The 71,659-nt window shown below is 34.6% G+C and overlaps 1 protein-coding gene across 2 annotated transcripts; it reads right to left on the reverse strand.

Annotated features, from left to right (window-relative positions):
- Positions 1 to 11,518: 11,518 nt before the first annotated feature.
- On the reverse strand, positions 11,519 to 26,601 carry LOC309608592 (natural killer cells antigen CD94-like). Of its 2 annotated transcripts, XM_082348880.1 has the most exons (8): positions 23,861 to 26,601; positions 23,039 to 23,158; positions 21,075 to 21,173; positions 20,086 to 20,205; positions 18,890 to 18,961; positions 18,596 to 18,747; positions 17,159 to 17,265; positions 11,519 to 14,549 (listed from the first exon to the last, which is right to left on the reverse strand). In XM_082348880.1, the coding sequence occupies exons 1-8, from the start codon at positions 23,892 to 23,894 to the stop codon at positions 14,543 to 14,545; spliced, it is 711 nt and encodes a 236-aa protein (XP_082205006.1). In that variant the 5' UTR covers positions 23,895 to 26,601; the 3' UTR covers positions 11,519 to 14,542. The 2 variants fall into 2 exon arrangements, with proteins under 2 accessions (XP_082205006.1, XP_082205005.1); XM_082348879.1 differs by lacking the exon at positions 21,075 to 21,173 and having other exon boundaries at positions 11,519 to 14,806.
- Positions 26,602 to 71,659: the final 45,058 nt, after the last annotated feature.

Raw genomic sequence — 71,659 nt, forward strand, 5'->3', positions numbered from 1 at the left:
GTTTGCACTGCTCTCAATTTTATTGAAAATTAAAGAACATATGTTAAAATCTATTTAAAGGTGAAATTTTGAGTATTTAAAAATATTGAATAACAAATAATTTTATACATAGGGCCTTTTCTATATTTACCTTTCTATAAATTTACTGAGTAAATTCAAAACAACTGGGATAAAGTTATTTTCAAATTAAGAATTTTTTACACTTCCTCAAATTGTTTTCTGAAAGTTTTGACCAATTCATTTAGCACCAGAAAAAATGATATTTAAGAGTAATTGGTATTGTAAGAACGTTGCTGTTTAAATATTTAGGACAATTAAACTATTTTTTGTACCAGAAAAGGAAGAAAAATAACTATTGTTTTTGAAAATAAATAATTGAATAAGCTGATCTAGAAAATGTTAAAAGCAATAGAATTAGGTGGAATATTGGTTCAAATTGAAGCATTACATAGACTTAGATCTCTAATTTCACAACATATAATTGAACAAATTTCAGATAAACTAAAATGTTAAATGTAAACCATGAGATGATAAAACTGATAAAAGATTGAAAGAAAGTATAAGTAAATAGTTATAACTTTCTAGTCACACACAGACAAGAAAGAGAGTTTAAATTATAGAAACATCATTTTTATTGCTAACGTAAAGATTTTTATCAATAATAATCACATTAAAAGACATTTCACCACTAACCAAAGAAATTCAAACTAATATATTAATGATATACGTTTTCACCTACAGAATCAGTAAATATTTATAAGCCAAATGCAACCACACAGAGTTGGACAAAGTGCAGGAAAACAGGCGTTCATTTACACGGACTTTTGGTTAATCTAAATCTTTCCCTTATGGAAAATAATTTGTCAGTATGTAAATATCAAAGCCAAATAATGAAAACATCTACTGATCCAACATTTCAAAATAATGTGAAAATGATGGATTATTTCATAAAAGAGGCTAAATAGTTGGAAAATAAAACAACAGGAAAATTCCAAGACAAAGAAACAAATAAGTGCAAGGGATAGCTGGGTTCATACTCCACACCACTGTTTACAAAATGAGCATGTAACATAATTTTACAAAAATTATTTTTTCCTAAACTATCATTTAATACATTCTGAGTTGACTGTTGAAATTAGTGTTAAAAAGTTACATACATTTTTAACTTCTTGAGAGAAGGAAATAAACAGAAGTAATCATACTCACCGACCTGAAGAATAATTTTAAAAATAAATTTTGTAGGAAAATCATAGATATGAAACAATGTAAAATTGTTGCAGGCTGGAATTAAAGTTATATAGTAGGTAATCTGGTGTAAGAACCTCCAGGGAAGATTCTAGTTTGAAAAATAATCTAATAATGACATAGTCTTTTGTTATTCAAAGCATGCGTGAAAAACTACAAAGGAAGTTTCACGCAACTGCTAATTTGTAGTTTACCTCCTCCACAAAATACATATCAGGAAGTGAAATATAGTGCTTTAGTATGACATGACCTTTGGTATTTTGAAAACTATTTCATAAATTACAGACTTTTCGATTTAAAATGTATAAGAAAAATATTTAATGACTGCTTAATAAGAGTATTCCTATAACAAGTCTGAAGGCCTAAAGGAAAAGAAAAATGAACCAAATTACTTATTGTATTAGAGGTTACATTGAACAAAAATAACATAGGATACAGAGAAAAGTATGTAGATTTGTCAGAATAGAAATTATATTTTTGGCTTTACTGGTTAAATTGTAATAGATAATTCTTAGTAGTTGGTAACTACTTAGTGGTAGTTGATATCACCACCCATAGCAGGGAGTTTACATTTTGTTTTTATAGCATGTAATATACTTTAGTACAGTCTGTTGTGTTACAGTAAATAACTATATAGTTTGGAAGACTTCAATGGTCACCAGCTTGTAGGTAAAAAAGAAAATATCTTACTATAAATTTCCAAATTTGTCTCTGTTGTTAGTTTGTACCTGATGACTGAGAACCTTCGTACGGATACCACCTCCCTCAAGCCCCTCCCACGTACTTATGAGTCTAACGTTCATTTTCCCTCTTCTCATCGCTGCTTATGTCCTCCCAGGTACCCTTGTTATTGACCAGTGATGATGAATCACAGTCTTCTGACCCATCAGTGTCCATGTGCACCATCCTCTTACCTCCCGGCTTACGCAATTGCTCTGCCTCACCATCTCCACGTGACTTCTCCACTCTGCCTCAGACAACCCCTCGCATGGGAACACCTTGGTCCTTGTCATACCTTTAAATGTTTCATCTCAAAAATGTCTTATTAAAACTTCCCACCCTCCACAAACACACTTACTTTTCTAGATTGCTCATTTATCTCTTTCCAACATGAAAATGCTTTGATCTCACTAGCATCTCTAGTCTTTTCTTCAGCTCGACTTTGTTCTAATCTATCAGTCTTCTTCTTACTTCACTTTCCTCCATGTCCACCTTGATTCCATAATATGTTTCTCTTCTGCCAATCACTAACTTCCTTGAACTTTTTTGGGTCCCACTTGTTCAATAAAATCATTATCTTATATGATATAAATTATCTCTTTCTCTTTGTCAACGCCTGAGAAGCCAAGTGCTTTTAGAACAGGTCAGATTTACTGCAATATAAATTCAATGTCACCAACATGAAATTGCTTTAACACTGCTGGGAGTCCTGTTACTTTTTTCAGGTCACCATTCTTTCACATTCTCTGAAACCAATTTTATCACACTTTCTCCATTCCTCACAAATCTCTGTCACTTCCACACCCACTCTTGTTCTCAGAATATGACTTATATCACAGAAAAATAAAAACCACCAGATTATCAGACTGAACATCTCTCAGGTTTCTCCCTATATATGCATGCATCTTATCTTCTCTCCTGTTCAACAGAGGTGTTCTTCCTCTTCAGTAAAGCCAATTTCAACTGTATTTGAATCTATCCACTCCTATCACTGGAGAATCATACACTATTTATCACTTTTCTTTCCTTTTGAATATTCAATGTCTTCTTAGTAGTTTCCTTCTCACCAGCTTAAAATTACATGCAATTTTTAACCTTATTAGACCTCAAATCCCAATATAACTACTATCTTCACTCTCTATCACTCATAAAAAAGAAAAATTCTCAGAGTGCCATTGCATTTCATCTCTATTTCTTATCTTTTATTCTCACTACTCAAGCTATTGCATCCTGGCTCCTGCCCCAATGACTCCTTGGTATCAGCACACCTTTAGATCATAAGTGATCTCTGCTTCACTAAACGGATCCTTTTATTTCCCTTTTAGATGAGCTTTTAATAGCATTCAACACCATTCACCACTCCCTTCTTTTTAAACATTTCTTCTTAATTCTGTATTTTCTTGGTCTCTTCAGCCACAATCATTGTTTCAATGATTTCTTATAACAAGTGTTTATACATGTGTATGTGCTGAAAAGATTTTTCCTTTAGGTTTCAACTCACTTATCTCCTTGTCAATTAACATCTCCTCTTAGTGCCCCAAATATTAACAACTAAAACTCAACACCTCAATAATGAAAATAAAGTAAACAAGATCATCATCACAAATGCATTCCTATATTAGTAAAGGTCACCATTTTTTAATTTGTTGAAGGAGTAAGAAATCTGGAGTTCTCCTGCTTATTATCTCATTCTCTGTATATCTATGTCAATTACAAGACTTGACCTATTTTAAATAATACATTATTCTCGGACTGTCTGCCTCTGCTCTGCCTTGCCTTTGCAGCTCCATGTGATACTACACTTCTTTCTATCTTTATGCTCTTGCCACATCATTCTTCTTTAACTGAATGGGCCATTCTTCCTAACATCACCAGGTCTTTACACATCCTAATGTCCTTGCCTTAAACACTCTCTCCCTCTTTTCTTTACCTAAGTAACTGTAGGAATTCAATTTGTAAAATACCTATTCCAATCCTCACTCCCTTAGAGATCTTCAGGGAACTCCTACACTAGCTCAGTTACCTCTATGATATTTCTCATAGTACCATGTGGATAATTTACCTTTTTCTGGGCAATAATCAACACTGTAATTTAAAAATAATTTCTGTAGTTATTTGACTGATACATGTTTTCTCCAACAATTCTAATTTCCACAAGGATGTGTCTATTATTGTTTATCATTTTAGGACTTGACATATAGTAGACACCCAAACATGTTACTTAAATGTGTGAATCAGACAATAAATTATAGAACACTCAATAAATTGTGTTTAAACAACTGGATATACTTTTGGGAAAATTAACCTTAACTCCCTATGTCAGGCAAATGAAATACTAAACGTAAGTAATACGTATAAGGGAATGAAACACAGAAAATGTATTTTTAATCTTTGAGTAAGGCCAAGAAAAATAGAAAATAAAGACAAATTTTTAAAAATAATATATTTGGTCAGAAAAAAGAAAAAACAGAATATGTTAATTTATATAACACCCTTTATTTATTAAAATATGAAAACTACATAACCTAGGTATATTATGTAACACATATATATAACATGTGATGAAGTCTGATGAAAATATAATCAATTTCTCCTTAGAATGGTTAATTAGGAGTTTCTCCCACCATAGACAACACCAGTTCAGTTTTTAAACAATCAGCTTGCTATTTTTTATATCCAGTTTTCTCAGAAATAGAGCCAAAAAGACATGAAATACTAATCTAAAATAATGAGCACTAGCCATGGGGAAGGAAAGCAAGAGCTGAGACTGGGGCTAGGGTGGGGAAGGGAAAAGGTGGGGTAAGGGGGCGAGGGTGTGGTTGCAGACGAAGGAGGGGCCATAGGAGCTGGAGCCTAGGATTAGGAGCTTGGGAACAGTGATTCCACCCAGCCACTTTTTCTCCTGCTGCAGATCTACCCTGCCTTCTTCTACTCCTCTTCCTCAGCTGGTCAATGGGGGCTGAGGTGGGTAGAATCCAGTGGTCAGAGATCTTAAGAGAAAAACCCAAGATAGAAAGGCAGCAGTAAAATTTAAATAAGAAGGGGAGTTCAGTCAAGGCAAATGTTCTAAGAGGATAAACAAATATTGAAATTTAATTTGGGTTCAGAGAGTAGAAGAATTTTGGTGACCTATTAAGAGCAAGTTTATTTGAATGTCAGAAAAGAAAGTTTGAGCAGAGCACTGAATTGGAGAAGAGAAGGCACGGACAGGTGCTGATTTAGATTCAGTACAATCAGGTGCTAAGTTTTTAGGAGATTTTACCTATAAAACATTTTTTCAATTTTTTACCTCTTCTCCATCTTCATGTTATTTTTCTCATCTGAGATATTATTTCCTGGGTCTTCCCATCTCTTTTATTTCAGTTGTTGGCTTAAAATGCAATAAGTACAAGTTCAATCATGCCGCTTTCCAAATTATTCAGTTGGTGATTCCCTGCTTCGACGCCTTTTTGAAGCACATGTATAAAGTTGGATGGGTAATAAATCCTTGATCCTAAATCAGGGCTTGAAAGTTTGAGAGACAGCCTTTGTGATGTACACTTTGGACACATATCAGAAGCCACCTTTATTTGAATTTCCATCCTATCCTAATATGTGTGAGTTTCGATAGCGACACTGGTCTCTCCTTTTACCTAAGTTCTGACAGTGACTTCCTGAATCTTTAAGATGCTGCCCATGGCTTGTGATTTATACAGTGTACATTTTACATTATGTGTATTATATATTAGTGTACATGTTATAATTTATACGAAATTTTTCTTTCCGACCTACAGAAAATCCATCTTGACATTTTCAACCTATTTGGTACAAGAAGTAAAAATATTCAAACTTAATTGAATGTATATTGTTTGATACTCATTAATTTCATTCCTTAAACTAATAATTATTAAGAGTGTATAATGGGGCTTCCCTGGTGGCGCAGTGGTTGAGAATCTGCCTGCTAATGCAGGGGACACGGGTTCGAGCCCTGGTCTGGGAAGATCCCACATGCCACGGAGCAGCTGGGCCCGTGAGCCACAACTACTGGGCCTGCGCGTCTGGAGCCTGTGCCCCGCAACGGGAGGGGCCGCGATAGTGAGAGGCCCGCGCACCGCGATGAAGAACGGTCCCCGCACCGCGATGAGGAGTGGCCCCCACTTGCCGTAACTAGAGAAAGCCCTCGCACGAACCGAAGACCCAACACAGCCAAAAATAAATAAATAAATAAATAAAGTAGCTATAAAATTAAAAAAAAAAAAAAAAAAAGAGTGTATAATGTAGCTGTGTCTCTGCTACACACTGAAGACAGATGGTCGCTGGAGTCCGGTTTTTTAGTCTATCTGAGAAAAATATAGAAATGATTCTAAGTAATTGTGTAAGGGACAGTGAAATGGATGTGCAGCTGGAAAGAGAACCACAAAATCAAATCCTGACATGGGTTGAAGTAGGGTGGAGGTTTAAAAAAATTTATTTTAAGAAATAGTAACTGATTTGAGTCCTAAAGAGTTACTAAGAGTTAATGATGTAAGTTAGGGGGAAAGCAGACAAAACAAAGAAAGCAACATAAACTCATGAACAGAGCAAGCAGTCCTTGTGGCAACACAAAGCATTAAGAGGGCGGTGAGAGGAAATAAGACGGAAAAGATGGCAGGAGTGAGGAACAGTTTTGCATCTGTTTCAGCAGCCTTATTGTTATTGCATAGACAGTGGAAGTTTATCATGTTATGTAAGTAATAGGACATTGACCGATTTGAGTTTTAAATATATAACTGGCTGCTGTGCAGAAATGGAATTGGCTTTTAAGAAGAGCAAAGACGATCCTAAGGAGACAGTTATAAGGCAGCAGCCCAGTTCAGGAGAAAAATGATAAAGATTTTAATGAGATGTCATGATCAGATGACATGTAGGATGTCGTAAATAATAATGATAATAATTAATAATAAAAATAATAATAAATTTAAGAGCGATGCCATCAGGGCTTGAAGAATGAATGAAATTCAGGACTAAAAAGGAAAGAGGAGAGGGAAAATTAAGGATGATACTTGCATTTTCTTGGGAACTGAGTTGGCACTAGAGGTAGAGATGACATAAACTTTGGACATCTTTAGCATGATGTGCCCATCCTCAGAGTTTGGGAATTCATTCTACCCAAACCTGGAATTTAAAATATGAAGGAAAATGGAGAGAAGGGAATTTTTACTTTTTGCCTTATACCTGTCTATGATATTTAAAATGTTTTTACTGTAAGTATGAATCAGATTGGACAATAAAGAAAAATACAAACCTAGGAAAAGAAAATAAATGCACAAAAGATATACATAGGAAAATAAAATGTATATTTATATTTTCCATTATGCTATTTTTAAATCTACTATGTCTAGAATTTTATATCATGTGACATATTATTTACACTTTTTAAATAAAGTAAATTTTCTAAAAAAATAAAATAAAATAATAAAATAAAATAAAATATGAAGGAAAAGGCTTCAAATGACTAAAGTGGGCCTTCTCTGCCATATATCAAACAAATAAGTGGTGGAGTCTCTATAAAAACTTTGATTTAGTTCTTTAAGTCTCTAGATAAAGATATGAAAACGTTTTGAGTCCAATCCGCCTTCTTTTCTGTTCAGAAGATCTGCTTTTAAATATAGAAGACAAATCTGTCTTGCTTCTTGTTTCCTAAGTCTGTCTCAAAACAGAAGTAAAGGTTCTAAGTTAGAACCATCAGTATAAATTAAATTAATTAAATATATCAAAGTTCACATTATTTTCATATACAATTGACCCTCCACATCTGCGGGCCCCACATCCCTATATCCCACCAACCACTGATAGAAAATATTTGAAAAAAAAATTCCAGAAAGTTTCAAAAAAGCAAAACTTGAATGTACTGCACACTGGCAACTATTTACATAGTGGGGTTTTTTTTCCCTGAATTAAAAAAATTTTTTTCTTTCTGATTTTTCTTGGGGTATAGTTGATTTACAATGTTGTGTTAGTTTCTGCTGTACAGCAAAGTGAATCAGTTATACATATATCCACTCTTTTGTAGATTCTTTTCCCATACAGGCCATTATAGAGTATTGAGTAGAGTTCCCTGTGCTATACAGTAGGTCCTTATTAGTTATCTATTTTATATATAGTAGTGTGTATGTGTCAATCCCAATCTTCCAATTTATCCTACCCGCTCCCAGGTAACCATAAGTTTATTTTCTACATCTGTAACTCTATTTTTGTTTTGTAGATAAGTTCATTTGTAGCCTTTTTTTTAGATTCCACATATAATGTTTACATTGAATTTAAACTATTTTCATAGCATTTCCATTGTATTATAAGTAGTCTAGAGATGACTTAAAGTATACAGGAGGATGAGCAAAGGTTATATACAAGTCCGTTTTCTATAAGGGACTTGTGCATCTGCAGATTTTGGTATACAACGGTGGGGGGGGGGTCTTAGAACTAACCCCCCATGGATACTGAGGGACAACTGTATACCCAGTTTAAACCTTGTTAAAATCCCTGAAATACTTCCTGAGGAAAAATAGCAAACAGAAAAATCCAACAAAAACTACTTGAAATCTGGGCATTTAGATTCATATAATATGTATTTTTAGGTCTATAAATTCTTCATCCTGTAACAAAATGTATTTCAAGAATTAATGTTTTCTTTTTCAAATGAGCATCATCAAGTAAATTAATTTCCCAGTAGGAAGACTATAGCCAATTGAAATATCAGTACAACTCAAATTGAACATATTTCATGAATTAAATCGCCCACTTTACTAGGTTCTAACACAATAATTCAAAGGTATGCAAAAATTTACTCTTCATTTGTGAGAAAATAGGACAGTTTGCAATTTTATTCCAAACTTAAAATGGCATATACCATCCTTTTATATTTTTGTACTTTTTATTGTTAGTCTTTTAAAATTCTAGATTTTTCCCACACTTCCCAAGTATACACACACCTAATAATTGAAATGCCAATCTCTACAATCTTGGGTAAGACTTTTTGTAGAATTTAGCTAGATTTTAAACTACATACTTTAAAAAAACTTTGCCAGCCAGAACTCTCAGGAATTTAGTCTTGTTTCATTTTTTTCTTTTATAGGCTGTATAACAATACATCCTGCTGTGTCTCCATTTACCATTATATGTAATTTTAATATTGATGCTACTCAGATTCAATGCTAGATCTCCTCCGCCAGTCACTATCCTACTTTACTGATCTTTACTAATAATGGGAAATTGTCAGTTATATTTTGCTGACTTTGTATTTTTGTACTGCATTGTATTTAAATTGTATCATACTTCCACACCATGTCACCAAAGCAGTTATCAGTTTAGTTGCAAAAACAAATATCCAGGTGTGATCTTGACTTCTTGTCATAGAGAAATGAAGGGGATGTATTGTAGTTAAACTGTCTTTCTTTTGGTTTCTAACCAATTAGCAAGTGATTGCTTTTTACTCCTTCTTTCCAAATGTGCAAAACTATGTACATATGAGCAAAATGAGGTCTATATGCTCAGGAAATGTTTGAACCTACTCTCTTCCACTTTGTTGCTGTTTCCTATTTCCAGGAAATTGCTGTTGAATGTTTTTTTAAGGTGATAAGGGGAATAGATTATGATTTTCTTTAATAAAAAGTTTAGTAGAACATTGGCTGGGACTGGAGAAAATAAAATGCAGAAGAGAAAATGTCTTTCCCCGCCCTCCAAGTGGAGCCTTCAGCCAACTAGCTGTTCGACTATATCACTGGACCATGATTCTAAACACATGATTCAAGTAGATTAAAAAAAAGATCCCCTTTTTATTCCACCTCCTTTTATTCAGGAGTTGTATGGTTACTGAGTATTCCTTTCTATGCAATAGGCAGTGTCTAGGCACCCTAGAATATATCTTGGTTCCTTCCAATTTAATTCATAACTATGTCTCTATTTGCTACCGTGTAACCAACATCTCTTTTTTTTATTACTGTAATATGTTTTTACTAGTCTCACTGCCTTCAGCACTAAGGCTAGTTCATTCATGCCCATGGCACAGTAACTGAGATCTTTCTACAACACAAATTTAATTAAATTATTCTTCTGCTTAAAACACTTGAGTCAATTCCCACTAAGTAAAGTTTAAACTCCTTACCATGACTAAACAGTACAAAGCTGTGAATGGTTCTTAAATGTTTTTTAGTCTTTTCTATATGCTTTTCAGCTGAATTGGATTCTATTTCTTCCTTATGTTCATTTATAGATGTTTTTTTCTCTACAGAAATCTCATTATCCATAACATCAATTTCTGCCTAATTGCAACTCAGTCCTTCAGGTCTGATTTCTTTATTCTGTCATGAGTGCTGTGCTGTGCCCTGATTCCCCCTTCAGGACTACAGTACTAACTCCTACAAATGCTAGGAATGCTGGCACATGACAGCTTTAACATCTCAACCAAGAGACATTGCTCCCAGCTTAAGACGTTTGCCTCACCTAGGATCACTGCCCTCCCTATGGGCCACCTGCCTCCCATATCTGGTTGATACAAGAGATTTAAAGACCCAGCCCTCACCCTAATTTGGGATTATTCTGAAGGACATTCGCAGCCTCAGAAATCTCCATGCGGTTGGCTGCAGCTGAAGCTAGATTTATCACAGCTCATTCTGTTCAATACTGTTTTCCTTCTTTCCCACTAAGTGTTGATCCCAAGAGCACTTCTGACACAATAACCTCTGTCTCAGATAAAATTTCCCTAAGAACATAACTTCCAAAGGATTCCCAAAAAATTGAGATTTGGGGGATATATTGATATATTTTTCTAGATATAAAATCCGCTAGGATTCCTCTCCTGATTCATCCTTAAATTTGAGTTGCATCTCTTATCTGTACCCCCCAAAGAACATGTTCTTTATCTATCACTGCAATTCTACGGAAAAACTGCAAAAGCTGTATAGTCTTCTGAGTTCCCCACTATTTTGTATTGAATACGGAATCATGAAAATTTTTTATTCATGATTTTCTAAGGTTTCCAGCATAATCTCACCTGTTATTAAGTGGTATATTATGTTTTTGCTAGATGCTTCTTTGAGTAAGTATATAAGAAGATAGATATATATATAGTCATGTGTTTCAGGGCATGGGTTGTGGCATTAAGATGCCTAAGTTCAAATTCTGGCTCCATTACTAACAGATTCTACAGTCTTGAAAAAGTTAACCATTTCTCTCTTCTATAAAATACTGCAATTTACCTTATAAGTTTATCTTGAGAGTAAAATTGATTAACACTTGTAACAGCACTTGACATGGAGTAAATTTTAAATATATGTTCCCTATTATTTACTTTTTCTTAGAATCTCTAGACTTTGTCAAGGAATATGTTTGATTTGGGGTAACTTTTGCTTGTACAGGAAAAGTTAGTGCGTAATTATAAGGGGCATCCCTGCAATTATCAGCCAGCATACAGCTCTTCTCCTGAGAACTTCCCACCCTCCAATACATACGACTATGGCTAAGGTGACTGTATTTTTAAGGCTTAGCCCTTTCTTTCTTTTCTTTTTTTAACATCTTTATTGGAGTATAATTGTTTACAATGTTGTGTTACTTTCTGCTTTATAACAAAGTGAATTAGCTATACATATACATATATCCCCATATCTCTTCTCTCTTGCGTCTCCCTCCCTCCCACCCTCCCTATCCCACCCCTCTAGGTGGCCACAAAGCACCGAGCTGATCTCCCTGTGCTATGCGGCTGCTTCCCACTAGCTAGCTATTTTACATTTGGTAGTGTATATATGTCCATGCCACTCTCTCACTTCGTCCCAGCTTACCCTTCCCCCTCCCCGTGTCCTCAAGTCCATTCTCTAGTAGGTCTGTGTCTTTATTCCCATCCTACCCCTAGGTTCTTCATGACCTTTTTTTTTTTTTTTAACATTCCATATATGTGTGTTAGCATACAGTATTTATTTTTCTCTTTCTGACTTACTTCACTCTGTAGGACAGACTCTAGGTCCATCTACCTCACCACAAATAACTCAATTTCGTTTCTTTTTATGGCTGAGTAATATTCCATTGTATATATGTGCCACGTCTTCTTTATCCATTCATCTATTGATGGACACTTAGGTTGCTTCCATGTCCTGGCTATTGTAAATAGTGCTGCAATGACCATTGTGGTACATGACTCTTTTTGAATTATGGTTTTCTCAGGGTATATGCCCAGTGTGGGATTGCTGGGTCGTATGGTAGTTCTATTTTTAGTTTTTTAAGGAACCTCCATACTGTTCTCCATAGTGGCTGTATCAATTTACATTCCCACCAACAGTGCAAGAGGGTTCCCTTTTCTCCACACCCTCTCCAGCATTTATTGTTTCTAGATTTCTTGATGATGGCCATTCTGACTGGTGTGAGGTGATACCTCATTGTAGTTTTGATTTGCATTTCTCTAGTGATTAGTGATGTTGAGCATCCTTTCATGTGTTTGTTGGCAATCTGTATATCTTCCTTGGAGAAATGCCTATTTAGGTCTTCTGCCCATTTTTGGACTGAATTGTTTGGTTTTTTTGATATTGAGCTGCATGAGCTGCTTGTAAATTTTGGAGATTAATCCTTTGCCAGTTGCTTCATTTGCAAATATTTTCTCCCATTCTGAGCGTTGTCTTTTCATCTTGTTTATGGTTTCCTTTGCTGTGCAAAAGTTTTAAGTTTCATTAGGTCCCATTTGTTTATTTTTGGTTTTATTTCCATTTCTCTAGGAGGTGGGTCAAAAAGGATCTTGCTGTGATTTATGTCATAGAGTGGTTCTGCCTATGTTTTCCTCTAAGACTTTTATAGTGTCTCACCTTACAGTTAGGTCTTTAATCCACTTTGAGTTTATTTTTGTGTATGGGGTTAGGGAGTGTTCTAATTTCATTCTTTTACATGTAGCTGTCCAGTTTTCCCAGCACCACTTATTGAAGAAGCTGTCTTTTCTCCATTGTATATTCTTGCCTCCTTTATCAAAGATAAGGTGACCATATGTGCGTGGGTTTATCTCTGGGCTTTCTATCCTGTTCCATTGATCTATATTTCTGTTTTTGTGCCAGTAACATACTGTCATGATTACTGTAGCTTTGTAGTATACTCTGAAGTCAGGGACCGTGATTCCTCCAGCTCCATTTTTCTTTCTCAAGATTGCTTTGGCTATTCGGGGTCTTTTGTGTTTCCATACAAATTGTGCAATTTTTTGTTCTAGTTCTGTGAAAAATGTCATTGGTAGTTTGATAGGGATTGCATTGAATCTGTAGATTACTTTGGATAGTAGAGTTATTTTCACAATGTTGATTCTTCCAATCCAAGAACATGGTATATCTCTCCATCTGTTTGTATCATCTTTAATTTCTTTCATCAGTGACCTATAGTTTTCTGCATACAGGTCTTTTAACTCCTTAGGTAGGTTTAATCCTAGGTATTTTATTCTTTGTGTTGCATTGGTAAATGGGAGTGTTTCCTTAATTTCTCTTTCAGATTTTTCATCATTAGTGTATAGGAATGCAAGAGATTTCTGTGCAATAATTTTGTATCCTGCTACTTTACCAAATTCATTGATTAGCTCTAGTAGTTTTCTGGTAGCATCTTTAGGATTCTCTATATATAGTATCATGTCATCTGCAAACAGTGACAACTTGAAAGTAATGCATTTTAAATAGAAGTGGTTGCATATATGTGAAAGGGGAATTAATGGCATTAAAACTTGAAACAGCATTGGGGATAGGGGAAAACTGATCTAGATTATATTTTCTTAAAATTTTATTTTATATTAGAGTATAGTTGATCAACAATGTTGTGTTAGTTTCAGGTGTACAGCAGAGTGATTGAGGTACACGTACACATGTATCTATTCTTTTTCAAATTCTTTTCCCGTTTAGGTTATTACAGAGTATTGAGCAGACTTCCCTGTGCTATACAATAGGTCCTTTTTGGTTATCTGTTTTCAATATAGCAGTGTGTACATGTCAATCCCAAACTCCCAGTCTACCCCTTCCCCCGCCCCACCTCCCCCTGGTAACCATAAATTCATTCTCTAAGTCTGTGAGTCTGTTTCTCTTTTGTAAATAAGTTCGTTTGTATCATTTTTTTTTAGATTCCACATATAAGCACTAGCCTTTGGCAGGAAATTTATCTTTTCTACTATGATGAGAAGCAAGGAATTAAAGATGTGAGTGAAATTGATATATTGAAAATCTGCTAGAAAGACTTCTGCAAGCCACTTGAGAAATAGATGACTACGTCAATTTGTTTTAATTTATTTTTAATTTCTGCTTTTTGTTATTATTGATATTTCTTTGCATTTTTTACATTCTTTGTATATTATGTGGTAAACCATTTATCATTTATATTTCCCACTGTATTTGTTCTAAACGCTTATTTCCACAGGTCACAATTGTAAATGAGTCAGTAGATTTTGAAATATAAAAAAAGACTCCCAAAGACTAAAAGTATTTATGACAAATGATATGTTTATTAATATGTAATTCTCAGAAAATCAAACAGGTTCTGAGTTTCTAAGTTTTCTGTGCTTCTCTGTTTTTTCTCCTTTAACTCTAGACTCTGGCTTCTTCTATCATGAAGTCATTTATCAGTTTCTGCCACAAAAAAAAAAAAAAGAGTTATGAATAACATGAAGTGCTAATAGAAGAAAGGCAGGCAGGTCTTGAATATGGAATGTTATTGAGATGTGCAAACCTCATCAGTTTTTTTTTAACTTTCTTCTGAGTGTTTAGCACAGACAGGCTTCTCACACACACATGAAGAGGACATGGTGCAGGTATCCATGCCAACAGTGTGCACATTTGCATACACACAATTCCCCTGGAAATCCGTACTTGGCTTTGGTAGACTCCTGAGAAATTTAGAAAACACAAGTCACTGGCCACTCACTGTGTTCAAATTAAGTAGCATTACTTAAGAACATGCTATGTGAAACAGATTATACCTGGCGCTGTAGGGAACTCAAGGGAGTAAAGGCACTCTCCCTCTTTTCAAAGAACTCATACATGTATATATACAAAAAGAGATAGGCATATAAGTCATAAGTAAGCTTCACAAAATGTGCTAGTTATTTATGAGTATTTATAAGTGGGAAAATGTACACCTGTATAGAGAAGGAGAGAAGGGTCCAGCTGGAAAATTATGGCAATAGCAGGAAAGACAGGACATATGATCTGGGGTACATAATTAAGTTTAAGTACAGATTAGCATGATAGAAACCACATGCATGTACAGCTACCATTGGAGGAGGGATATTTACTTATAAATACATTAGATATAAAAGCTAGCCAAAATTAGTAATGAAATTTAGAATACATATGTATATGTATATATGTGTGTGTGAGTGAGTGTGTGTGTGTATTTATCCTTGAATAACCTGGATTTGAACTACGCAGTTCTACGTATATGCAGATTTTTTCAATGGTAAGTACTACAGTACTACAGGTTGGTTTAACTGTGGTTGGTTTAACATGTCGTTCTGGAACCGCCTATAGAAGGGTAGACTATAAGTTCTAAGCAGATTTTCCACTACATGGGGGGGTCAGTGCCCCTAACACCCTTGCATTATTCAAGCATTAACTGTATATGTAATATTTCAGGACACTTGCCTCTGCTCTGATAATGTTCATTTTACTTTAATTCACATTTTACTTTAATTTACCGCTGATATAAATGCCACAGGGTAGATGTTATCAAATACACTGATTGAATTTAGTCCTTTACTAAAGGTCTAGATTATAAAGAACATTTTAGATCAATGTTAACAAGACGACTTTTCATCACCTCTAGAGCAAAGCTGGTTGTTCAGTACTATCTAAAAAAACAAAGGCAAAGCTTATTTCCTGATTTATTAAATGCATAGTACATTTCTTTTAAAAATGCCAAAGGAACTAGAAAAAAAATTCTGAACTGTGTTGGGAATATTAAATCGCCAAAATATTTCACGTTATTTCATTCATTAATTTAACATACCTATTGAATGTTCTATGTTCCAAACATTGTACAAGGTTTGAAGTAGAGGAAAACTTTCAATTCACAAAATTCCAATAATTAAAATGATCAACAATGTAAGTTAGAATAGACTAACAATGCAATAGTGCAGGCAAGGCTGGGAAAATATTCAAGTATATTTACACAAAAAATATTTACACAAACTATGAAATACTTAAGGGACATGTAAAAAGACTAAAATTATTTAAATATTAAATTTTAGCATATGATAAATGACATTAAAATCAGTGATGAAAGTAAAATGAATCATTTAAACAATACTGACAATTGATTACTTAATTGAAATACACATAGACATATAACTATATCTACATTTGAACATACATGTACATGTTTCAGCTTTCTACCTCATGTCTTAAAATAAATTTCAAATGAACAAAGACAATCTCATTATACTTCAATGTTAACCATTTGTTCATATAATAAAAGCAAATAAACTTAAAAGGACAAATTATTAAAGGAAAACACTGGTAAGATATGTGTGCAAGAGAAGTTACAAACTTAATATATAAGGAATCATACCAAGAAATAAAAGGTAAATATTATAAAATGGTCAAAAGTATTATTATAGGTTATAAGAAAAACAGCCTCACTAAACATCAGAATAATATAACCTAAAGGAACAAAATAAAAATAATCAGCTATCAAAATTATCAAAACTTTGAAATATTATCTAAGATTGGCACACAGTGATGAAAGAGCTTGAAAATATTTTTTCTGCTATAGCTGTCTAATGCAATGTTTCTGAATAACAATAGAAAAATATGTACTTAAAACCAAAAAAAAAAAAAGTCCCAAATTATTTGGCTGAGGAAAGACAATTTTATCTATACTTCTTCCCAATAAAAATACCAGAGAGGTCCCCATATTCATACTAATGATATTCTTCCCCACATTATATTTCTTACCTGAAATTGTAATCATTCAGCTCATCTAATAATAAGGGTATATTTACACTAATTATGAAATATCTAAGTGACCTTATGATTTACAAAATTGCTGACAGTATAATATGAAATAACAAAAACAAGAAATAAAGAGGTCTAAATTCGACCCCTCTTCAAGAAGAGAAATTATCGTCTCTATTTCCTCAAGCTCTCTAGGCCAAAGGATCTTCTCTATTTCCTCAAGCTCTTTAGGCCAAAGACATTGAAAAAGGAGTAAGGAATTGGATTTTATACTAGAAACTTACAGGCTAGGAGAAGGAAGGGAGCCATCTTCCCACTTCCATTGATTGTCCTCTTCTTTATAAGACAGGCCAAGCCAAGTGTGATTTACTGCAAGTAACTTCATGATGTACTACATGGAACCAAAATACACAAAGGTGTTAATACTAAAAGTGCATTAGAGATACAAATATAGAACTTGTGTCTAAAGAATCATAAAAATAAAAATAATGCAGTCTATATATGCCCACTGATAAATAAAACATTGAAAAAATATTTCAGTTCTTTAGTGTCTGTGCATTTCTTCAACCAGGAATTAAACACCAAGAAGAAAAAAAAAAAAGACAGAGCTAATAGAAAATTTTATTTTATTTTTTTTAGCTTAGTTCTAGTAATGATAAAGGTTTTTATTTCCCCAGTGTATTTTAGAAATATTTAAGTTGTAGAAAGAAAGGGCACAGCATTAACTGTATTGTAATTTCATCCAATTTTTTACACTTACATATACTTTTTAAATCTATCACACAAATGCATGCACTTGGTTTTAGAAGTCAAATGATGCTAAATATTGATATATACAAAATAGCAGTCATTCCCTCCCTCAATGAATGCCATTCTCCAGAGGCAATTAACTGTTCCTAACTCTTTATTAGTTCTATGACTTCCTATTTTATGAAGACAGAATTTTTAGTCTCATGCCCTATCTTCTCACCTCCTATATCCTTTTGATATAGTTATTTCACAGTTTTTACATGGTTTTTACTAGGTAAAATTTACCATACTTTTACTAGGTAAATATTATTTTTTTCTGAACTGAATAGTAAGTCATGATTATAATAGAAAATTTTATATTTAAGAAGACACCACACCAAGATATGAATTACTTTCTTATTTTATCATTTATTTAATACTGTGCCTATTCTTAGAGCTTGAGATATATCATTGAACAAAAATGAGAAAGATCCCTGCTTCTGGGGGATGTGGGCCAGATAGAAGTAAAAAACATACATGTAAATGATATGATACATAAGAAGGTGACAAGTGCTATAAAAAGTTAAAGCTGGGTAACAATGCCTAAAAGTACAGAGGAGGGGTCTGGCGGTGGGGTGGGCACTGGTACACAGGTTGTAATTTTAAGTAAGGTTGCCAGGGCAGGTCTCATTAAGAAGGTGACAACTGAATAAATAGTTGAAGGAGGTGAAGTAGCTCGCCATGGTTGCATCTGAGAGAAGAATTCTGCATGCAGAAGGAAGAGCAAACACAGTGTTTCTGCAGTGAATGCATGCATGGTGTATTAGGAAAGAAAGGTGTGTTGATGTGGCGCATGCCAGAGAAAGATGAGTGGAAAACGAAGCAGGAGAGTGCCCCTTACCCTGGTTTCAGAGCTGCAGGTGAGCCCTTCCTTCTCCTGGTGGCTACTCTACATTTATATCCCAGAAGTAAAGAATGAACTACAATCTCACCATCAATCTACTCCTTTCTGTCTTCAAAAATGTAGCATTCAAAGCGACACAAAGATCCGAACACTCTAACCAAGAAACAATTTCCACGGTTTGGTGGTAGCAGTGGTCTCTGTATTGTACCCAGTGACTCAGAGAAGGTCCACACCTGTCTCCTAGGAAAGAAAATATTTACAACTCAGAGCCCACAGAACCTCACAAACAAGGCCTCATGTCTTCACACATTCTCCCACTTCAAAGAATGAGGTTGTTACTAAAAATTACTGTCAACTCGGAATTTTCTCACTTCCAAATTACCTTGTTCCACATTTAGTTCTTGTAGAGCCTCAGTGATATACTCATTCTGTTTTTGGAGCTGCAGTAAGATTTCTATATAAGACAACAAGACTTAACATTAGATAGGAATACACATTTCATCTGATTTTTTACTGTGCAAGAGTCATAATAATAATAATGATCAAGTGGCAAAATGTACAAATAATTTTAGTCCAATTCCCTTCCCTACTTAATTAGCTTCATCTCTGGCTGAAGTAATCAGCTGCTTAGAAACCATCCGTTTAAAATGCACAACTTAGTTATTATAGTCAGCAATACTGTATTATAAACACAAAGTTGCTAAGAGATTAAAACTTAATTGTTGTCAACACAAAAAGGAAATGATACTTATGTGACATGATAAAGGTGTTAGCTAACACTATTGTAGTAATCATATTGCAATATATAAATGTATCAAACACACATGTTGTACCCCTCCAAATTACACAAGGTTATACGTCAATCGTATCTCAGTTAAAAAAAAAAAAAAAGAAACCAGTCTTTTAACATGACGAATCACTAATGCACTCTCAGAGGGTTCATTTAATTTTTCAATATAGGTTCAATACCTCACGGGGAAAAAAAAAACCCTAACTTTTTAATGCAAGGCCTTTGTAAAATATTTATTTATCACAACATAGACTATTTTTATATTATAATTTAATTAGCATAAAAGCAGCTTTATGATTACTCTATTATTATAAGTGCCTCTCCTTAGGAGGCACTCAGAAACTATGAAAACACCACTGCTTTTCAGATATTTGAGTTCTTCCATTTTCATGCTCCCTGAACATCTTGCACATCTACTGCACACCTTGAAACTTTGGTTTATTTTTGGTCTATATATTTTCTCTAAGCCTCCCAAGGGCAGGGTTCATATTGTATTTATCCTTGATCACCAGCCAAGTGGCTGGCATCTGGTGTGCACTGAATAAATGTGAATGATTAACTGAAAGAATGAATGAATTAATTAATACAAGAGGTTATATTTGGTAAATGTGAGACACTCAGTTTCAGAATATCCACGAAGAACTAAGAGGCAAGAAGCCATCAAAACCACCATGCTGCTCTATTAGTTCCTATTGCATTATTCAACCAACCATTTTATGGCTGCAACAAGAAAAACAATCTAGCATTCTAAACTAACTAAAGATAGTTTGTTCTAGCTCTAACATTACCTTTATTTTGGTCAAGAGCTTTTTGGACCTGAAGAAAGTTTTCCTCTTTGTTTTGCAAAGACTCAGCCTGTTGGATAAGGCTCTTCATCTTGCTCTTTGATTCCTGAACACTTTGAAAGTCTGGAACAAGAATTCCAGATGAGTATAAAACACATGCTCAGTTATGAAACAGTAGGGTATTAGATTGTGAAGCTTAATTTCTATAGTAGATCTTTAATAAAATTCCCCATAAATGTTTTCAAAAACTGTAAAACGATATTTGGCTAAGTATGTTTTCATTAATCCACTATTATTTCTAAAGTCTATGCCTAAATCTAAAATATCATCCTAATTCCTTATAAGATTCAATGTGTGTTTATATGAACAGGACAGTGCTTCAAATGAATTAAAATAGATGACAACAAAACCACAACAACAACAAAAACCAAGTCTCAAATGAATCTTTTGGCATCATGACTTGATGTAATGTGTAGAATTTCACTTCCTAATTGAATTTTAGAATTCTGAATTTCAAACTAACTTTATCAATGAGAAACTACTATTTTAAAATAACCAGTTGTGAACAATTTTAATAATAATCCAAACATTCTGTTGATCTAATTTAGGATGCTGCAGGAATAGGCAGTTTGAACAAACTGAAAAATTCCTTTTTATTTTCAACATAAAGACAGTTACAAATTCAACGAGCTTAATATATAGTAACTTCTAATTTTCAAAATACTGATAATAATCATTACACTCAGTAAATTCTGCAGTAATTTCAACAATATAGCGTCCCTGGGAAAATAATGTGGTTACTGAGAACTCACAAGGTTAAATTCATTCATATAGTAAAAAGTTGTGATACTTTCATGTCATTTTTTTCCTGTTCTCCATTCAGTATGGCAATAAAACATTTACCAAAAACTATTCTCTGGGAATGGTTTAATGAAATATGATCATCTGACAAATAGTCTATTATTTCTTTTCTCCCAATAGGTCAGACTTACACTGATAACCAAAGAATCCACACAACATCAAAAGCAGCAGGCTGAAGACTCCCAGGATCACAGGAATTATTCCACGTAGAGAGAAGGAAAAGCGAGAAGCTAAGAAACAGAGTGCATGAAAATCAGAGATAATGTAAACTCCTGTTATTTGAAAGATTAATATCATTATTCTCCTTTTATTATTGTTAAAATGCCCACATTTTCTGAAAAATAATGCCCAATGTGTGAATTACTATGAACTATTAGGCTGAATGAGGGGGGGGGGCGGAAAACTATTTTGGAGGATGTGCAGAAAAGAATTAAAGTAGCAGACCTGACTTGTTATCCTGAAAGGCCCGCTTACAAGGTTGGCCTTGGCTGGCATCTGGAAACCTACATTTCAGTAGGGTTTCCACAACCATTCATTGATAGGCACGGCTTACCATGTCTCCACTGTTTGTGCAAACAATATAGCTTGTGCTGAACCGTTGCTTTCCTTCAGGAAGTCTGTAATTTTGTTACATGCCAGCTGGAAGCTGCCTATGTGATTAACCCCCAGTAAGTACCCTGAACATTGATTCTCTAATGAGTTTCCCTGGTTGGCAACATGTGACACATAGTCCCAACTTGTTGCTGGGGAATTCGTGTGACCTGTGTGACTCTGCTGGGAGAGAAGCCTTGCAAGCCTGAGCTTGGCCTCCCCAACACTTCCCTCCATGTGCCTTTTCCCTTTGCTGGTGATGCTTGTTAACCATTCATTGTCGTAAATCTCAGCTAGGAGTACAACTGTATAGAGTCCTGCGAGCTCTCCTAGTGAAACATTAAACCTGAGTGTGTCTTTGGGGGCTTCCAGCACAGGTGAAAATTTTACATACAGGAATTATTAAATATCCTTAAACCAGGCAAAAATTTCAGTTCAGATTATGTTATCATCATTAATATGATCAGATGCAGAAATGCTTAACAATTTTAAATCTGTGTTATTATTAAGATAGAACTCTTTATTTGAACTTGACGACTAGTAGTATGTTCCCTTCATAAAGAATTACAGTAAATCTTAGTGAATGTTTTAAAGGGATGATATTTGGTTTTAGGTCAAACAACATCTATAATTTATTCAATTTCACGAAAATAATATGCTACATCCCCACATTCTAGAAACTAAACTTTCAGAAGAAAGTTTTGTTAATAGTCTTTTACTGGGAAGTTTATTTCCCTCCAAAATAAATGTATAAACTCCAGTGTAAAAAAGATATTTCTTTATATTTTGGAAGAATTGTATTTCTGAAACAAGGTAAAAAATTGCTGTCAAGAGAATGGTTATATTCATGACTAATACCCAAACCATTTCTTTAACTTTCTGAATCATATAACTTGGTTATCAACCAGAGGAAAGTTTGTTCCCCAGGGGACATTAATAAATATCTGGAGACATTCTTGGCATCATAACTGATGGGCGGGTGGAACTGACATCTAGTGCATAGATGCCAAGAATGGTGCTAAACATCCTACAATCACTAAACAGTGTCCCACAGCAAAGGGTTACCTAGCCCAAAATGTCATTAGTGCCGAGGTTGGAAAACCCTGCTCTATTAAAACATGTTAAGTTTAATTATGATCAAAAGGAGGCATCATGTAATAGGGTTCTACCTTTCTTTGTCTTCTTTACAAATTTTCTGAGTTTTAAACCTTGAACAAGCTTAAGTCTCTCAGTTTCATGTGAGAAAACAAGTCTAAATTTGGACCAATGGCTTCTTTCATCTTTAACTATGTTCCTTAATATATGAAAATTTCAAACCTCTCTGTCAGAAAATACACTTTCGTTTTACTTCTATATATGTTTTGAAAATGTTTTAATATTTGTATTTTCTCTAAATTTTTAAAATTTCCAAATAGTAACAACTAGAGAAACATAAAATGGAAGATGTTTCTAAAGATAACAAAGAGAGACCTTAAATGAATAAAATCTGGTATATCTACTTTACCATCCACATTGGTGTGCTCAGGAATCGGGCCCCATTCATCCTCAGGTGGAGGAGGAGGAGGAACGGCAAGAGGCTCTTCCACGTCCACAATAGGGATTGTCTCTGTCTGCTCTGTGTTTTCTTTTAGCATAGAAAATATATAATTACTTTATAACCTTGTAAAGCAAGTGAGATTAGAACTTAAGAGATTCATTACCATTTTCAAAGATCACTAGAAATACAAATATAGTAGTAGTAAAATCAAAGATACTCAAAACACATTTGCACTCAACAGCCCATCCAGCTTTCCTAAAAGCATTTAAACTGGTTGATTACACTTTGGATCAAGCCAGGAAATAGATAATTATTTCTTTTAAATATATTTAAAGGCACTCTTTCAGGTATATGTGGGAAATATTAAAAATACAATGCCCCGGGCTTCCCTGGTGGCGCAGTGGTTGAGAATCTGCCTGCCAATGCAGGAGACACGGGTTCGAGCCCTGGTCTGGGAAGATCCCACATGCCGCGGAGCAACTGGGCCCATGAGCCACAATTACTGAGCCTGCGCGTCTGGAGCCTGTGCTCCGCAACAAGAGAGGCCGCGATAGTGAGAGGCCCGCGCACCGCGATGAAGAGTGGCTCCCGCTTGCCGCAACTGGAGAAAGCCCTCGCACAGAAACGAAGACCCAACACAGCCATAAATAAATAAATTAAATAAATAAATAATTTAAAAAAAAATACAATGCCCCAGTAAAATCATAACCAGCAGTTATGACAAACATAAACAACAAAAATTTTATTTTCATTAAAATGGCACAGGACATTTAGATTTAAAAAAAATACCTGGAGGTTGATCACAGTCTGAAGCATTTGACATTGTGGAGAATTTTGGATGATTTCTTTATCCCAAAGGTGAAGAAGAGCTTACAAAGTTGTTGGCGGATGAATGAAGAGGTATTTCTTCCACTATCCTCCTAGAGTTGATGACAAGTCCAGACCTAGCCTCAGGTGGTACAGCTACTTACAGTTGTATGAAACTAACTTAATTTGGTAAAAACCACAGAGGAAATATGAATCTCTAACTGGATATTTTCTAATAGGTATACAAAAATAAAATCACCCCTACTTAACTAAACTATGTACAACAAGCCTTTAAATACCATCTGGTTTGTACAGGTAATAGTCCATCACTCCAGAAATAAATTAGGAAAAGCCACTGTCATAAATAATATAATTGAGTAGTCTATAGTGAAAATTTTTATGACAACTGAGTATGCAGTAAAGGAAGACACAGGTATATGGAAACTAAGGTTCTAGACAACCAGAGGAATTTTTAAAAGGAATTATGCTGGAAATAACATATCTGTTCATCAAAGGTGGATTTAAATGACTGCCTATATAAAAAGGCATTTGAAGAGAGAAATCACATAATAAAACCTATATGTCCAGATAGTGACAGTTTGGCTTAAGGTTTTTTGGTACTACCCCCACCCTGACATTGTTTCAGAGGAAAAACAAGTTCTATTCATATAAATATGGTTGGGTAGCCACCGACAATCTACCTTTTGCTCTTTACTTCTCAAGTGAAAAAAGTTCAATATTTGTAGTGGGAATAAATAGATATTGTACACAAACAAAAATAGACCTAAGACTCGGGGCTATAACCTCATAGAAACTAATGTATGTGTGAGTCAGGCGAAACCACACAAGATGCCTCAGATACAGGCAGTGGTCATAAGTTTCCCATGGTCCTATGTCCAGTTCAGATCAAAAGATCTTACAGGGCTTCCCTGGTGGCGCAGTGGTTGAGAATCTGCCTGCCAATGCAGGGGACGTGGGTTCGAGCCCTGGTCTGGGAAGATTCCACATGCCGCAGAGCAACTAGGCCCGTGAGCCACAACTACTGAGCCTGCGTGTCTGGAGCCTGTGCTCTGCAACAAGAGAGGCTGCAACAGTGAGAGGCCCACGCACCACGATGAAGAGTGGCCCCCGCTCGCCGCAACTAGAGAAAGCCCTTGCACAGAAACGAAGACCCAACACAGTCAAAAATAAAAAATAAAAAAAAAAAGGTCTTACAAATAATCCTAAAAATATATCACATTTTTATCTTTTAATGTATGAAATACAAGGTTGGTTGACCAAAAACAATATTATAACATTCCTGTTCATTCAAAGATCTCAGTGAAGCCAAGGGTAGAGATAGCAGAGATTTTATAAAAAATATTCTACACTGTCTACACTGATTGTAATTCATTTTTATTTTGTTTACTTTCTGACTCTAAATTGAAAAATCTGGTGTCACCTTCAAGATGGCAGAGGAGTAAGACGTGGAGATCAACTTCCTCCCCACAAATACATCAGAAATACATCTACATGTGGAACAACTCCTACAGAACACCTACTGAATGCTGGCAGAAAACCTCAGACTTCCCTAAAGCCGTGTGGCTGACAGGGTCTTGGTGCTCCAGCCGGGTGTCAGGCCTGTGCCTCTGAAGTGGGAGAGGCGAGTTCAGGACATGGGTCCACCAGAGACCTCCCAGCTCCATGTAATATCAAATGGCAAAAGCTCTCCCAGAGATCTCCATCTCAACACTAACAACCAGCTCCACTCAACAACCGGCAAGCTACAGTGCTGGACACCCTGTGCCAAACAACTAGCAAGACAGGAGCACAACCCCACCCATTAGCAGAGAGGCAGCCTAAAATCATAATAAGGTCACAGACACCCCAAAACACAGCACTGGATGCAGTCCTGCCCACCAGAAAGACAAGATCCAGCCTCATCCACCAGACCACAGGCACTAGTCCCCTCCACCAGGAAGCCTGCACAACCCACTGAACAAACCTTACCCACTAAGGGTAGACACCAAAAACAATGGGAACTACAAACCTGCAGCCTGCAAAAAGGAGACTCCAAACTCAGTAAGTTAAGCAAAATGAGAAGACAGAGAAATATGCAGCAGATGAAGGAGCAAGGTAAAAACCCACCAGAACAAACAAATGAAGAGGAAATAGGTAGTCTACCGGAAAAAGAATTCAGAGTAATGATAGTAAAGATGATACAAAATCTTGGAAATAGAATGGAGAAAATACAAGAAACATTTAACAAGGACCTAGAAGAAATAAAGAGCAAACAAACAATGATGACACAATAAATGAAATTAAAAATTCTCTAGAAGGAATCAATAGCAGAATAACTGAGGCAGAAGAATGGATAAGTGATCTGGAAGATAAAATAGTGGAAATAACTACTAAAGAGCAGAATACACAAAAAAGAATGAAAAGAATTGAGGACAGTCTCAGAGACCTCTGAGACAACATTAAACGCACCAACATTTGAATTATAGGGGTCCCAGAAGAAGAGAGAAAAAGAAAGGGACTTAGAAAATATTTGAAAAGATTATAGTTGAAAACTTCCCTAATATGGGAAAGGAAATAGTCAATCAAGTCCAGGAAGAGCAGAGAGTCCCATATAGGATAAATCCAAGGAAAAACACTCCAAGACACATATTAATCAAACTATCAAAAATTAAATACCAAGAAAAAAATATTAAAAGCAGCAAGGGAAAAACAAGAAATAACATACAAGGGAATCCCCATAAGGTTAACAGCTGATCTTTCAGCAGAAACTCTGCAAGCCAGAAGGGCTATGTCTGCAAGACATATTTAAAGTGATGAAAGGGAAACACCTACACCAAGATTACTCTACCCAGCAAAGATCTCATTCAGATTTCATGGAGAAATTAAAACCTTTACAGACAAGAAAAAGCTAAGAGAATTCAGCACCACCAAACCAGCTCTACAACAAATGTTAAAGGAATTTCTCTAGACAGGAAACACAAGAGAAGGAAAAGACCTACAATAACAAACCCAAAACAATTGAGAAAATGGAAATAGGAACATTCATATCGATAATTACCTTAAATGTAAATGGATTAAATGCTGCCACCAAAAGACATAGACTGGCTGAATGGATACAAAAACAAAACCCATTTATATGCTGTCTACAAGAGACCCACTTCAGAACTAGGGACACATACAGACTGAAAGTGAGGGGATGGAAAAAGATATTCCATGAAAATGGAAATCAAAAGAAAGTTGGAGTAGCAATTCCCATATCACACAAAATAAACTTTAAAATAAAGACTACTACAAGAGACAAAGAAGGATACTACATAATGATCAAGGGATCAATCCAAGAAGAAGATATAACAATTGTAAATATTTATGCACCCAACATTGGAGCACTTCAATACAAAAGGCAAATGCTAACAGCCATAAAAGGGGAAATCAACAGCAACACAATCATAGTAGGGGACTTTAACACCCTACTTTCATCAATGGACAGATCATCCAAAATGAAAAAAAATAAGGAAACACAAGCTTTAAATGACACATTAAACAAGATAAAATTAATTGATATTTATAGGACATTCCATCCAAAAACAACAGAATACACTTTCTTCTCAAGTGCTCAAGGAACATTGTCCAAGATAGATCATATCTTGGGTCACAAACCAAGCCTTCATAAATTTAAGAAAACTGAAATCATATCAAGTATCTTTTCCAACCACAATGCTATGATACTAGATATCAGTTACAGGAAAAAATCTGTAAAACATACAAACACATGGAGGCTAAACAATATACTACTTATTAACCAAGAAATCACTGAAGGAATCAAAGGGGAAATCAAAAAATACCTAGAAACAAATGACAATGAAAATACGACAACCCAAAACCTACGGGATGCAGCAAAAGCAGTTCTAAGAGGGAAATTTATAGTATTACAATCCTACCTCAAGAAACAAGAAACATCTCAAATAAACAACCTAACATTACACCTAAAGCAATTAGGGAAAGAAGAACAAAAATCACCCAAAGTTAGCAGAAGGAAAGAAATCATAAAGATGAGATCAGAAATAAATGAAAAAGAAATGAAGGAAACAATAGCAAAGATCAATAAAATTAAAAGCTAGTTCTTTGAGAAGATAAACAAAATTGATAAACCATTAGCCAGACTCATCAAGAAAAAAAGGGAGAAGAGTCAAATCAATAGAATTAGAAATGAAAATGAAGAAGTTACAACAGACACTGCAGAAATACAAAGGATCATGAGAGATTACTACAAGCAACTCTATGCCAATAATATGGACAACCTGGAAGAAATGGACAAATTCTTAGAAAAGCACAACCTTCCTAGACTGAACCAGGAAGAAATAGAAAATATAAACAGACCATTCATAAGCACTGAAATTGAGACTGTGATTAAAAATCTTCCAACAAACAAAAGCCCAGGACCAGATGGCTTCACACGGGAAGTCTATCAAATATTTAGAGAAGAGCTAACACCTATCCTTCTCAAACTCTTCCACAATATAGCAGAGGGAGGAACACTCCCAAACTCATTCTATGAGACCACCATCACCCTGATACCAAAACCAGACAAAGATGTCACAAAGAAAGAAAACTACAGGCCAATATCACTGATGAACATAGATGCAAAAATCCTCAACAGAATACTAGCAAACAGAATCCAACAGCACATTAAAAGGATCATACACCATGAACAAGTGGGGTTTTTCCCAGGAATGCAAGGATTCTTCAAAATATGCAAATCAATCAATGTGATACACCTTAGAAACAAATTAGAGGAGAAAAACCATACGATCATCTCAATAGATGCAGAAAAAGCTTTCAACAAAATTCCACACTCATTTATGATAAAAACCCTCCTGAAAGTAGGCATAGAGGGAACTTACCTCAAGAAAATAAAGGCCATATATGACAAACCCACAGCCAATATCATTCTCAATAGTGAAAAACTGAAACCATTTCCTCTAAGATCAGGAGCAAGACAACGTTGTCCACTCTCACCACTGTTATTCAACATAGTTTTGAAAGTTTTACCCACAGCAATCAGAGAAGAAAAAGAAATAAAAGGAATCCAAATCGGAAAAGAAGAAGTAAAGCTGTCACTGTTTGCAGATGACATGATACTATACATAGAGAATCCTAAAGATGCTACCAGAAAACTACTAGAGCTAATCAATGAATTTGGTAAAGTAGCAGGATACAAAATTATTGCACAGAAATCTCTTGCATTCCTATACACTAATGATGAAAAATCTGAAAGAGAAATTAAGGAAACACTCCCATTTACCATTGCAACACAAAGAATAAAATACCTAGGAATAAACCTACCTAAGGAGATAAAAAACCTGCATGCAGAAAACTATAAGACACTGATGAAAGAAATTAAAGATGATACAAACAGATGGAGAGATATACCATGTTCTTGGATTGGAAGAATCAACATTGTGAAAATAACTCTACTATCCAAAGTAATCTACAGATTCAATGCAATCCCTATCAAACTACCAATGGCATTTTTCACAGAACTAGAACAAAAAATTTCACAATTTGTATGGAAACACAAAAGACCCTGAATAACCAAAGCAATCTTGAGAAAGAAAAATGGAGCTGGAGGAATCACGGTCCCTGACTTCAGAGTATACTACAAAGCTACAGTAATCATGACAGTATGTTACTGGCACAAAAACAGAAATATAGATCAATGGAACAGGATAGAAAGCCCAGAGATAAACCCACGCACATATGGTCACCTTACTTTTGATAAAGGAGGCAAGAATATACAATGGAGAAAAGACAGCTTCTTCAATAAGTGGTGCTGGGAAAACTGGACAGCTACATGTAAAAGAAAGAAATTAGAACACTCCCTAACACCATACACAAAAATAAACTCAAAGTGGATTAAAGACCTAACTGTAAGGTGAGACACTATAAAAGTCTTAGAGGAAAACATAGGCAGAACCACTCTATGACATAAATCACAGCAAGATCCTTTTTGGCCCACCTCCTAGAGAAATGGAAATAAAAACAAAAATTTAAAAATGGGACCTAATGAAATTTAAAAGCTTTTGCACAGCAAAGGAAACCATAAACAAGATGAAAAGACAACCTTCAGAGTGGGAGAAAATATTTGCAAATGAAGCAACTGGCAAAGGATGAATCTGCAAAATTTACAAGCAGCACATGCAGCTCAATATCAAAAAAGCAAACAACCCAATCTAAAAATGGGCAGAAGACCTAAACAGACATTTCTCCAAAGAAGATATACAGATTGCCAACAAACACATGAAAGGATGTTCAACAACACTAATCATTAGAGAAATGCAAGTCAAAACTACAATGAAGTATCACCTCACACCAGTCAGAATGGCCATCATCAAAAAATCTGCAAACAATAAATGCTGAAGAGGGTGTGGAGAAAAGGGAACCCTCTTGCGCTGTTGGTGGGAATGTAAGTTGATACAGCCACTATGGAGAACAGTATGGAGGTTCCTTAAAAAACTAAAAATAGAACTACCATACGACCCAGCAATCCCACACTGGGCATATACCCTGAGAAAACCATAATTCAAAAAGAGTCATGGGCTTCCCTGGTGGCGCAGTGGTTGAGAATCTGCCTGCCAATGCAGGGGACACAGGTTCGAGCCCTGGTCTCTAGTTGCTCCCTGGCATGTGGGAAGATCCCACATGCCGCAGAGCGACTAGGCCCATGAGCCACAACTACTGAGCCTGTGCGTCTGGAGCTTGTGCTCCGCAACAAGAGAGGCCGCGACAGTGAGAGGCCCGCGCACCGTGATGAAGAGTGGTTCCCACTCGCCACAACTAGAGAAAGCCCTCGCACAGAAACGAAGACCCAACACAGCCAAAATTAATTAATTAATTAATTAATTAATTAATTAATTTTTTTAAAAAGAGTCATGTACCACAATGTTCATTGCAGCGCTATTTACAATATCCAGGACATGGAAGCAACCTAAGTGTCCATCAACAGAGGAATGGATAAAGAAGATGTGGCATATATATACAATTGAATATTACTCAGCCATAAAAAGAATCAAAATTGAGTTATTTGTAGTGAGGTGGATGGACCTAGAGTCTGTCATACAGAGTTAAGTAAGTCAGAAAGAGAAAAACAAATACCGTATGCTAACACATAATATATGGAATCTAAAAAAAAAAAAATGGTTCTGAAGAAACTAGGGGCAAGAGAGGAATAAAGACGCAGACGTAGAGAATGGACTTGAGGACACGGGGAGGGGGAAGGGTAAGCTGGGACGAAGTGAGAGAGTGGCATGGACATATACACACTACCAAATGTAAAATAGATAGCTAGTGGGAAGCAGTCGCATAGCACAGGGAGATCAGCTCTGTGCTTTGTGACCACCTAGAGGGCTGGGATAGGGAGGGTGGGAGGGAGACACAAGAGGGAGGAGATATGGGGATATATGTATGTGTATAGCTGATTCACTTTGTTGCAAAGCAGAAACTAACACACCACTGTAAAGCAATTATACTCCAATAAAGATGTTAAAAAAAAAAAAAAGCAAAATACTGAATACTAATAGTATAGTAATACTAATACTAATACTATTAGTATAGTAATACTAATACTAATATGACCTGTTAGCTCATATTATTAAAATACTAAGGCCGAAAGTAAAATAAATTTCCAATGTGTTTAGTATATAAAGGAAGTCAGAAAATGCATATTGATTTTTAGTTGTTATAATCAGTGAAATAGAGCATAAATAAAATTTTGAAAAATGTGATATCACCAAGATTATTTTTAAGTAGTATACATCATAGATGATAAATATTGTGTTCCCATTGCTAACATTTTCTTAATATCCTCCTCTTTTCTGTATTTTGAAATTTTGAGTTCTTTAAGTTTGTTTCTTTTTTTTCTCTTGGTGCTAACTGAAAGCTGAGCTTACATGAAATCACAGGCTCTGCAATGTACTGTGAGTTTTGGATGTTTTTGTGTTTATCTACATATGTGTGTTATTGAAATTAAAGCAGAAGGAAAAGCCAACAAGAAGTTAACAATGCCTACTACGTTGTATTATCACCTAATAATAAAAAATATGATATTTATTTTTTATAAATTTCAAATTATTTCAGGATTAAATGAGATAATACCCGCAAAGCGCTTAGCACAGTGCTGTAAAAGATTCAGTAATCTGGGTAAAGTCATTTTTTAGAATTGGAGAAGGTAATTTGTAAGGTGAAGCATAATCGTAGTAAAGACCAAGAGAACTATTTTGAATTTGAAAGATTAAAGAATTAGTGAACTATTTAGAAATAATGGGGCATATATGTTTCATGATGAAAATAATTATTACAGTATATCATTGGTTTAAAAAGAAAAATTGCTGTAAAGAGGTATAATATTGTAAAGAAAAATGATAAAGAAGTAGATCAGAGAATTGACTTTTTGGTTAAGTGCAGAAAGTTAGTGATTAGGAAGAAATGGAAATGTTTGATGGACTTCCATATGTGAGAAGCTAAGGCCTAAGCAAATGTTTTCAGGTTCTAATATTCCAACTACAGTGGTGTTGAGTGTTGAGCTTACCAGATGGTTGTTTTAGATGAAGTCTATAGCAGTTTGAGAGAGCAAGACATGAATAAGAAGGGACTATAGCAAAGCCAGAAAGAACATATAGCCAGAACATAAATAATAATAATAAGCCTCTTTCTCAGGCTACATAGGGTTATTTTTTTATTACACTCATTCTGTTTGAAAATTTCCGTAACAACTTGTTTTTACATCAAAATAGGTTTTTCTTTTGTCATCATTTCTCCATACTAGAACTCAATGGAAAACTCTTGCAAATGTACCACTCTAAAATGGTTTTTTTTTTGAAGGAATGAAATCCACAATTGAAATACATTTCTTTATTGTGTTTTTTATCTTTATTGAATGGTGAAAACAGATAAAGCTGTCAATCTTTTTCTACTGAGTTGAAACGCATATATTCCAACTGCACTGTCACCGTTTATCCATTACACCATTGGAAATGCCACTTTAGACTACTAAGGGGGAAGCCAATATATTTCTACTCTTTATAATTAGAGTACAGACGGAAGGGGAAGGGAACCAAAAACCTCAAAGCCTGAAGTTTATATAGAGAGAGTATATTTAGAGAATATAGAGCATACTTGTATTGGAATGAATTGAAAAACAGACTGTAAAAAGTTTATGTTCTGAAAAAATGTTTCGAAGAATAAAGCAATTGAATTTAGATATATTTTAAAGGAACCAGGGATTGACTGGCTCTTCATCTAATAAAACTTAATTTTTCAAAATCTTCAGATAACTGTGGAGAATAATGGACTATTAGTATTCATGTATTAATATTTTCACTTAGCTAACACTAGCATAGTTTAGAAGATGGATTTAAATATCTCATTACATACAGTTTCTATTTAGAGCCCAAACTAGTGTCTGATATAGGGATTATATTTAGAATCATAGTATTTGGTGGTGGTCATAGTGGTGATGGTGGCCTTTTTTGTGCTTTTTTTTTTTTTTTTTAAAGTTCAGTGTTTGAATTCTGTGCAAAATGGGCATGACCCTTTAAATTATATTGCCCATTCATCTCCCCTGCTTAAAAATCGCCTTTCTCCGTAATAGAAGATGCAAATTGTGAAGCCTGAAGTACAAATATGAACTGCTTTCTCACATGTTCATGAAGAGCTGGCAAATACTGAAGCTTCTTTGATAACAAGAGCCAATAACATATAGAGCCCAGAAGAGTCGTCTCGAGCTCCAGCTCACACATCTGTGCCGTTCGCCCACTGGGGTTCACGTCTTCCATTGGGACCAGATTCCAGCAGAAACTACCACACTGACACAGGTATCACCAACTATACCTATAGCTGTCGCTCTCAGCTTATCTCATCATTACTAGTGCCCCTTGATTGCGTATACGGAGCACAAAGAATAGAGATTTTAAAAAGTAATCCAGTAAATTTAATCTTGTAGAAAAAGAACTAACCCATTCAGGTTTAAAACTCACTTTACAAGGTAAATTACCTCAGATTTTTTCATGGTTTACCACTGAATATAACTGATAGCGTTGTTAACAAATATTTCAAGATATCTCTCAGATTAACTGAGTTAATAAAGCAAATGGTCACATCGATGAAGGCAGGCTATGAATAATAAAATAATTATTTAATCAGTAATTAATTGTTCTTGTCTATATAATAGTGTTTCTCTATTTCACATCCACATCTAGAATTTTCTTATTTATGTGATATAGCTTCCATATTCATGAGATATTACAAACTTGGTAAAGAATTTTTAAAGGCATTATAAATCTATTTCTGCACAATCATGTTTTCTTATAAGAAGTTATCTTGTGGGAAACTATTAAATGTTATAAGTGAATATTATGAACACACAAAGGCCTATATATTTTAACCATAATATAAAAGACAACAACAGGGCATAATTCTCTGAGGAAATAAAATATATAAAAAGCGTTTTATTTGATGATACGCTGGCAAACTAGTGAACATAAGAAGTTTAAAACTTTTTATGTTATCAAAATTCTATTCTATATAAATTGCTTTGATTATAAAAATGATATTTGAAATACTTGAAATAAATTAATTAACTTTTCAAAAAATTTGCAGGTAAAGTTAATATTTCAAGGAGAATTTGTTGCTTTTAGCCTATGCCTTCAAATATTATGGGCACAATGCTACACACCTCACAAGAGTACAACTAAACTAATTTGCGTCCCAATTGTAGGGCTTTCATTTTTAACAACTTGTTGGAAGAGATTCTTTAGGAGATTATGGGAAGTAAACTATCTTTAATCATAAAAAAAGAGTGAAGATAAATAAAAGAAAAATCAGGAGAACTCCTGAAAGAGAAATTTTAGAATAACCTAGTATGTGACACTATTTATCTTTACAATACAAAATGACTCATAAAAATTATCTTTTTATTTTTCTGGATAGGGAGAGTTTTAAAGTGTAGTATAAACATTTCATAGATCATAGCACTGTTACCCTTTTAAAGTTAAATACCACATTTGGAGAACTCCAGGTAACAGGTGAAATGACATCTAAAGAGATGCTGGTAACTGATAATTTTACAAATGGGAAAAAAAATAATCTGAGGCAAAAATCTTTCTTGGAAGAAAATTGCAGAAGTAAAATCATGCATCAGTATTTAAATGGCATGAAATATTGATTTCAATAATACACAGAGAACTCAGAAAGACAGAACCTGAAAACTTAGTTTCAAAAAAAAACTGTTGATTTCTGCGTCTTAGAATTGTATCTCAAAAATTTTTAGAGATGAATGAAAAACATCCAGAATATGCAGAGTTGAAACACATTCCTACCAAGAAGCAAATGCAAAAAGAACGTGAGTATTTTCTTCTCCCAGTCCCTACTGAACTCTGATATTATTTTCTTTTCCTTGTTAAATAATTTTTCTAAAGATTTCATTATAATTTAGCATATGACACATTATGTCTAACTCTTTCTCAAGATTTTGTTACTTAAAAGATTTACCTGATGGACTTCACATGGTAAGAAGAAAACAAGTATATAGATCTCCTCGATTTGGAAAAAATCCTATTCTGTCAACTCCCTTCACACATACTGATAACCTACTTGCTTTCTAAGAAATAGTGTGACTATGGGGTGGTAACCACGTCTCTCTTTTAATCTCCAGAGACAAAAGAGCAGCTAATTTACGCAGAAGCGAAAATATGCACTTCAAAGTCCAATCGGACAAAGATAACAAGAACTGAATCACCTGAAGAAAAAGGTAAAGTTTACGTAGAGGACCTTGCTTACCTGTCCTCCAATTGCTCAGCTTACCACGGTCGTTAACTATAACTAAGTTATAGTTAACTATAACTTAGTTAACTATAACTAAGTTAGCGTGCCCAGTTTCATGAGGTTGCTTAAACTATATCTTATAATCTAAACAAAAAAATGATATTGAAAGTGAAATGTCCATATTTAGTATATCCCAGATAATTAATGTAGTTTGAGTGCTACATAACCGCTACATAAATTTATGTAGTTTGGGTTATACATAAATTCATAACTGAGCAAATCAAGTAGGAAAATTACTGCTTTTCAATGTGGAAACAATTGTGAATCTCCTGATGTCACTATCCACTGATTTTATGAAGTTTCAAGAAACAATATTTGATTAAAATTATTTGATACATGTTTGGAATTATAATTTCTTCTACTGTTGAAGAACTGTAGTGAGGCCCCAATGAGAAAATAATGGATATTTATATATATATGCAAGCATATGATATTTACAGAATAATAAATATCTTCTGATTATGGGTCAATAAAATTGACTATACAGATATGTTTTATTTAGAAGTATGTTTGCATCTCAAAAACCAAGTCCACATATCTAGTATTCACTTTGTATTCATAAATCATGGAGATGAATCAGAGGATTATTTTGGTAAATTTAGAATAAGTGACTTCCTTAAGAGGTATATAGTAGCAGAATAGGTAGTAGAACCCAGGCATCTAACTCTCAGTCCATTGATGTTTCAAATTGTACAGTATCCCTTTCACTTTATCATTTCAAGTTTGAAGACATTCAAGAGTTAGGGTCTTGACTTTATGGAACGTCTCCCTCTAAACCCTGTAATTCAGTCTTTCCTCTGCTGATCTCCTCAGCCTCTTTTTTTTCTCTCTGGGCAGGGTCTTCAGTTCCATCTGCCTGCTTGCCCACTATAGTGATTCTTGGAATCTTCTGTTTCTTTCTCCTTTTAACAACAGGAGTCTTGGGATTCATGGGTAAGTTAAAAAAGATCTGTGACCTGCACCAAATGTCTCCTCCCTTAACAATTAATATTTTTACCAGTCTTCCTTTCCTGGTAGTTCCATAGCTATGATCTCCAGTTTGCTACCCTTCCACCTTCACCACTAACGTAATCACTTGCCCATTTACCAAGTTCCTCAAAAGCTTCTGATTTTTTCTTTACTTACATAGCCTGGATCATATTCAGGATATTTCCAGGAAAGACTATATTTCAGGTTTTGTTGATGATGGATCATACTGTGTGAACATTAATTTTCTCTGTACTCTGTGACACCTTTCAGTAAACAGTCAAGCCCTCTTGCAATCTCCATTCTGCAGCTCAAATCTACTTATTTTTAATTGTTTATTCTCACAAACACCTAATACAAACCCAACAATACTTTTCTCCTGTACTATTACTGTCGCCTCCTAATTTATCCTGAAGTCAACAGACTTTCAAAATCCTATTGCAATTGCCAAATAAACTTCTCCAAATATATCTATGATCATGTCATCAAAATGCCAAGAAACCGTTAACAGTTTTTCGTCCTCTACTGAATTATGTTAAAATTCCCTTATTTATATTTGCTTTCGTGAATCACAATTTTATTTCAACCAAATGATTTTAAGCTTTACTCCCTACGTCCAAATTGGCTTCAAATAATTCTAGATCATTTGCTGTTCCCCACATGTTCTCTTAAGTTTCTCCACCCCAGCACATTTGTCTATGCTGTTCCCTTTATCTGGACAGCCTTCCTCATGTAGCCTATCTCTGCCTATGGAAATTTTATGCATCCCTCAAGACCCATCTCACAGGACATGGATGCCTTTTCTAAATCATCCGTGATGTATTTTCTAATTCCCTAACCAGATGTCAGTTCTCTCTGTCTAAAACCCATTTTGTGACCTTTTATTATTTTTATCTTGCAATTTTCTCCCTAGATCAGGGTTTCTAAACCTCATCACGATTGACATTTTGGTGGAATGATTGTTAGGGATGCTGTCCTGTACTTCATAACCTGTTTAGCAGCATAACTGTCATCTACTCACTAGATGATAGTAATTACAACCAAAATGTCTCTAGATAGTGTCAATATTCCTCAGAGGGTAAAATCACCCCCAGTTAAGAACCACTGCTCTAGATCATTTTCTTTTCATATTAGACACTGCAGGTGGTTCAAAAATAAATTAGTAACTAACAAGTCTTGCATTAAAAGAAGTTACAGTCACTTGCAGTCAGTTGAGTCTTTACAGTTCTCTGTGTATATTTTTTAAAGAACATCATGCTGTTTAGTGACATAGCTGAGCCTTGGCTTCAGGCTTCCTGGTTTGCAAACGAAGCTCTCTGAATTGTGTGTGTGTATATCTATAGTTGTGTATATAATAGATATATATTACTTTTATTGAGGTACAACTATCCTACCATAAATTCCTCCTTTTACAATGTAAAATTCAATGGCTTCTAGTATATTCAAAGTTGTACAAACGTAATTATAATCAATATTAGAATATTTTCATTACTCCAAAAAGAAACCCCCCCCATACCCATTAGCAGTTGTTTCTCATTTCCCTCCAAATTTGCCAGCCTGAAGCAACCACTAATCTATTTTATGTCTTTGTAGATTTTCCTATTCTCAACATTTCATAAAAATGCAATCATATAATACGTGGTCTTTTGTGACTGGCTTCTTTCACTTAATATGATGTTTCCAAGGTTCATTCATGATGGAATGTATCAATATGGCATTCCCTCTTATTGACAAAAAATATTCCACTGTATGGATATAATTAATCTATATATTAATCCCTTATCAGATATACAATTTGCAAATATTTTCTCCCATCATTTGTGTTACTTTTTACTCTCTTGTAGTCACTTTTAATGCATAAAAATTTTTAATTTTGATGAAGTCCAATTTATCTATTTTTGCTTTGGTCACTTGTGCTTTTGGTATCATACCTAAGAAACCATTGCCTAAGATAGGATCACAAAAATTTGCACCTATGTTATCTTCTAAGAATTTTATAGCTTTAACTCATATTTGTGTGTTTGATCCATTTTGAGTTAATTTTCATATGTGATGTAAGGTGAATATGGGATATCTTTCCATTTATTTAGGTCTTTAATTTTTTAACAAATTTTATTTAGTTTTTAAAGGATATGTCTTACACTTCTTTTGTTAAATTTATTCCAGAATATTTTATTATTTTTGAGCTACTATAAACAGAATTGTTTTCTTAATTTTATTTTCAGATTGTTCATTGCTAGTGTATAGAAATACAGTTGATTTTTGCATGTTGCTCTTATGTGATGCAATCTTGCAGAATTTGTTCATTAGTTCTAATACATTTTCAGTGGATTCCTTCAGATTTCCTATGTACAATATTATGACATATAGAAAGAGGTAATTTTGCTTTTTTTTCCTTCAAATCTGGATAATTTTATGTCATATTCTTGAATACTGTAACTAACTAGAACCTCATGTACAATGTTGAATAGAAGAAGTGAAAGTGCACAGTCTTATCTTGTTCCTGATCTTAGGGGGAAAGCGTTCAGTCTTTCATCAGAAGGTGCGTCCCTGAACATGTGCACAGTCACCCAGAGATAGCAATGATTTCATCAGGGCTTTCTTTGACTCTCTCTTTCCCTGGTCTTTGTTAAGGTATCTGCCTCTGTTGCTGTCACACCCGTCTGTTAGACTTGACTAATTGCTGGCTGATTGCTCTTTTATTTTTGACAATGCCCAGGGAATAAAACTGTTCCACAGTTTAATCCAATTTGATTTGGGTCCTTTTTCAGGGGTAGTTTTTGAGGCCAATCTTTGACATTTGTACTGATCCCAAGAAGGCTTTTCTTAGCTATCTCTTTCCTTGATTCCCTCTGATAAACTAAGCAGCCTATGTTTAAGATCATTACTTTCACAGAGCTACAGCCCGCCTCTTAACTGTTTAACACTCCCATTCCAAATCTCCATCATTTTCAAGAGCATCCCTAAGCTTGAACTTTCCTGATCAGATAAAGTCCATTCCTTTGGGGAAAGATTTGGAGCTCTCTGTTCTTATGACATTACTTTTTCCCTGGGCAAAATCTCTGTGACACTTCCCTGGAGCTGTGAGCAGGGCCAGTGGCACATTGCTCGTAGTAACACCCTTGAGCTGGTCCTGGGAGAAGGGAAGAGTAACCTCTGGTATTCTTGGCCTGCCTCTCCTGGGTAAGCTCCTCCTCCCTACTAGTGAGCTGGGATGAGAGCACTCCATGCTCCAATATTTTTGGCTTGCTCCAGCTGGGGGAGTGCCCCTACTCTGCAAGTATGAGGTGGGTGAAAGAAAGGGGTGCCAACCTTATAACTGCAACTGCCTGGACTTTAGCCTTTCCGATGGGGAGCTGGAAGGAATTAGAAATGTTGGTGGCCTTCCCTTCCTTTAGAGATAACCTAGTCTTAGACTATATATCTATGTAGAGATACCATGAGCTGGGAACTTGGGGAGAAGGAGCCTATCCTTCTTGGCCACATGCACTTACAGTGAATCATCCACGACGCTCAGCTCAGGTAGGGAGGGGGAGCAGCTCAAGTGCTACAGACGCTCACTGTTCTTATCAAGCTTTAGTAGATTTTCTTGAGTAAATATTTCTTAATTTAACCTATACCCTTAAGACAAGTTCTAAAAATTTTAAATGGTGGGGTTTTTTAAATAACGGTTGTTTTCATCAGTTGTGGTTGTTTTGCTGAGGAGTAGTTCTTTTTTTTTTTTAATAAATTTATTTATTTATTTTTGGCTGCGTTGGGTCTTTGCTGCTGTGCACGGGCTTTCTCTAGTTGCAGCGAGCAGGGGTCTACTCTTCGTTGCGATGCGCAGGCTTCACATTGTGGTGGCTTCTCTTGTTGCGGAGCACGGGCTCTAGGCACGCAGCCTTCAGTAGTTGTGGCACACGGGCTTCCATAGGCGTGGCACATGGGCTTCAGTAGTTGTGGTGCACGGGCTCAGTAGTTGTGGTGCATGGGCTCAGTAGTTGTGGCTTGCGGGCTCTAGAGTGCAGGCTCAGTAGTTCTGGTGCATGGGCCCAGTTGCTCCGCGGCATGTGGGATCTTCCCGGACCAGGGCTGGAACCCATGTCCCCTGCATTGGCAGGCAGATTCTCAACCACTTCGCCACCAGGGAAGCCCCAGGAGTAGTTCTACTGAGCTTATCCTGCCACCATTCTGGAGGGAGACTCTTCTGTATTGATTGTGAATATGCTCTTTAGAAGTTAAAATGTCTGTATCCCCTTGCCATGGCACTTTTCACGATACCTTACAGACCATGGAAGACTATTTAGTATTTTCTAGATTGAAATATGTTTTATCTCTCTCAATCCTGCATCTAACATATTATAGCAACATTGAGACAAGTAATTCTGCAGTTTTTGTGTCAGAATCATTCGGTTCTTACCTCAAAGAGAGAGAAAGGCAAGGAACAGCCTTAGGATGAATCAGGTTGTATAGTAATCAAAGTACCTCAAGACAGTGTTGTAATTCCACCCTAAGATTCCCTATAATTAATGCATACATAGAATTTTGAAGTAATATATTTTTCACTTTTTTTCTCTTCCGGCTCTATGAGGATGAGCTTCCTGCCAAATTTTGTTTTATTTTCAATTTTTTTTTAACCAATGCAATTTAATAAATAGATAAGAATTCAATCCTTTTTTAAAAATGTGGTACATTCATCCTTAACTTGAATAGTTTTGGAGATAGATGGATAGAATTTATGTTTTCATTGTTACAGGTTGCTTGTAATTCATTATAGCAAAAAAATATAAGGCTCCATTTATGGTGATGATATAAATTTTTCCTTCAAATTACCTTTAAGTTGAAAAATAGTTGACATAAAATATTGCATAAATAATCATATGGATTGAGTGCAGACATAGCCAAAATTGTCTCCTGGCACATAAATGACTAGAGTTTAAAAGCAGTGATTAATAAAAGTTTAAAGTTTTAAAAGAACATTTTTTAATTTAATAATAATTTATATACTTATCAAAAAATATTTATTCCCTCTTAAAAATAAGTTATATATTACATATAGCCATCAACCATTCTCTTTATAGGAAACATTCTGATAAGTGTGAGATTAATTTAAAGATATAAGCAGTCATCATCAATATTTTAAAAGACTCTAATACAAAAATTACCTTTTTATATTGTGGAAAAATGGAAGACAGCTAACCAAAAGAAAAAATTATTGAACAAAATTAACAAATTAAGATATTTTTATCATGTACCTAGGACCAACATTTTATGTTGTCATAAATATTAAATAAATTAAGAATTCATATATTAAAGTATTAAGAACAATTTGTGTCACATTGTAACCACTCAAATATTGCTCTTATCATTTTATAATCAAAACACAAAAGCCATAAGAACTAAACCATCTAACCATTTAAGGAAGATCTTATCATAGACTTTCCATAGAAAGACAGTAAGGGCCTCCCATCAATAGATTCAGAAATGGACTATTAAGAAAATGTTTATCAGACAAAGAGTAAGACTTTTTTTTTTTAGCAAGCTATTCTACCTACAACTCCTCTACCTTCAGTTATTAGTAACAATCACTCTTCAAGATTCTTGAAATAGTGATAATGCTGGACATGTACATGACTATCTTTTTTTAATTTATTCACCTAAAGAAGAATTATAAATGGATAAGGGGGAAGAAATGCAGATATTTATAGAGGAATAAACATTTGGGGTAGATTTCATGACTGATTAGCTGTGGGAGGTAAAGGAGAACAATAAATTCAGTTTTAAATCCAAATTTTGGGATCCCCTTAGGTGGATAGTGTTGGCTTAAATGAGAAGAAATAGAAGAATATAATGAGTATTATACTGTTTTGTAAGAAGACATTGAGCTGTGTAAGATCTTTTGAGTTGACTAACTGACAAGTATATAGCCAGTAATGTTACAACTGTAGGATTGCAGCATAAAATATTCAGGAGGGGAATCCTGCCTCTGTATTATTCTTCATGATTCCAGTATCTTTACACTTCTATTCATCCTTTGCCTAGCAATGAAGTGATGTTTCAAAATCCAACCATTTGGCTTTACTGTTGAGTAGTTTTCAGAAGCTAAACAGCCACCATATCAATGATTGTGAAGGAGTAACACAAGTTCTGGGGTAGTGAGGCGGACTTTTTAATGATTAAGGCCATTAGAATCACTAGCAGAATGTTGAACATTACTGATATTTCTCAAATGTATTGGCATAGAAATTTGAAATGTTGAAATCATGGGCCTTACCTTAAAAATCCAAATAACTTAGCATCCATAAAAGGTTTTATTATGATGTAATTTCTGTCTTCCTTTATAGTCCTTTACAGATCCTTTATAGATCTCCCTAAAATCCCTTATATACAGCCTATCTTTTGGAGTACTGACTAACTTTGGAGTACCTTAATATGTCATTTTCTCCCCCTTCCTCTACTTTGGGAAAATGACTGCAGCAATCTAGAATTTTATTGTCCATCCTTTTCACTTTCCCACCTCTTTCTCATACATAGCCAGAAAACAAATTTAAAATTAACTCTAATATGTGAAGTCTTGCTGACCTGTCACACTATTCTAGAACCTACATTTAGTCAGTCAACCCTCTTCTGAGTTCTAATAACAACTCGTGATTACCTTTGCTACATCAATGAACATGTAGTCCTCTAATTGCATACTCTCCTGACTACAATGAGTGAGTTTCTTGAGGACAGAAGCTTTGTATTTTTCATCACTCTATCATCAAGGTCTAGTAAGATGTTTTATCATTAATGTATTTTCAACAAATGAGATGTAAGTGTATAAATCATATGCAGAGAAGAGGTGCCTAAAAAGCACAGGAATAAAACTCCTGAACATTAACTGACACATTAAAATTTAAATTGTGCCTTTTATTCTACCCCATGTTATGTTTTCCTTGAGCTAATAATGTACAGTAAAGTTTTCCAGGGCCAATTACTGAAGCCTTCATCAGACAACGTAACACAAGAAGACAATTCAGCATTTAAGAACATGACTTTCAAAGAGAAACCACTTAACAGAGGTAGGCAGTTATGAATTGAAGACTGAGACCAACAAGTTTCTTCTCTGTTTCTCTCAATCACTTGATAACCTGCTCAAATTGGATTTTCTTTTAGACTCAGCCAGTTGTGGAATCCAACTTTCATTTTATTTAATTGGAAAAAAAAAAACTCAGTCTTTCCCAGAGGTTAGATTCTTCTGTATACATGATAATATATTCTTTTAAATCACCATTTCTCAAAATAATACTTTTTCTACAAAAAAATCCTATCTCTCCTTTAGCTTATTCTCTAATCATTATTATACATTCTGATATGGGTATGTTGATCAGGTACTAAGTTAATGTACTAGTTAAGATCAGCTCTGTACCTATAGATTTTACTCAGTCTAGAGAATACAAAGAAGCTATTTTCTATCGTGAAGTCTTCTCCATAGAGGTTGTGAGGGAAAATGCCAATTTTCTAAGAAATGTGTCCTAGAGAATTTTAATAATATTATGTATATTGGACATATATACACTACCAAACATAAAATAGATAGCTAGTGGGAAGCAGCCACATAGCACAGGGAGATCATCTCGGTGCTTTGTGACCACCTAGAGGGGTGGGATAGGGAGGGTGGGAGGGAGGGAGATGCAAGAGGGAAGAGATATGGGGACCTATGTATATGTATAACTGATTCACTTTGTTATAAAGCAGAAACTGACACACCATTGTAAAGCAATTATACTCTAATAAAGATGTTAAAAAATAAAATAAAATAAAATAAAAAATAATATTACGCATAGATTTGGAGGCATATGTCATCTCCCCAAGGCGAGGGCTCCTTTCAGAAAACAGAAATGAAGTCCATCCATCTCATGAAATAAATGTTTTTACAAGGACAAGAAAGGATTCCTCAATCTCTGAGCTCCAGAGCATTCCTTTCAAGATACATACTGAATGGTCTTCGGGGACTATCTTTTGTTTTCAAGGAAGGGAAAGCAACACATGTAAAACTAAATGGTCATGTTGTGGAGAGAAATGTTATTATTTTTCGGATGAATTGAAGAACTTTGAAGAGAGCAAAAAAATCTGCAAGGGAATGAACTCCACACTTCTTAAGATAGAAGATGAGAAAGAACTGGTGATGTATATTTTCTGTTTTCCCTCTCACACTGTATTTGTCTAGCCATTAACTGTTGGCTAAATCTCAATGCTTGATAATATTTGAGTGTCCAGCATAGTTTACGGTTGTAAGTTGATTCAGATCGAGACAGTTCTCATGTTAAAGTCAGAAATACAAGTAGAAATGAAATTAGAATTTCATTTAATTCATCTAACTCATCCACAATTAGAATTTTTACAGTATAGCAAACATAAAGGCGAACATGAAGCAATTAGAAAAGAAATTTTATCCTTAAAATATATCATTTTATCAAAGATAGTTGTATTTCTATATTGATAATTTCATGGAAATTTAGCTTTAGCCTCTCTGAAAAAAATATCATTTTACCTCTAACAAAATCAAGAAATACAGCATTCACTGAGCTTGAGGTAAAAGGAAAAGCTCAATATGAATTTAAAGTTGAAGATCAATTAATTCCAACTCATATTAAATTTTAACTCATACTAGTTTCCAAGAAAACTGAAGTAAATATTTCATAATCCTTATCATTATGTCTTGCTTTGAATGTAGAAATAATTTACCGTTATTCTTTCAAAAAATATATATTCTTACATTCCAGGTTAATATCCTCTCATAGATAAATAGACACTAAGAATCACTCAGTTTTCTGTACTAATCCAATTACCTATATCCTTGGCTTTTAACAACTCATAAATAGCTATAAAAATATGAACTTGGAAACCATCAGGAAAACAAAGCAAATCTGAACCTGAAAAGAAGACATTCATAGAGTCTGAAATAACCTCCTTTTGACTCCAATAGAAAATGCATGTAGGTAATGAATGTTAACTAGACCTTTGTGGTAATCATTTTGCAATACATACAAATAGCAAGTCATTATATTGTACACCTGAAACTAATATAACCTTATGTCATTTATATCTCTAGTAAAAAAAAGAAAAGAAAATTGTTGTTGATAGGGTAAATTTAAAAATTTGACTTTATTTACAGACAGGTCAGAGAGCTTATATGAAAATATAACATATTTTAAAATAGCCAGGTAAGGGAGCAAATGTGGAATGTGTCTCTCTCCAACATAAATTAATAATCACATTTTAGTGAGAAAATCCCTTATAGTCTTCTTAGGTAAGAACTATAGAATTTATATGGATAATGACCAGATTTTCAGAAGTATTTATACTATACCACCCAGAATTATTATAGAAACATTAGGAAAGAGGTGAGAGGTGTTAGCCCATGGAACATTTGGCTTTTCCTATGAGTGTCTGTACCTTAACTTTGTTTACCCGAAACCTTTTTATAGAATTTTACAGAATTTCAGAGGAACATTGTAAAATATATGATACTCAATAATCCTCTTATTTTATCCACTGTATCTTTTGACATAAGAAATCTTAACTTGGTGTCCTTAGATATACAGAGGGTCCAGGAATTAGTTTCAGAGTCTAGAAGCCCTGATCTTTCATGCAGGGTATCTTCATCAAGAAATAAAAGCATTGGGACTTCCCTAGAGGTCCAGTGGTTGAGACTCCATGCTTCCAATGCAGGGGGCACGTGTTCGATCCCTGGTTGGGGAACTAAGATCCCACATGCCGCATGGCATAGCCAAGAAAAAAAAAAAGAAAGAAAGAAAAGCATTTATGAAAACCCTAAAATTGAATGCCAAATTTTATGTCTAGATGTATATATGTAATTTTTTTTCTAGGTAGATGGACTAAGTTTTCGTCATCTTCTCTATGGGGGAAGAAACAAAAGAAAATAAAAACTAAGGGTGAAAATTAAAACAGAATAGGGAAACAAAATTTACAGTCAGAAACCCTTGCTTTAACTCCCTTTCACACGTTATTTTGTTTGTAATAAAACTGGCTATATTTTCTTTCCAACATATTTAGGAAGATCATGTGAGATAATATATCTGCATACATGTTGTAAAAATTAAGGTACAAGATGAGTATCAAGTAATTTCCAGCCAGCTATAAAAACACCTCATCTGATAGCATAGGGACCACTTCTTCAAGATGCCCACTGCACAAAAAATAAACAGAGTACTTGTGGAACAAAATATAAAACATTCATAGAAATCTCACAGCTATCACACCTGGACCTCAAAGTACAAATCAAACTTTGCTCAGAATTTGTCTTTGAGCTACAGGTATAAGTTTTGAAAGGAAATTTTTAAAATTTCAGTCTAAAGTCTAAATAAAGATAGGTAAACTAAGAGAGTGTTATTTTATGTCTCATTTATGCCACTATAGTTAATAAAATATAACTGAGATTCCATTATTTTATCATTTGAACGGAATCAGGATGAAGTTGATTTTTATACTTTTTGTTATTCAAAATAATAATATTACGATTATTATTTCATTTCAGAAATATAAAAAGACTTTTTCTCACAGAATATATCCCTTTTTATTGCAGAACTTCATTCAAAGTCAACTATCCTATTTCTATTGGGTTGGATTGTCCCGTAAAGGAACCAGAAGTCCATGGAAGTGGGAAGATAACTTACCACTTTTCCTCAAATTGTAAGTCTCTAGAATAGATAGTAATTAATAAGTTCTGTAATCACAGATTCTGATTTACATTTCCGAAAATATATAGGAAAAATGCACATTCATATATAGACATATATGCATACATGTATAGGCATGTACATATACATACATACAGACACACACACACACACAAAGAATTTAAGTTCAGGAAATGAGTATATGGAGAGAGGGAGGCTTTTCAACTTCATTCCTGTAATCCTCATAAGGTACCCTTTGGGAAAGGCTAGGGCACCAAGGGATAGTTTCCTATAAGGAAAGAAAAAATATACCACCTTAACTTTGGATCAATATTTCTTATTATGTCTGCATTAGTGAATGCACGTTTTACATTACTCATATACTTTTATTTTATGTTAAGTGATTGGAAAGAATCAAAGGATGGAAACTGTGCAAGTATAGCAGCGACGAGGATGGCTGTTTCTGACTGTTCCAAATTCATGTACTATATTTGTGAGAAGTAAATTGCTTGTCTTGCTACCTAATGAAACAACAATAACAGAAGACACAATAATTTTTTCTTATGAAAACTCTGACTCTTGAAGGTTCTAGACCATATCTCTCTCATTTCAGAATATCTTTGCTTTGTTATGGGCTGTACCTATATTCTAGCCTCTGAGATATATCGGACCCTCCACTTCTGCCCCTTTCACATGTAGATGCAAGATCACAGAGATTATGAGCACAGGCTGGTGGAGTGAGAGAGTATCAGTGCTTCTCATGAGTGTTAGGAAGCAAAGTTCTGTATACTCTATTTCTGCAAGTCACACAGAGATAGTAAGTAATCTTGCAAACTTTGTCACTATCATGCACATTTTATCTGGCATTTAACGTCAACAATAATTAAAGTCATTATTATGTATTAATTGTGTACACATTTCCATTTGATTCCTTAATTTTTATGAGAAAGACAGCATAGTGTACGGGAAAGAGAATAAACAGTATCTTGAATCGATCAGTGTTTGCGACCTGAACCACAACTAATAGCTTTTGTGCTCTCTGGCAAGTCCAAACTTCTGAGTCTGTTTCCTTATCAGTAGGTAGACTACCAACTGTTTTGCAAAGTGGCTGTACCATTTTGCATTCCATTAGCAGTGTGTGACAGTTCCATTTGCTTGTATCCTTCCAACATTTAATATTGTCAATTTTTAACACCATTTTAATAAAGGCATGGTATAATTTAACTGTGGTTTAAATTTGTATTTCTCTAATGAATAAATGATGTGCACCATCTTTTCATATGTTTTTTGTTAACCGCATATCTCCTATGGTAAAGTATTAATTAAAATCTTTTGCCTATTTTTATTGTATTGTTTGTTATTGAGTTCTGAGAGCTCTTTATATATTTTAGATACTGATATTTTATCCAACGTGTTTTATAAAAATTGTCTTCCAGTCTTACCTTGTATTCTCTTAACATTGTCTTTCGAAGTTTTTACAAGTTTAGATGAGCAGAAGTTTGTAACTTGATGAAGTGCAGTTAATAATTTTTTAAATCATAATTTATGTTTTTGTATTTTAAGAAATCTTTAATTAACCTGAAGTTGAAATTTTTTTCCGTATGCATTCTTTAAGAAACTCTAAGCTTACATTGAATTTTGTACTCCATTTCAAGTTAATTTTTGTATATAGTGCAAAGTATGGATTGAGTTCCTTTCTAAAAAATTTTTGCATAGCGATGTCTGATTATGCCAGCACCACATTTTGAAAACTGTACTCTTCTGTTGAACTATCATGGCACTTTTGTCAAAAATAAATTGGCCAAATATGCATGGATCTATTTCCAAACTCTCTATCCTGTTTCATTGATCTGAATATCTGTCTTCTTTCACCAAAATCTTGATTATTGTGACTATATAGTAAGTCTTGAAGTAATGTGAGTTCTACTGCTTGTTCTTTTTTTAAATCGTTTTGACATTTTTTTGCAAAGAAAAAAAATTTCACTTAGTGGGCATTTTTTAATTATAATTCCATTACCCAGTAAATGGAATCAGAGCTCCTTGGAAAAATGACTGATTCTAAGATCCGGGTAGGAAATATATAAGAGCCTGGAGCTTTTTGTAGTTCTAGAAGATGGAGAAGTGTTTAAAACGATAGGGGTATGTCAACAGGATTGAGGAACAAGGTAAAAGAATTCCCAGTGGCCAAAGTTGGAACAGTTTAAGCAGCAAAAACAACAAAAAAAGGTAGTGTTGCATTATAACCCAAAATATAAAATAAATATCCATGAGTCCATAGTAGTATAAATGATTGAATACTTAAATAAATGGGGGAGATGAGGCAAATCTCCAGTGCAGAATAATTCCAAATAAATTATGTACATGCTCCTGCCTGAAGGTGTTGGGACCTAACTCCTTACTCCTTTTAAGTGTTTACTGCACATAATGATTTCCTTCCAAAGAAATTGTTATAGAATCATATGGAAAGGGGAAAAAAGAGAAACTTTAGAGTGGAAAACCTGACAGACACCTCCTCAGTGAGCAAACGTGACATCAACAGTTATGAGTCATATTCACAGTTTGTTCTCTTGATATGATGTGATAAAAATGGCACTCTGTGGTCCTGCTCAAAACTTATAACCCCATCCTACTCATGAGAAAAATGTCAGATAAATCGCAATTGAGGGATATTCTAAAATATACCTACCTAGCACTCCTCAAAATTATCGGGATCATCAAAAACAAGGGAAACCTGTAACAGCCACGGGGATCCGAAGGAGACATGACAACTAAATGTAATGTGGTAACCTGGATGGGATCCTGGAATAGAAAAAGGACATAGGTAAAAAATTAAGGAAGTATGAATAAATTATGGATTGAGGTTAATAAAAATATATCAGTGTTGGTTTATTAATTATAACAAATGTGCAATACTAGTATAAAACATGTATTATAGAGGAACTGAGTGCAGAGTATATGGGAATTCTATACTACCTTCAAATTTTTCTGTAAATGTATATTGTTCTAAAAACTAAAGTGCATTTAAAAAAATTAATATCAGCATGTAAAATTCTACAAAATAAAACCGTACTAGGTTTCTGATTTTGATTGGCTTAAATTTATAGATCAATTAGGGGAGAAGAGGAATCATCACAATATTTAGACTTCCAGTTCAGGAACATGGTTTATTTATCAATTTGTCTTCTTCAATTTTTTTTTTAAATTTTATTTATTTATTTATTTATGGCTGTGTTGGGTCTTCGTTTCTGTGCGAGGGCTTTCTCTAGTTGCGGCAAGCGGGGGCCACTCTTCATCGCGGTGCGCGGGCCTCTCACTGTCGCGGCCTCTCTTGTTGCGGAGCACAGGCACCAGACGCGCAGGCTCAGCATTTGTGGCTCACGGGCCTAGTCGCTCCGCGGCATGTGGGATCTTCCCAGACCAGGGCTCGAACCCGTGCACCGGCAGGCAGACCCTCAACCACTGCGCCACCAGGGAAGCTCTGTCTTCTTCAATTTTTCTCACTAGTGTTTTATAATTTTCAGCATACAAATGGTGCACATATTTTGGTACATTTATACTATCAAATTAATATTTTTGATACTATTGTAAATGGTACTTTTGTTTATTGCAATTTCCAATAACTTAATTTTAGTATATAGAAATATAATTGATTTTGATATACTGTTCTTGTATCTGAAACCATGCTTAACTTCCTGATTAGTTTTAGGAGGATTTTGGAGAGACTCTGTAATTTTCTATGCAGACAATTATGTCATTTTGCAAATAAACATAGCTTTGTTTTCTCTTTCCAATCTGTATGACTTTTTTTCTTGCCTTATTGCACTGAAATGACCTCCATTATGATGGTGAATAGGAACGGCGAGAGCAGATAAGTTGTCTTATAACCAATGTTAAGGGGAAAGTACTCATTCTTTCACTGCTTAATATATTATTAGCTGTAGGTTTTCTGATGATCATATGGTCTTTCTTCTTTAGTCAATCAGTAAGGCAAATCACATTGATTGATAAATTTTGCATATGCAGAATAAACCCCAATCAATCATGATGTATAATCTTTTTTATAACTTGCTCAATTAGGTGTGTTACTATTTGTAACAAATAGTACAAAATGGGTTGGAACATGTTTGATTCTCTTCTGTCTCCTGGAAGAAGTTTTTTTAAAAATTTTATTCTTTATTCTTTAAATATTTGGTAGAATTCACCAGTGAAGCCATCTGGAATTTCCTCTGGAATATTTTAATTACAAGCTCAGTGTCTTTCTTTAGATATACAACAATTCAGGTTATCAAATTCTTCTTCTGTGTGTTTTGCAAGATCACGTTTTTTCAAGAAATTTCTCTGTCATCTAAGCTTTAGAATTTATTGGCAAAAACTTCTTCATAATATTCTCTTAATATCCTTTTAATACCAATATTATCTGTAGTAATGTTGCTCTTTCATTCCTGGTATTGGTCTTTTATGCCTATTTTTTTCTCTTGATCAGTCTGGCCAGAGGTTTATCAATGTTACTGATCTTTTCAAAACTTCTTGTTACATTTATTTTATTATTTTTATTTCAAATTTCACTAATTTCTGCTCTTAATTTATGATTTCCTCCCTTTACTTGATTTAGTTTTTAATTCCTTTTCTTAGTCTGTGTTCTCAAGGTGGAAGCTGAGATTATTGATTAGAAAAGTTTCTTCCAATATAAGCATTTTATGATATACATTTCCATCTACACACTGATTTAACTTTATCCCACACAGTTTGATCTCGTTTGTCTTCATTCATTTCAAAATATTTTTAAATATCTCTCATGATTTGTCTGACCTTTGCATTATTTCTAAAAGTGTTGTTTAGTTTTCAAATATTTGGAGATTTCTTAAATATTTTTCTATTACTGATTTCTAGATTAAATCCACTGAGGTCAAAAGAACATACTTTGTGTGATTTCGTTCTTACACACTTTGTGTAAGTTTGTTGAGGTTTGTTTTATGAACTAAAATAAATTTGATGTTCAAAGTACATTTGATAGAATGTGTGGTCTGCTACTGTTGACTGTGGAATTCCATAAATATTTAGGACAGCTTGGTAGATAATATTGTGCAGGTCTTCAATATCCTAACTGATTTTATGACTATGTATTCTATTGATTACTAAGGGAGGAATGTTTAAGTCTCCAGCCATAACTGTGGTTTTGTTTATTATTTCAGTTCTATCAAGGTTATATTTTATGATATTTTAGGAATATTTCTAACATACAGAAAGAATAAAGAGTAACACAGCCAACATAGGTACCAACTTTAAAGATGTAATAAACGCTGATATTTTATCTACTTGCTTTAGAACCAGATATAGTTGGATAGAATTTTGTACTCCTTCCCAAGCCCATTCCTCCCCTTTATATAGAACACCTCCTATTTTGAAGTTTATGTGTATCATTGTCCATGATTTTATATTTGACTACATATTGACAACTTTAATTTTTTTCTTTTAGATTTATTTTGATTGAAATATAGTTGATTTACAATGTTGTGCTAATTTCTGCTATACAGCAAAGTGACTCAGCCATAAAAAAAGAACGAAATAATGCCATTTGCAGCAACATGGATGCAACTAGAGATTATCATGCTAAGTGAAGTAAGTCAGAAAGACAAATACCATATGATATCACTTATATGTAGAATCTAAAATATAGCACAAATGAACTTATCTATGAAACAGAAACAGACTCACAGACATAGAGAACAGATCTGTGGTTGCCAAGGGGGAGGGGTGGATGAGTGGGGGATAGACTGAGAGTTTGGGGTTAGTAAATACACACTATTACATACAGAATGGATAAATAACAAGGTCCTACTATATAGTACAGGGAACTTTATTCAATACCTTGTGATAAACCGTAATGGAAAAGAATATAAAAAGAGTGTGTATATGTGTATAACTGAAGCTTGTATCAGTTTTAGAATCAAAAAAGAAATAAAGTTATATTCATTGAAATAAAAGACTCTTCTACCTGCTGTCCCTCCCCACTCTTTCTGGCGAGTAAGGTCTAGTCCTGTAAGTCAGCTAGAGAAGAGATGTTTTTCTGTCTTCCATCTCATCCTCTCCACTTCAGGAACCAGTGTGCAAATCCTGTCCCTCCTTCTTTAGAAAAGCAAAAATCCCTAAATGACTCTAGACTGGAAGCATACTGAAAGCTAATAAAATAGGTGAACATCATGTTTATTCGGCAAAGCCCAAAGACAAAATTAAATTGCACACAAGCAGCATCAATTTTAAACTAGGCCTATATCCCTCAGACCCATTCAGTCACCTTGTTCCTGGGTTCAGTTTCATATTTAGATTTCTGATTCCTGTCTTGTTAGGCTTCAATCGTATAACTGATTGGCTAATTATTCCTAGTTTGGAGTCAACTATAAACTTGGTACACTGAGTCTATATTTTCTTATATGCTATTGATAAAAGTGTAGGTCGACATTTTTTAAAGTTAAAAAAAAAAAGTGTAGGTCAGATTAAGTCTCTGAGTGACAACTTTAATTTTAATATAATTCTATATATTGACTTATATATTATAATTATGAGTGGACAATATACAGAATGGACGTATACCTAAATGGAACTATTATTATACATGATCTACACTGCTATTTTAGTCAGTATTGTGTCTTCCCGTTTCTACCCATATTGATATTAGTGGACCTAGAACTTCATTTTAACCTCAAAATTTTATTTTATAAAATTTTTACAGCTCATTCATTTATTTCTCGGTCCTCAGACATCTCCAATATTTCCCATTTTTCTGTACCAATAGTGCTGCAATAAACATCCCTGTTATCAATAAGTGGAATTTCCTATTTATACAATTAACCTTTATTTGACATACAGGTTATCTTTTTCTTATTATTATTCCAATGAAGTTATTTAAAAATCTGAATACAATCCTTTTATTGTTGTTTTTGTTATATATAATATATCTTCTTCAATTATTGGGGATTTTTTTAACTTTTTGTTTTGAAATAACCATACACTCACAGGAACTTAAAAAAACAGTGCAGAGAGATCCCATGTATCCTACACCCAGATTTCCACAAAGGTAGCATCTTATATAACTTTTTAGTCATTTGCATAACAACTTAAATAAAAATTATGCTACAATATAAAAGCCAGGAAATTGACACTGACATAATCAATAGACTTTATTCAGATTTCACCACTTTTGTTTGTTTATTTAATTTCTGATTGTGGTAAAATACACATAACACAAAATTCATCATCTTAAGTACTTTTAAGTATGTACTTCAGTAGTGTTAAGTATATTTGCATTGTTGGGCAACCAATCTCTAGAACTCTTATCTTGCAAAATGAAACTCTATACCAGTTAATTCCCCATTTCCCCCTCTCCACAACCCCTGGCAACCACCATTCTACATTTTTTCTCTCTGAATTTGATTACTTCAGGTACCACCTGTAAGTGGAACTCCTTGAGTTTCATTCATGTTGTAGCATGTGTCAGAATGTACTTTCTGTTTAAGGTTGCATAATATTCCATTGTATGTATATACTATACTTCACCTACCCATTCATCAATTGATGGACACCTGGGGTGCCTCCACCTCTTAGCTAATATGAGCAATGCTGCTATGAACATAGTGTACAAACATCTCTTCAGAACACTGCTTTCGATTCTTTTGGATTCATAGGATCCAGAAGGGAGTTTCTAGATCTATGGTAGTTCTGTTTTTACAGTTTTGAGGAACCACCATACTGTTTTCCACAACAACTTCACCAGTTCACATTCTACCAACAGTGCACAGTGGTTCCAATTTCTCGCCATCCCCGCCAACACTCATTGCTTTCTGGGTTTGTTTGTTTGGTTTCCTGTTTTATTGAGATATGATTGATACACAGCTCTGTATAAGTTTAAGGCATACAGAATAATGATTTCACTTACATATACTGTGAAATGATTGCCACAATAAGTTTAGCTAACATCCATCATCTCATATAGATACCAAAAGAAAAGAAAAAAGAAAAAATGTTTTTTCCTTGTGATAAGAACTCAGGATCTAGTCTCTTAACAACTTTCAAATACACCACATATCAGTGTCAAGTGTAGTCATCATGTTGTACATTGTATCCCGAGTACTTATAAATGGAAGTATGTACCTTTGATCAGCTTTATCCAATTCCACCTCCCCCTCACTCTCACGTCTGGTTTTTTCTGTTGTTGTTGTTGTAGCCATCCTAATGTGTGCAAGATATGTTAAACAATATGTTACTGTAACTTTGATTTTTATTTCCCCAGTGATTAGGGATGTTGAGTATCTTTTCATATACCTGTCGGGCATTTGTATATATTCCCTTGGGATATTTCTATTCAAGTTTTCTGCCCATTTTAAAATAAAGTTATTTGTTTTGTTGTTTTTGTTGAATTGTAGGAGTGCCCCATATATTCTGGATATAATTTCCTATCAGATATGTGACCTGTCACACTCTCCATTCTGTATGTTGTCTTTTCATTCTGTTGATTGTGTCTTTTGACAGAGAGAAATTTTCAATTTTGATGTAATCCAATTAACTGACTTTAACTTCTGTTGTCTGTGCTTTGGTATCATATCCAGTAAATCACTGCCAAATCCAGCGTCATGAATATTTTCCCCTATGTTTTCTCCTAAGATTTTTATAACATTATGTCTTACATTTAGGTCTCTGGTCCATTTTGAGTTAATTTTTTATGGGATGTAAGGAAAGGGTCAAATTTCATTCTTTTGCAGGTGAATATCCAGTTTTCCCAGCAACTCTTGTTGAAGAGACTGTCATTTTCCCATTTTATAAAGGTCTTGACATTTTTGTTGAAAATCATTTGACAGTATATGCAAGAATTTATTTCTGGGCTCTCTGTTCTATTCCACTGGCCTTATATGTCTGTCTCTATGCCAGTACCACACTGTTTTGATTATTGTAACTTTGTAATAAGTTTTGAAATAAGAAAGTGGAAGACCTCCAATTTTGTTTTTCTTTTTCAAGATTGTTTTGACTATTATGGGTCCCTTGAGATTCTATGTTCTGTCCTGGAGAAAGTTCCATGTGTACTTGAGAAAACAGTGTTCTGCTCTTGTTGGAGAGCAGTTTCTTTCCATGCCTGTTAGGTGCAATTGGTCTATAGTGTTGTTTGAATCTTCTATTCCCTTATTGATCTTCTGTCTGGTTGCTCTCTCCATTATTGGAAGTGGGGTAATGAAGTCTTCTGCTATTATTGTGGATCTATTTCTCTCTTCAATTTTGTAAATGTTTGCTTACCTATAGTAGCACTGATATATTTATAATTTTGAATCACATATATCAATCAGTGAATTGACTCCTTTATCATTGTATAGTGTCCTTCTTTGTCTCTTGTACAGTGTTTGATTTTAAATCTATTTTTTTTTTTTGCTATTAGTATAACCATCCTTGCTCTTTTTTGGTTACTATTTGCATGGAATATTTTTTCCATCTCTTCATTTTCAACATATGCATGTCCTTAGATCTAAAGTGAGTCTTGTAGACAGCATATATTTCAATCTTACTTTTTTCATCCGTTCAGGCAATCAACATACTGTCACTGGGGAGTATAATCCATTTACATTTAAAGTAAGAGCTGATAGGGAAGAACACACTATTATCATTTTGTTATTTGTTTTTTGTATGTGTTACAGCTTTTCTGTTCCTTATTTCCTCCATTACTGATATCCTGCATGTTTAATTGATTTTTTTGTAGTGACATGCTTTGATTCTCTTTTTGTTTTCTGTATATTGTATAGATATTTTATTTGTGGTTACCATACAATTACATAAAACAGCTTAAAGTTATAATAATCTATTTTAGTCTGAAAACAATTTCAATCATATAAAAAACTCTACACCTTTACAGCGCCATCTCTCCACTGTGTGTTACTGATGTCACTACATCTAAATCTATTGTGCACCAAATAACATAGTGTTATAGTTATTTTTATGCTTTTGGCCTATAAATCCTATGAAGGAATTAAAAGTGGAATTTAGGAACCAAATAACAATAAGCAGGTTTTCATATTTATCCATACCTTTATCTTTATCATAGAGCTGTATATTTTTTAGGGTACTGGGTTACTGTCTAGCAGCCTTTCATTTTAACTTGAAAGACTTCCTTTAGCATTTCTTGTTCGGCAGGTCTTATGGTAGTGGACTCCCTCAGCTCTTATTTATCTAGGAGAGCACAAGTTTCTCTATTTTTGAAGGACACTTTTGCAGATCAGTGTTCCTTGTTGACAGCATTTTCTTTCAGCACATGAAATATATAATCCTACTGCCTTCTAGCCTGTAAGGTTTCTGCTGAGAAATCTACTGATAATCTTACAGAAGTTCCCTTGTATTTATCTGATTAGTCACTTTTCTCTTGTTGCTTCCAAGATTCTCTTTGTCTTTGACTTTAGACAGCTTGATTATAACATGTCTTGGTGTGGATCTTTTTGGATTATCTTACTTGGATTTTGTTGAGCTACTTGTATCTTATATTTATTTCTTTCCTTAAATTTGGGAATTTCTTGGCCATTATTTTTTCAATTAAACTTTCTGTCCCTTTTTCTCTATCTTCTCTTTCTCAGACTCTCATAATCTATGTGTTGGTCTCATTGATGGTGTTCCATAAGTTCTTTAGGCTCTGTTCACTTTTCCTTATTTTTTTTCTGCCCCAGACTTAACTCTTTCAAATGACTTATCTTTAAGTTCAAGGATTCTTTCTTCTATATGATCAACTCTGTTATTGATTCCTCTTGTTCATTTTTTAATTCAGTTATTATATTTATAAGCTCTAGAATTTGTTACTTTTATGATTTCTGTATGTTTATTGATAATCTCATTTTGTTCATAAGCCCTTTCCTTGATTTTGTTTAGTTTTAGATATGTGTCACTATTCTCCTTTAGCTCACTGAGCATCATTTTTTTTTAATTTTTTTACATTTCTTGCAAGTAATCAGAGGCCTACCTTTCTTTAATTTCAGTCTCTGAATTTTTTGTTTTGTTATTTTGAGTGGACCATGATTCCCTGTTTCTTTGTATGCCTTGTGAACTATTACTGAGATTTGAGCCATGAAAAAACAATCACCTCTCCCCGTATTTACAGACTAGCTTTGTTCAAAGGAACACCTTCACTAATTAGTCAGACATAAAGGACCAGAGTTCTCTCAACCTTTTCCGGTAATGTGTCTTTTCTGGTTCTGTCTGTGTGTTTTTATTCTAGTTTCCTATATATGTGGTTGCTTTTTAAATGTCTTAATTTCCCTAAGAGTTTTACCACTGCATCTTCTCAGTTGCCTTGGATTTCTATAGCATTCTGCTGCCCATAATCACTTGTCCCCAGGAGCTCACAGCTTTGCAGAGCTCCTGTAGCTCTAAAGCACCACAATGCCTGCCACTATTATACCAACCAGGTGTCCAAACTGTGCACAATTCTCATCATTGCTCTGAGTCAAGTGAGATGAAAACCAGTTCCTGCAGCAGCCTCCAGACAAACTAGGACTTTACAAGCAAGTGTCATGTTTTTCCTTCTGTCTCAAGGGAGAATCCAGGAATTTGTCAGTTTCCTTCTAACCATTCTGTGCTGCACTAGAGAGGAGGTGAAAGAAAGGCCATGAAATCTCCTATCATTATGAATGAAGTTTTTTCAGGTTACACATTGTTTGGCTGCTGCAGTTCTTTAACTGGTATCTAGAATCCTCAAAGGCTATTTTCGTTCACGTGTAGTTGTTTATTCAGTGGTTCCATGGGGGAAATTAGGGCCTGGAATTTCCTACCCAGCCATCTTTCTGACCTCATTCACTCACTTATACGTGTGTGTGTGTGTGTGACCTTAGATTTCCTGATGATCACTTCCAGCCTCATAGTATTAACACTGTCTCTGCACTGATGCATGAACAGACCTCTCACTTGAACTTGATAAGAGTGTACCAAAATGCCCATGTGACAGCCTGTGGATAGCTAAATGTTTAATATATTTATCCACCGTATATCTAAAACTGAATTCCAGAAATACCCCATGAAAATTACTGACAACTATTCTTACAATTGCTGACCAAGAACCTTGAAATCTCTTCCTTTTACCTCCATACACAAAAAGGTATTTTGTGATACAGCAAAATGTGTTGGACTGCATATCACTCCATAGCATTTAGCATCCTCTAACATGCTATATAAATTACTTGGCATATTTAGTTTATAATCATTCGTTCCTACTGCCAAAGAATGCAGGAAGCAATGATGCTCTTTGGGTCTGATTATTTGGGGCCTGAGATTTGCATTTGGTTGCCAGTCTGAGGAGTGAGATCAGCTGGAATTAAAGATATTCCCTAAGTCCCCAAGGATCATTTCCTGGTCTTGACCTGTAACCTATGGATCAGGTACTGAGAATGAAAGGGAGGACGGAGACTATAAAATACAAACTTACAGATTCTTAGAAGCATTAGTGCCATCCAGCCACATCCAGGGATGATTAGCTCCTCTTCCCTCTAACCCAACCCAATGACTGTATTTTATTTTTGACTGAATGAAGGTCTGTGGGAAAATTAGAATCACTAGCATTATTCATAATATCAACAATAACACTTTGCTACAGGAAACTCTCATAAAATACTGGGCATATTTGTCTTCAAATGCCCCTATGATAAATAGAGCTGGCACTAATCTCTTCATGGTGAAGAGAAGAAATGAAAGTGGAAAGGCCTCAGGAACGAATCACTCAATTCTCCATGTCTGGATGAAAGATATAAAGGAAGGGATGTGATGGACTTTAAAAAAAAAATCACCATGTATAACAGAATACATAGGTAAAGATGACTGCTCTAAACATAGAACTTCTCTTCATCAAAAGATACCTGAAAAAACATAAAAAGACAAGCCTGAAATCTGCAGATATCTGTAGTGATTTAGTTTGAAGAACAAATAAAATATCCCTATAAATCAATAAGAAAACAAAATTATGCAATAAGAAAAAAATGGGCAAAAATTAAGAACTTATATTTCAAATAAATAAAACATGTAGCCAATAAATGTGGAGAAGGGACAAGCTCCTTAGAGATCAGGGAAATGCAAATCAAAACTACAAAGATATATTGACAGCTATTCAATTGGCAAAAAATAAGAATAACAACACCAAGTTTGTGGGATGGTAGAGAACAAAGGTATCATTAAAACTGTTGCTAGGGACTTCCCTGGCGGTCCAGTGGTTAGGACTCCACGCTTCCACTGCAAGGTGCATGGGTTCAATCCCTGGTCAGGGAACTAAGATCCCACATGCGGCCAAAACAAAACAAAACAAAAAAACCAAATAAAACTGTTGCTAAAATTATATTGAAAAATAATTTGGAATTATTATATAAAATTGAACTTTTACATACCCAATTACCCAATGATTCCACTCCTAGGGTGATTTGTGATAAAGAAAAGATAGGACACATGGAAAAATCTTGCAAAGAGACATGCTTAAGAATGTTTCATGAAGGACAATTCATAACAACAAAAACTGGAAACAACTCAAATTCCTATCATCTAGACTATGGATAGAGTATATCTGCACTATGGAATATTATGCAGCAGTGAAAATGAAGAAACTATACCTACAAGTTTTAAAACAAGTCATCCCATTTACTTGCATGTAAACATAAGCAAATAAACTTTCTTAAGCATTTTCCTTGTCTATAAAATGGGAATCATACTATCTGTTTTGGAGATTTTGTGCACTAAAATAATTCATGCAGTGTCTGAAGCACCTTTAATATAAAATATTGTTAATTATCTGTAATCATTATTCCAACTGGTATATTTTACTTACATCAATTATTTTCGTATGGATGCAAATGTGAAGCAATAAATTCTCTTTCCTAAAAGCAATGTCGCTGTCTCAGCCTCTCTCTCCATCTCTCTCTCTCTCTCACACACACACACATCAATATTTTTACACCATAATTAAATTGCATAAGAGGACTATTATAATAGTTTATTTTTAATGCCTAGGAAAAATGTATGGGTATTATAGAGGCACATCAAAAATATACTTTATTGTTTCTAGGTCTCTGAAAAAGCACTAAAATTAAATGTCCATTAGGTCTTTCGTTTATATATTTTTGCTAGTTGTTAGATGTATACATAAATGTATAAAAGCCAATCTCTGTTTTCAAATATCAGTGGATTTACGTCACTGCTCTAATTACATTCTTATGCTCTGTAATGCAGCTAAAGACTGAAAATCTTAAGCCATTATTGTGAGAGTAATGCTGTCCCAGGACAAAGTCTGTCGCAGAGTTTGCAGAGTGTATAGTGTATAGTTTTAGATACTGACAGCAAGGTGATCATCAAATGAGGTAACAGAGTATGAAGCATGGCTTTCACTCTAAACAATGTCAAAAGTTTTCAGAAACGTCAAAGGAACTAAAATAGTTCATGGAAATACAGCGATAACAGGCATAAGCAGATTCATTGAAGCTCTAAGTCCAGAAACTTCAACGGCAGTAATAAAACTGAAGAGAACAGAATTGGAAATTACAAGAAAAAGGTGGATTAAAATAAAGTTAAACTCCTGAGAGTAAAATAAAACTCATATCATTTAGGAACTGATTGATCACAACTGAGGTTTAAATTGATCAGGAACTTGTAATCTGTATCTGGATATTTGTATTTCTTTGACTTCATATTCTACTACTTAGTTCATTCAGTTTTTATAGTAAAGAATGACTCGTTCATATTATTTTGATAATATAAATTTTATAAACAAGAAAACATAGGGCTTTAACCCATGCTTTATAAGACACTAATAGAAATAACATTGCTGGAAATAAATATCATAAACGAAGCTCAGGGCCTAAATTGAATCATTAGAAGGAAATCTACAAAATCTGTTAGATTGGCTTTATGTTCCCAGACCTTATAAGTGATGGCAAATGTGATCTAGATTTTCTCTTCCAGGAAGGAGAAGCTTCCTCTGTCATTCAGGATTATGAGTAAAACAAAAATCATTTTTGAAGAATCATTCCAGCTAAATTCATTCTCTTTATTTTTCATTCTATATTTTCTATGGTCATGAAAGTGAAAAACTCATCGTCCCTTAGAAATGTGATCCCTCCCAAATACTGATGGTGGAAGAATAGAATTCAATACAATGAGATGTTGTCTCTTTTAGACTGCTCATATCATAGAAGGCAGTTTTTCTTTTGCCCCGAATTAGCCCCAAGAGGCTAAATACTGAACAGTCTGATGTATACTAAAATGTCAAGATGCAACACACATAATCAAAAGACTGAAAATCATTCCATGGCCCCAACACCCACAGAAAAGCTATTTCTCTTGGTTTCAAAAATCATTCTTCCAGGTCTCTGTTACACCTATGTCCCCTCCTCTGCAGGTAAATCTACACCAGTCTGTACAAGGGCTTCAAACCAAATTGGCCAAATAATATTGGAAGAAAGCCTACACAATCATCCTAACGCATATGAACTTCTCTTAAAGCACCTTCTCAGGTTTAATAAACATACCTGCTCCTTTCGGTCATCAATCTTAATGCGATTAGAACCCAGGTCTTGGCATGACTTCTTACTCTCACTCCAACTTTTCTCTTCTTTTGAAAAATAGTAACAGTTTTTTCCACAGCAGGACCATTTTCCTTGACATGTGTCAGAGCCTTTATTTTGAAAACAAAAACCACCATCATCCACAACCTCAAGACCATTTAGAGACCCATACTTTTTCTGTACTTCATTGCTGAGACTGATTGATCAGACAATAGATGATTCCCCCGCATCCCCGAACTTATATGTTAGGAATAGCTCTCCTGCCAAATTCTGTAGGTAAGAATACTGTTGCGTCAGAGACTGTCTCTCACAGACCCAAAGCCATTTAAGATTGTGAAATCTTGACTTCTCAGACACAAATAAACTGCAGCAAAATGGAGCAGTTCTCCCTGAAGGAAGAAATCCATCAAAGAAAATATATGGAAATAGTATTAATGCCAAGGGATCAATTATATATTGGGAAAAATTCATCCACAAGCACAAAACACTCAAATCAATATAATAATCTAACAGAAGCTTCTGTAACGAAGCAAGACCCTATGGGGCCTACCCGGGACAGGCCTTCCCCCATGTCCTCTGCTTTAGCTCCTCTCTGAGTACCTAGATAATAGTATTTGATGCACATTTCCTGAGTTGTTTTGCAGATGTGAAACCCCCCACCAAATGCAAGATGTGAACTACTTGATGACCATGAGCACGTAGCACCAGGCCTCCTGGAGCCCAAGGACTGATAAAGTTAACCCCGGTGACACCACCTGTTACCTCATCATCAGCCAATCAGAGAACTGTGCACGATCTGACCACGTACCCATCCCCCGCCCCGCACCTGGCTTTTAAAAATGCTTTGCCGAAACCCTTCGGGGAGCTCGAGGTTTTTTAGGGCATGAGCCACCTCGTCTGCTTGCATGGGCTTGCAATAAACCTTTCTCTGCTCCAAATTCCGAAGTTTCAGTTTGGCCTCGGTGTGCATCAGGTACATGAACTTGCATTAACACTTCTTATTTTGTAAACGTCGTGTTCAATTAACTATAATCAATAAAACTGATTCGATAAGAAAGGGTGATACTTACCTGTCCTAGGTGGTAAAACTGAGCCATCCTCAACTTCCGGTACAGAAGTATTTCTTTCTTTTGTGTCTTTCGTACCTTGTATATTGCACTTAAAATCTGTCTGAAAATCTTCAAGCCGTACTATAAAATTAAGATTGTGAATGGCTTTAATAGATCACTTTATTATGACCATTTACTCTATTTCAGAATTACAAAATAAACGATGTTGACTAAATGAAAGTACAATCAGAGAAAATGTAAGGTTAAAATATTTTGAAGTGTCAGAACCTAAAATGGATTTTTATATATAACCATAACTTGCTATACTTATGTTTTAAAGTGTGTAAAACAGTAATCAACATTTACGAAACAGAGAATATAAACTGGAAATAAAGAACATACTAACTGGTTTTTATGCCATCTACTCTTCAAATAAGGATTTCAAAGTTTGCGAAATTTAGTATTCACTATTTCATTTAGCATTTAGTATTTTCATTTAGGGCTAACCTAAAGGATTTGGCTCTTTTTAATATAATTTTATAATGGATTCACTGAATACCCAAGGGAAAAGAACTCAGAGTGCTACTTTTTTTTAAAACTGGAGTATAATTGCTTTACAATGTTGTGTTAGTTTCTGCTGTACAATGAAGTGAAACAGCTATATGTATACATATGTCCCCTCCTTCCCCACCCCATCCCACCCATCTAGGTCATCACAGAGCACCAAGCTGAGCTCCCTGTGCTATACAGCAGGTGCCCACTAGCTACCTATTTTACACGTGGTAGTGTATTTATGTCAAACCTAATCTCCCCATTCATCCCACCCTCCCCTTCGCCCACTGTGTCCACATGTCCGTTCTCTACATGTACATCTCTATTCCTGCCCTGCAAATAGGTTCATCTGTACCATTTTTCTAGATTCCACATATATGCGTTAATATACAATATTTGTTTTTCTTTCTGACTTCACTCTGTACGACAGTGTCTAGATCCATCCATGTCTCAACAAATGACTCAATTTCGTTCCTTTTCATGGCTGAATAATATTCCATTATAGATAGATAGATAGATAGATAGATAGATAGATAGATAGATAGATAGATAGATAGATATAGATATAGATATAGATATAGATATAGATATAGATATAGATATAGATATAGATATAGATATATACCACATCTTCTTTATCCATTCCTCTGCTGATGGACATTTAGGTTGCTTCCATGTCCTGGCTATTGTAAATAGTGCTGCAATGAACACTGGGGTGCATGTGTCTGTTTGAATTATGGTTTTCTCAGGGTGTATGTCCAGTAGTGGGATTGCTGGGTCATATGGTAGTTCTATTTTTAGTTTTTTAAGGAACCTCCATACTGTTCTCTGTAGTGGCTGTATCAATTTACATTCCCACCAACAGTGTAGGAGGGTTTCCTTTTCTCCACACCCTCTCCAGCATTTATTGTTTGTAGATTTTTTGATGATGGCCATCCTGGGCTACTTCTAATGTGCAAAAAGAAAGTAAAAAATCTCTGAGAGAAACAGCAATCTCTTCCAAAAATTCATGAACAAAAAAATGTAAAAGCATGAAGTGTATGGGCTCTTTGAGTGTACAAACATTTTTTCAAAACACGTGGAGAATTTGTTGCACAACTGAGAATCTACATTTCAAATTGTGCTACCACTCATCATCATTAAGCCAAATTCAATGTCTACTTGTAAAAATCTAAGAACATCAATTACACAGTCTGTTAATGTCCTCAGTTACAGTCAATATTACCATTGCTCCAAACCCTGCAATCCATTCCAATGTTTACATTCTGGACCTGAATTTAAAAGACACATCAAGACCTCTGGTTTCTAAATACTACCATTTCTTGTGATTAATAGACTCCCTCCTCCTTTCCTTTTTGTCTATCCAAGGCCACACAGTAGAGAACTAATTTGGGCAGGACTTCCAACAAGCTTGCAACATAGTCTTTAGGCACTTCTGAAAATAGCCAACTCTGAAAAACACTCTACCCCTCATCATCTCATTGCCTTCACTCAAACTTTTGAAAGTCACATGACATAAAGGCTCACAAAACTGTTCAGATACAGGTTAATGCTGACCAACATTTATGGTTCTCATCACCAGTCTGCCCCCCAATACTACACAATGTGCTTATTAAGTCACATCCTTTTCTCAGTTTCAACGGCTATTTAATCTTTTCCTAAAATATCTACTGGCACCTCCTGACTCTCCTTCTCAGGAGATGGCTTCATCTGCTACTTCACATAGAAACAGTCACCATCAAGCATAAATTCCCCTCACCTTCTTGCTTCTCCTTGTATAAATACACAGGTATCCATCAATCTATCTCAGAAAAAAAAATGTTTGCTTCCCCTAAACAAGTCTGAAACTCTCACCCTTAGTCTGTGTCAACTGAAAAAGTATATATTCACAACCTAAAAGTTGAGAATTACGTTTTACTCAGGTGGAATTTTTAGGACCTCAAGCCCGGAAGGCAGCATCTCAAGGAACCCTGAGAAAACTGTTCCGAGGAGGCAAGTGGGGGAGCCAGAATACATAGGATTTTTGCAACAAAGGGCAGGTAGTATGAATGTCAAAAGATTATTGTTAATTAAAGAAAGCTATACATCAAGTTAAGGAATTTAGCACTTTTCTGTGTGCGGGAAGATGCAAGATTCTGGGCTCACTGAAATCATTTCTTTGATATGCACCTCAGCTATCTAGGGTCACTATCCTGTGTTTCCACATCCTGAGTTTCCTCAGGGCTCACCGTAGGGAGTGGGTGCAGTCTGATGGCTGCTAGATGGCAGTTATTCTTTCCTTCCTGAGTTCCCTCAGGGCTCACCAGCTCACCCCAGGCTGGGGATGTAATCACTGATGACTGTGACATCCTTTGTTTACTGATACGGCAGGCGTATCATGAAACACTTCCTTCATGAAACACTCTCAATATTGCTCCAAGAACTTCTTTTCATTTATTTCATTAGTCAATTTGTTTGTTAGTTATCCCAAACTCTAGCTAGGTCTTTAACCACTACATTTATGTATTTTTATATTTCTCTCCATTTCATCCTCCTACCTCTTTCAAACAGTGTAGCTGAATCACATAGCAATCACTCCCTGACACATTTTATATACAGTTTTATTACCACTCTATGTATTTCCTGAGTACAATTCCTGAAATTGTACTACTTATTTTATTGTTTGTAACTTGTTAACCTGATAAAAAGGTACCATAGTGTACAAAAAGTTTTGGAACTTACTCTTTTTCGATTCATATTATCTTGCTAAGATTCATACACGTTGCTGCACACCACTGTAGTTTGTTTGTTTTGACCATTGCATAAATTCCATTTTGTGAATAAATCACAGAGATTTCACTTACTCTCCCACTAATGGTCATTTGAGTAGTTTTGAGATGGTTGGTATTGTGAACAGCACTTCTGTGAACACTCCTGCAGATGTGTATTGCTGTATATGTATGAATATTTCTGTTGGATATATACTTAACATTAGAATTGCTGAACCATGTTCAGCTTGCGAAGATAATACCAAACGGTTTTATGAAGTCGTTGTATCAAGTTATGCTCCCTTTAACAATGTGTAAGAGATCGTGTGGACGCACACACTTTCAACACTTGGTAAATTCTTTGCTTAGCCATAATTTTAAAAAATAATTTTCTGTATTTACTGTCTCTGCCTCCTAATCTTTGAATAAATTTTAGCCATTGTAATCTGGCTTTGACCATACCCACCATTCTACTGAATCTACTTTAGCAAATATCATTAGTGGTCTCTCTCTTGCCAAATTTAATAAAAATACTTTTGACCATTATATTACTTGAGCTTCCTGTACTATTTGGAACAATTAGCTATGTTAACCCACTCTCTATGATGGCATACTGTTTTGGACTTCCTCTTATTTGTCTAACAAAAGCGTCATTTTTTTTACTGTTTATTCATCTTTTACCTACTTCTAAATGTTGATTTATCCTGACAATCATTCTCCCGACCCCTTCTCTTCTAACATAATCTATTCACCCTGGTTTTACAAGGCTTTCCATGGCTTTTCAAATACTTGTCATAATTGATGAATCTGCAATTCATATCACTAATCTAAGCATCACTCTTTATCCCCAGACATTTAATCCTACCATATGCATGCTGATGGTCTATGTCAACTTCCAAAAGCTCACTCTGAAGACACAGACCAATCTAATTCTTTCTGGTCATCAACACTGATATGCCACAGCACCCCAAACTTTACCATTATTTAAAAGCAAAAACGCACCCAAAGGATAGCCTAATGCTCTTGTGTTTTCTATTACATTTACTGGAATATAGTCACCAAGGTGTTTAAGCCTGATACTAAATGGTATCACCAATTCCCTTTTCTCCTTCACTCATTCAATCAAAAGCACATCCTGGCGATTCTACATCTTAAATATTTCTCATATATTTTGCCTACATTTCATTGCTTCTTTCATGACGCTAATTCAGACAGTCCTTGCCACTAACCCTGGTTCCTGAAACAATCTTCTATCTTATCCCCCTACTCACTTTCCAGTCTACCTTGACTGGTCTTTCCAGAATCCATATCTGCTCATGTGACATGAGTCATGTTTTTCCCTCGTGTAAGATATTCCAATCATTTCCTTTGTTTTTAGGGCAAATTTAAGATTTCTTAACATGGTACAAAAGATTTTCATGAAGTTACATACCTAGCCAAATGTATTTCTAGCTCCTTTTTTTATTTGCCCAGAAACTGTAATTCTAACATGTAAATCTGTCCTTTTTTCATGTTATTCTCTACCTGGATGAGTCTTCTCTACTCTGAGCCTCCTAATTAATTCTTACCTGCCCTTTGCATCTTATCAATTATTATCTCCTGCAGGAGTGCTTTCTTGACCTTAGCATGCTATATGCCATTCACCGGATATCTTCATGCCATTATCCTTACACTAATAATATTTCCTTTTAAACACTGGTCATTTTTTAAAATATGTCCCTTTAAACTGAGCTCATTGAGAAATGACTTTTTTTAATTTCTGCATCTTTGGTGCCATACATAGTTCCTGATCCATAAAAGATACTCAAAAATTGTTTGTTGAATTAATGAACCAAAGAATTAAAAATCATGAGGAAAAAGTTGTTGAAAGTAAGTGTTGTATACAAATTTTTGAAAATTGATAGGAACTATATGAAAACTGATAACATTTAATAACATAGAAAATAGATCAAGTTTATTTTCCTTTGTGATTTAAGCTTTATCACACTATGATAAGAAATATAATATTCAAATAAATATTTTCCCAATTCTCTGGTCATATGGAAAACCCCATCTTACTTGAAAAATAAGTTCGACTATGTATGTAAACAGCACTGTATAATCAGCAAAATTTTTGTGCTATTTTGTGTGGCATAAAATTTTTGTCACTCTATTTTATGTGGCATAAAAACTAAGTGATAGCAAAATGATAAAATCATCATCATCAATATTAACATCAACACCATCATGATTACTAACATTTCTATACAACTTTATATCAGCAGAGGTTCAGTAGCTGTGATATCTCATTTTTCATCCTGGCTCATTGTTCTCGTAAGAAACGTGTGTATCTGATACTCACACATATATCCTAAGCCTGTGATTGCCAGTAGGAGAAAAACACATACAATTCCCAGGATTATTGCAGTGATATGCCATGGACATTCTGTACAAAATCAAAAAGCAAAATATACATAATAAGCATCAAGCATAGCAAAACCCACAGAAGTAGAACAAAATGGAAATTTGTTCTGGAGTTTAAAATTAATATCACTATTTACTGTGACCACAAATCTCATTACTATTAGATTTAAATATACGCCTCGGTACATAAAGAACCAGGCATATAATATCAAATATATATGGATACAATTATCGTGATTTCATTTTTTTCTTACTTAGCATTATATAACATTTTCAGAAAACAGGAAAACAAACAGAAAAAACTTTACTTCTCCTTTTGTGAGTTTGATATCTTTTGTCCTTCCATTTCTTTGAATACAGGAATTTTGGCTCCATATATATCACTTTCTCCTGGCTCATTTCTGAGGGCTGAAGCCAAAGAACACAGCAAGAATCCTTTACAATGTTGAATAAGGCAGAATTAATAGCACTGAAAAATGGCAACTTTCATCATGAAATAATAGAGAGAGCTAAATGAATGATAAGCATGATAACCTGAAATAAGTGATTTCAAGTAACCATTGATCTGAGAATATCAGAAAAAAAGTATTTCTAAAATTTCTCTTTGTGATGACTTACAACAGAGGTTCAACACGATTAAATAATGGTCCATTAGAGTTCATAGGCATGTTATGTTAAGCTTGTACTGTTTTTAAAATAATTGAATTCATTGCAACAATTTAGGAATTCGTATGTTTCATACTTACATAAAAATCTAGATTTATAGCTTCTCTTGAAAATTTCTATTTGGTCACTTATTGCCTGTATCATGCCCAAATGGCAACTACATTCTGATACTAAATAGAGTAACCCCCCTTTAGGACAGACACACACACTCAAATATGACAAACTCCTCAAACTGCCACGTTGTCTTCAGTCGTTTATTATTACCCCTTGAATCTTATAATCACTGGATTAATGACTCCTCTCTTAGAGTGTGAGAAAAAGGCAGAAATTGTGGGATTCAAGGAAAGGCAGTTTAGGAAATAACATCAAACAACTGAGGCATAACTTGTAATTCTAACAACAACACTACACAGCCATGACTTTCTTCAATTTATAGACAAGAGACATGGAGCATCAAAGAGTATAAATAATATTCCCAAGGTCAGATAGGTAGTAAATAATAGTACTTAGTTCAAATAAATATATATAAATGTATATTAAAATATATATTTTATATGTAATGTATATTTAGTTCAAATATGTATATTATATAAATCATTTGTATTATTCCAAAAATATGATCCTTCACCTACAGTTAATTTATATAAACACTTCCACAAAAAATACATAATAACCCCTCTTCCCTAGAAATATAAATAAATAAATAATGACCAAAGAGGAGAAACACTTTTCACAAAATAATGTTTTTGGTAACTCTGTAGAAAGAACCAGGTAACTGGTCTTCCTAAATAGATTTGATTCTTGGTCCTTAAAAGATCGTAATATTTCACTATTTAATTACTTTATAATTTGAGGAAACTTGATTTGAACAATCATCAAAATGTTTAAATACACTACCATTTGTTTTCCAATAAATATTCTTTCTACCACAGTGCCAAATTACAAGGTGAATCCTGTTTTAAGGACATATTTTCCTAGCTAACTGGTCTTTATTTAGTTACTTTTTAATTGAATAACTGTATACCAAAATAACAAGAAAACACATTTGTAATATAAAACTGGATTTATTTTGATAGAAAAATAATCATATGATCCAAACACTCAAACTTTGTCTATCACATTTCACTTTAGGATAAGGCTATTTAAGCTTTGCATAATTCATTGCTAACCAGTTGGGTAGCACCCATAGGGGTGAGAGAAAAAAACACAGATTAATATTACCTAAAAAAGAATTAAATATTCCCCAAAACATTTGAGGATATTTAAAAAATCATACTCTGCATAGTAAATATTTTGACCC

Source organism: Balaenoptera borealis (assembly GCF_965194805.1).
Source record: "Balaenoptera borealis genome assembly, chromosome: 13".
Classification (NCBI taxonomy): Eukaryota; Metazoa; Chordata; class Mammalia; order Artiodactyla; family Balaenopteridae; genus Balaenoptera; species Balaenoptera borealis.

What these genes read in the sequence shown, in the direction of transcription:
- LOC309608592 (XM_082348879.1), bottom strand. Translation starts at nt 23,894, where the DNA reads ATGTCAAATGCTTCAGACTGTGATCAACCTCCAG. An exon ending in CAGAAAGGAGTAGATTGATG is followed by an intron (nt 17,266 to 18,595) that starts GTGAGATTGTAG and finishes GGTTCCATGTAG; the next exon opens with TACATCATGAAGTTACTTGC. An exon ending in TCCCTTCCTTCTCCTAGCCT is followed by an intron (nt 14,807 to 17,158) that starts GTAAGTTTCTAG and finishes TAAATTTCTCAG; the next exon opens with GAGTCTACCAAAGCCAAGTA.